The 71,796-nt window shown below is 40.3% G+C and overlaps 4 protein-coding genes across 7 annotated transcripts in view; all 4 read right to left on the bottom strand.

The window, feature by feature from the left end:
* Nucleotides 1-7,623, bottom strand: part of LOC309707325 (uncharacterized protein) — an 8,220-nt gene extending 597 nt beyond the window's left edge. The window contains exons 1-5 of one of the 2 annotated variants that reach the window (XM_082534629.1): nt 5,031-7,623; nt 1,838-4,763; nt 1,516-1,669; nt 1,274-1,434; nt 821-910 (exon numbers count right to left, since the gene is read on the bottom strand). In XM_082534629.1, the coding sequence (XP_082390755.1) occupies nt 821-910; nt 1,274-1,434; nt 1,516-1,669; nt 1,838-1,904 (472 nt within the window). In that variant the 5' untranslated portion in view covers nt 1,905-4,763; nt 5,031-7,623. Of the gene's footprint in view, nt 1-820; nt 911-1,273; nt 1,435-1,515; nt 1,670-1,837 lie in introns of both variants that reach the window. The other variant, XM_082534628.1, reaches the window with a different exon arrangement.
* Nucleotides 7,624-12,894: 5,271 nt separating this feature from the next.
* LOC309706273 (uncharacterized protein) lies at nt 12,895-16,058 on the bottom strand. Of its 2 annotated transcripts, none has more exons than XM_082532641.1 (5): nt 15,931-16,058; nt 15,629-15,851; nt 15,406-15,548; nt 14,976-15,083; nt 12,895-13,745 (listed from the first exon to the last, which is right to left on the bottom strand). In XM_082532641.1, the coding sequence occupies exons 1-5, from the start codon at nt 16,004-16,006 to the stop codon at nt 13,606-13,608; spliced, it is 690 nt and encodes a 229-aa protein (XP_082388767.1). In that variant the 5' UTR covers nt 16,007-16,058; the 3' UTR covers nt 12,895-13,605. The 2 variants fall into 2 exon arrangements, with proteins under 2 accessions (XP_082388767.1, XP_082388768.1); XM_082532642.1 differs by having other exon boundaries at nt 15,629-15,782; nt 15,931-16,055.
* A 2,047-nt stretch (nt 16,059-18,105) lies between these two features.
* LOC309707089 (uncharacterized protein) lies at nt 18,106-28,530 on the bottom strand. Its single transcript, XM_082534200.1, has 5 exons — nt 28,287-28,530; nt 27,468-27,603; nt 26,631-26,797; nt 21,365-21,658; nt 18,106-20,657 (listed from the first exon to the last, which is right to left on the bottom strand). The coding sequence occupies exons 1-5, from the start codon at nt 28,351-28,353 to the stop codon at nt 20,482-20,484; spliced, it is 840 nt and encodes a 279-aa protein (XP_082390326.1). The 5' UTR covers nt 28,354-28,530; the 3' UTR covers nt 18,106-20,481.
* Nucleotides 28,531-36,322: 7,792 nt separating this feature from the next.
* On the bottom strand, nt 36,323-50,824 carry LOC309706980 (protein shisa-4-like). 2 transcript variants are annotated; one of them, XM_082534038.1, is made up of 5 exons: nt 50,523-50,824; nt 49,720-49,846; nt 49,019-49,182; nt 40,629-40,820; nt 36,323-37,911 (listed from the first exon to the last, which is right to left on the bottom strand). In XM_082534038.1, the coding sequence occupies exons 1-5, from the start codon at nt 50,587-50,589 to the stop codon at nt 37,742-37,744; spliced, it is 720 nt and encodes a 239-aa protein (XP_082390164.1). In that variant the 5' UTR covers nt 50,590-50,824; the 3' UTR covers nt 36,323-37,741. The 2 variants fall into 2 exon arrangements, with proteins under 2 accessions (XP_082390164.1, XP_082390165.1); XM_082534039.1 differs by having other exon boundaries at nt 49,019-49,179; nt 50,523-50,823.
* Between the last annotated feature and the right edge of the window lie 20,972 nt (nt 50,825-71,796).

Here is a 71,796-nt window from a genome sequence, read left to right as displayed (position 1 = left end):
GTTTGTATTTACTAAGTATGCCTTTAATAGTAAAGAACAAAGGAAGTAAACAAATTTACTGAATATACTTTTGAAGTCTGAAATATGCTACATAATAAAAAAAAATGGGACTGGTCCTCCAAAAGTCCTCACGCCTTCTGGATTTTGGTGTAGGTCCATGACAAAGACCTTTAGTTTCTTGTTTGAGCTTTCTACCAGTCTTGATCAAATAAAAGTGTATTACCCTCTGACTTGTCTTTTTAAAAGCATCGTTACGTTGACATAATGGTAAGAAAAAACACTCCTGTGTTACAGTTTAGTCTCACTGGAATAAAATTCATTCATTCTCAAACAATCTGATTTGCACTGCCTGCAGTCACTTTAGTGTGAAGCTCTGTGTATACAGAGTTGATTATATCACAGTTAATCACCACATTATCAGATTACATGTTATTGGCAATTTGACCCCCTTTTACCGACAGCTAGCCGACAGACTTCACTTCTTATTGCCCTTTTATTGTTGCCTTCACAAACCAAAGTTGCTTTTAAGACGTGGTCCCCGTCATGGAAGCAATCAGATCAAAGGCAATAAAATCGCCAGTTCTTTACATGATTGTAATAATTTTGGTTTCCCTTGGTGTGACTGCATCAATAATGGAAATCAGATGCCATCAAATATGTGTTAAAATCACAGCAAAAACAGATTATTAGCTTCATTTGATGACTAGCCTCAAAATCTGGGTGACATCAGCCATGCTTGCTAACAATTTCTCTCAATGAGACTCCAAAACGTTTGAGCTGACGTAGTTATTGTGTTTTAAAATGTAATGAAAAAACTTACCACTTTCCTGGTAGGAGGGTGGTGGAGTTGTGAGCATGGGTGTGGCTGCTGGTACAGGCTGATAGACCGTTTTAACTACAGTGGTTAACGCTAGAGAAAGCGAAAGATTTCATGTAGTTTGAAAATGAAAGCAAATTTTGATGTTCCCGTCATTACAACGGAACTTTTAAATCAAAAGTTTAAAGACAATGGGGATAAAAAATGTGTTTGTGTCTTACTATGTACCCTGCACAAACTGTAAAACTGACAGTTTTGCAGTTTCGTGAGCGTTTGTGCATCAGATTATTTCTTGCTTTCAAGAATTCCTGTAAGCCACCATCCCAATTGGAAAGAGCTCTAACACATAAAGCTCATCAAACAGCCATTTTCCATTGTAAGAATTAAACATAATTTCAAACAAGATGCTTCTGGATAATATGCCAGTGTGGCTGCTTGCAGCTGTAGCAAACTTACTGATTATTTCTCGTCTGGGATTTTTCTTTTTGGATGTCCTGCAGCAGCAGCAGCAGCAACGAGTCACACAGCAGATTATGAGACCCGTGCATACGAGAATGGGAACAGGAACCCCTATTCCCACATACGCTACATGATAGCTTCTTTTCACTCGAGCAGACCTGCAAATACAAAAAAAAGCTGTAGTTTGTGCTCATTTCTGGAGCATTGAAGGGGAAAAAAGGCTAAAATGAAGAGCGCACCTTCTGAAACAGAGTTCCTGTTTTTTCTCAGTAAAGTTGTACTTTATGTCACTGCAGCAGTATTTTGTCCTGCAGTCCCCACAGCAGTACTTTTCACATTCCTGAGTATCATGGAAGACACCGTTCGTGTCCCAGTAACTGTGGCAGTGATCAGCTGTAAGACACACATGTTGAAGCAAAGTGAGAATGAGAGCTTAAAGTTGCAGTGCATTACAGATCCTGCAGACAGATATTGTACAAAGACACTAATAGAGAATTAAGATGACTTAGCTTGATATTTTATTTTCACTTTGTTATTTTAAATATTAAAAATAAAACTCACCCCATACAGCCGGGATCACAACCACACACAAAACACACACAAGACTGGACAAGATACTTGAAGGCATAGCTGATGTGATGCAGTGTGTTAAGATTCGTTCGTTTTGGGTAAGAGAAGAAAGCAGGCTGAGTCCAGGGAGGCGTCAAAATAGTGATCCTTAATTACACACTCTGCGCAGAAGTGTGGGAAGAAAACTTGCAACAGATTCTCCAAAGAGTGGACAGCTCCCCATCCTTATATAACCCATGATGACATCACACAGTTAGACCTTACTGGAAATGATAACAGTCTCCCCATAGTCCAAAGTTCTCCTTATACAAACATCAGATGATACTTTAGAGAAAGAGACAAGTGTGTGACATGTGACATGTCATGTTGTGCAGTTCTGTGAGCCTGTGTGTCCAACTAGAGAATGTCCTGACATGACCTCCCTGTGTAAATAAGTGTGTATGCGAACGTGCGTGTTTACATAACTCTGTATGTGCATGTTCTGATGTAGGCCTGCAAATGAATTAGAACAAGGTCCTGCTGGACCCTCCAGTTTGGACGGTGAATACAATGCTGTGGATACCATTTGAGACTTGATTACAATGATGATAATATGCATCCATTAATCTTTACTCAGATTACCATAGATATAAAACAAAGATTATACTGTCATCAGATTCAACAATGATGAATGACTGATCAATGATAGTTAAAATGTCACCATAAGAATACAAAGTAAAATATCTCTTGTCCACACTCCTCCTCTTTGGCCATCGGCCAACCTTTACCCAAATTTGTTTCACTCCTCCGTCCAGGCGGCCTCTCGCAACGGCATCATATACCCCGGACCAGCTGAACCAGCTGGACCAGAGTCTATGGCCCTGCTTACCAGATTTACCAACACCTGCCTTACCAGAGGAATGAGACAACACCCGATCATCAATATTCCTAGAAAAACTATAAAAGAAAACATGGCAGACATAAACACACCCTTCCATTGCCCAAACACAGACGTCATCCAATCCTCCAGCGCCGTGTTCACACCTGGATGTACATACATTGTTAAAGTGTTTTTCACCACGTCCGTCGCAAATTCAAGACATGTGTAAATATTTCGTTTAGGCGTGGATCGACGTGTTTGCGTACGCTTGTCAATTCGCGGATATAACCCTGATAAGGTGGTGCAGTTACCTGTGTCCACAGCCTCTCTAGTCAATTTAAAAGTGCACTGATAACCCCAATCATCCTCTGGATACAGAGGAGCGGGCTCAGTAAACTGTGTCAATCATCTACTTGCTGTTCTTTAGCAATTTGAGCCATCCCATCCGTAGCGACTCAATCAATTTGGACTCTCGAGCGGGTAGACCTCTGCGTCTGGGCAATTCACCCGTCTGTCAAAAAACAAACAAACATGTAGCAACACTCATACATGTCAACACCCCCTTTATTTTCCAATTTCCCCACAACCCAGCTGAGCTTTTAGCTTCAGACTCGAGTCTCAGCCTGTCACGCTTCAGGCCTCTTTGCCACCTCCTCTTGGAGCGAAGAAACGCCCTCGGATTCTTCTTTCTTCAACTCCCCAGGTAGACTACTGAGTCGCGTCTTTGTTACTTCGGAAACATGGCTTGAACAATGTTTCCGAAGTAACAAAGACGCGACGGATGGCCTGGATTGCAGCCATTCAAAGACCAAATATAACGTCCCAGAACACTCCAGCTCACAGGTTAGTCTGCTCCAAGCATTTACACGAAGGTCAGTGTTTTTTAGTAGTTAATACGTCATTTTCATAACATAATTGGTGATATAGGTTACAAGCAAGTCTGGCGCTGAACAGAAATTGTCGCGCTATGCTCCTTTATTTATTGTGCATAAATAGTGAATTGTCCTGACACAATATTGCGTTTCGCTTCTGTTATTATGGTACACTGACAAAAACATATACTTTTATTCACAGGATAAAACAGGTTTTTTGTATCACTAATTGCCCAGTGCGATTACAGCATACAATATTATTGTCACTGCTACATTTCTGTGATGGGTACCAGAAATTATTTCCACTACTGATTAATTACCGTTGAGCTCAAAGGTTATATTAATAAACGGTTAAGGAATGTGTATTTATGATGACGATTTGTGAGACTGGTAAACTTATGATATGTACGATGGTCTTTCGTTCTACACGGTGCATTTCAAGGTCCTGCACCCATCCGTCGGTAAACTGTACCTGGGCTTGTTGCAGTGACCGGAAGTTACTAAACTTCATGAGTGTATGCACTCACTCCAAGAACCGTATGATTATAAATATGCATATAAATATGCTAAGATGAGATAGCTGACTTCATCTAACTAGCAAATGTTGTCCAGGCTACGTTGGTGATACAGTTTTTTTAATGTGTATGATATTTTTGTCATGCGATTTTAAAGCCGGTCCTACAACCGCATCCAAGAATAACATGCAGCTTATCTCAGAACTGTCGGTGAAAATTATTCTTGGAGCTAGGTTTAATTGAGCTGCATTTTAAAGAGGTGCAATTTCACAATTTGTGTATATTTTCTAAGTTAACTATTTTGTCATGTGTTGAGAAAAACACAGATTTAAAAATTACATGGTCTAATATTTACATTTAGCATATAACTGCAACATTATTTTTTCGTTTTGTTTTTTTTAAAGACTCGAAAGGACTTGAAATTCAAAGTTTCAGACTTGTGACTTGACTCGGACTTTTACACCAGTGACTTGAGACTCGACTCTGACTTGCCTGACATTACTTGAGACTTGACTTGAGACTTGAGGATAAAGACTTGAGACTTACTTGAGACTTGCAAAACAATGACTTGGTCCCACCTCTGCCAATTTGACTCTTTTAACCACTAAATTTGTCGTGTCCTCACTGGATGGTCAGACCAGTGACTTTTCTTTTGAAGTTAAGTTGTTGTCCTGCAACCCAGAGAGTTTATTTGTCAGTAGTAGATAAACTATATCATTTAAAAACCGGTGTATGTTAAGTGTCGCTACTTTAACCTTGCTTGTACGTGCACACGTATGTAAGCTGTTTCTTCATTGCATGTGTGGGTGCGTCTGTATGTGGGTTAATTTAACTTTTTCTCAAATGAGGCATTTCTCTAACACGCACATGTGTCTGTTCCTCACACTTCTCATACCTTTCTCTGGTTGTGTGTGGTTTAATTTGTTTCAGTCATTTACCAGGAACATCTTTTCCTTTTTTCCATGTCTTCCGCCAGAGGTTAACACTGGTGAGATTCAGGGACACAGCACCAAGAGCAGTTCAGCGAGAGAAACTTGCCTAAAACGTGCCTTCCCTCTTTTTCCCGGGTGGGGACAACTCTGGTGTCCAGCCGTGAATTTTTGAGCCAAAGCTTGGCCTGTCTTCTTCTGCCGTACTCAGGTTTCCAGGTTAAGAAAAAACCACCTGTATGAATACACTAAACATACACTTAGTATTTGTATAAACATAACTGCCTATATTATTGAACTGAACCAAGCATCAGTTGAAGACCTTATAAATCCTGCTTCATTTCCCGTATTTATCACTCACTCCTAGTCTTGAGGAGGGTAGATTTAACTCTTTACTAACTTTAAACCCCACAAGTAAAAATTTCATATGTTCTTGACTGCAAACCCAAAAACTGCTTGATGTTATTACTAATTATTTTCCTCCACAACACTCCAAATCATGTTCTCTCTTGAGTCCAGCAGGGGAATAAGGTGACCTCTACTCTCACTGCTTCCCCAGTCAGAGACAATATCTCACTCACACTTCCACACTTTATTGTTTTCCCCTTTTTCTTGACTATTGTTATTTAACAGAAAATCAACTGACCTACTTCTCCTTCCTCTTCTGTCATGCAGAAAGTCACACACACACAGCACTCGGCCCCCACCTTGTCTTTCTCTCACAGACACACCTACACACACACACACACTCTAATCCTCCTTTCACAACAAAATTTCGCACTGTAACAGTTTAAACACCTGAAGCCAGCGAAAATTCACTCTCACATTCACATTCACTCCCCTAACAACTACAAAGTTTTCACACATGCAAATAATCCCATCAATCTACTATACACGCCGTTTCCCTCCTTATAGCGAGAGACTCAACCGATCTTTAAAAACTTTATATACACAACTTCAAGAATAAAGCACACACCTCTGCCTTTTTCCAGGCAACTACTTTTCACTTTATTTACACACACACGGGTAGTTTATATCCTATTTACATACACGGGCCCGCATAGACATAAGAAAACACCATATGCCAGAACAGCCTATTTTTTTTTTATTTCACTTCTTATTTCTATACCGGTATTCCTGACTTTTAGACAAATTTAAAAGCATCTATAGCCCAGGCCGCGCCTTGCTGATCAATTACACGCGTCGGGAACGCCCTCGTCTAATTTCTAAATACTAATTAATTTATAACCGTTTCCCGCAGCTGGGAAGGAGCTCCACCTCTGGCGCTAGTATCAAACCCACGCCTTCAGCTTTACTTAAAGCTCACAGGCCAACGACGTTGACTGGTCACGGCCGGGTCCGCGACCCTGTCAATCAATCTAGCGCAGTAAGGAAAGTGGTCTCCGTCGACCACTTTGGTTTGTTTGGGATGCTCGAACTTCCCTGGCAACCAACCGAGCAAATAGCCTAACCACGCGTCCACGATCAGGAGTCGCCGCCACGGCGCTGAGCACCTGCGCTCTTAGGGGACCGCGTCCCCAGTTCTAAAGACCTTTAATTGTTTTAAAAGCCTCACTGTGGGCACTCTGCCCCCCCAGTTTAATTACCTGAGGCCCAAAACCGCGTTTTTGCTACTCAATAAAAACCAAATTCCCTACACTACCGAGCATCTGGCTGGCATCCAGTCAACCCACCTCTTCTTTAAACACTTTAAACCGTATTGTCTTAAACACATATAACCTCTTAGCTCAAAATTCACCCCCAAAATAAACAGCAATAAATTTAGACAGACCAATATTCCCTATTTTTAACACTAATTACCAAAGATCACTATGAACAGACATAAGAAGCCCATACTGAGTGAATATTATTTAATTAAATTTAGTTTTAACTTCCAATTTTAGCGCCTTTGGATAAACATCAACAGGTGGCCCTCACCTTTTATTTCGCCTGGCTTGTCACTCAGATAAGCTGCTGATCTCCGTTCGTTTTGGCACCTTCCACGCAGCAGCCGCAGCTCCTCTCCTCCCCAGCCGGAGTTTCGGCACCAAGAATTGTTAAGATTCGTTCGTTTTGGGTAAGAGAAGAAAGCAGGCTGAGTCCAGGGAGGCGTCAAAATAGTGATCTTTAATTACACACTCTGCGCAGAAGTGTGGGAAGAAAACTTGCAACAGATTCTCCAAAGAGTGGACAGCTCCCCATCCTTATATAACCCATGATGACATCACACAGTTAGACCTTACTGGAAATGATAACAGTCTCCCCATAGTCCAAAGTTCTCCTTATACAAACATCAGATGATACTTTAGAGAAAAACAAGTGTGTGACATGTCATGTTGTGCAGTTCTGTGAGCCTGTGTGTCCAACTAGAGAATGTCCTGACATGACCTCCCTGTGTAAATAAGTGTGTATGCGAACGTGCGTGTTTACATAACTCTGTATGTGCATGTTCTGATGTAGGCCTGCAAATGAATTAGAACAAGGTCCTGCTGGACCCTCCAGTTTGGACGGTGAATACAATGCTGTGGATACCATTTGAGACTTGATTACAATGATGATAATATGCATCCATTAATCTTTACTCAGATTACCATAGATATAAAACAAAGATTATAGTGTCATCAGATTCAACAATGATGAATGACTGATCAATGATAGTTATGATTATAAAATGTCACCATAAGAATACAAAGTAAAATATCTCTTGTCCACAAGTGTAGGGGGGAAATGAACCTGACTGTGGAGTGCTGGCTGGTTATAGGGCTCTGTGTCTGTCCTACCTGTACATGAGTAACCCAACAACATTCCCTCTTTTTTTTTTTTTTTTTTTTTTTTTTTGCCTGTCCCGTTTGGCTCTTTTGCCATCAGAATTGTTGTCTAAAGGCAAAGAAAGATGCCCAACGGATTTACTTTACCAAACTGACCATCCCAGCCTTGCCGTAATGGTCCATTTGATTCACCTTTTATTGTTTTGTTTTTTTTTCACTTACTGAATACGGGACAGACTTGACTGGGGGAAAGAAGGGGAGAAAGAAAGAGGGAAAGAGAAACAGCTGAGAAAAGGGACGGGGGAGAAGGGCAAAAGACAAAAACCAACAGAACGGGCAGAGAAAAAAAAAAAGCATATATCAATCACCTGGATCACCTGCTGAGAAAGAAAAAAGAAAGCAAGCAGAAGAGAACAAGAGTAATAGAATAAACAGCATCACAATGATATATGGGAATATGACAGTAAATATTAAATATTAAACATTATTGTGCAGCACATAAGATCAACAGAACACAGTGTGCTTTGAGGTAGGAGCCAAAAAGGGTGTAGTTTGTGGGTGTGATCACCCGTGTGTACACCTGTGAGCATGGACGCGCTTGTTTTTTGTTTTTTTAAAAGGTTCCTTCATGTAATAATCTGCTAGAGGGTGTGGGGGGGCCACAGCCGTCCTCCAGGGCGTGAAGCAGGTGTGGAGGAGATCAAAACTCCAGACATCCAGAGGCCCCCAGAACACAAGAGACCAAGGAAGACCAACTGTCCCGGAAAGAGCTGAGGAGAGTCCCAGATGAGGGCTCACTCAGCAGCCGCGGAGCAGAAGCCAGGGGGAGTTGCAGTGACGCACTCGTGAGCTCCGCCGGCAGCCAGCCGTGGCTGAGTGACCGAGCCCCAGGCCGAGAGGCCGGGGGCACCCCACCTCCGAAGTGGCCCGAGCGAGCCCCAGGCTCCAGGCCCCGATAAGCGGCCGCCAAGGAGTGAGCCGGTGTGTACCTGGACGCCCATCCCCGGACACAAAGAACCACCAACGCACCGATGTCTGAGGGGGTCTGCCACTGGCAGGGGAAGTGGTGGTAGGGGGAGATAGGCCTCCAAACCTTGGAGGGCCTGAGATGTCCCCAGAGAGGTGGCGCCTGACACCCAACCTGACATATAGACACAGACATACAGGCACACACAGACACAAACATCCATTCCCACCCTCATGCTCTCATATGCACTTACTCCACACTCAACCAACGTGGAGACAGACATAAAGAGACGCTGTACACACGATCACACTCCGCAAGCGTACTCTACAAACCGGGTCTAGGTGCCCCCGCCCCTGGAGGGGGGAACTGCACCCAGACCCAGGTGGTGTTTCCCTTTTCCCTGCGGTGGGGGGAGGCAGACCGCCCCGACTCCGCAGCAGCAGGAAGGCTCCACACTCCAGACCGCAGTCGGACGGCCAACTCCTCCTCCTAGTCCTAGCCCCCCTGCTCCAGCAGGTCGCAGAGAATGGGGGTGAGAGAAGACTCCAAACCTCCCTCCACCCGCTCATTGTAATGTTGATGCATGTGTGTTCTAAGGTGCATTTAAAACCCAGGAGGGCTTGGAGCTACCTGCCAGAGAGCAGCAGGTAAGCGCATGGTCCCTCCTGCTAGCCCTCAATGTCTACGTGTATTTAAAATTGAGAGGTGGGCAACGATGCCAGGGGTGGGGTGTACACCCTGATGGTACTTTGGACTCCGTGTATCGTGCCCACCCCCAAGATCCTATATGTATGTGTAATGATAGTGTGAGTAACCCAACAACATTCCTTACTTCACATTTCACTAGCTTGGCCTACGTCCTCATTTTAGGTTTGACAGCGTTCTAGTAGGTAAAGTTGAATGGCTTGGACATGAATTGAGCTGCGGTTTGGGGAAGGCTTTGAAGGAGACTGGCGAGGACTCCCGGGCCTGGCAGATCCCCATGTACTAAATAGAAGTGAAGAAGTTAAAGAATTGAAAAGGGGAGGGAGGGGTACGTAAACGAGGATGAACAGCTTGCAGAAATATATAGATGAGAACCGGAAGGAGCGTGTTTGGAGGCGTAGTCCCGCTCTTGAAATTCTGATACATAACCTCCAAAAATACCTCGATACTCAATATTTCTTAAAACATTAGGGTGCTGTAATTGTTGCTGGAGCTTTATCCTTCTCAGATTTTAAGACTCCATCTACATTGGAAGTAAGTGAAATTGTACCAGAAACATCTACTCAGGTTAGTCTAGCACCTACATGTTTTCATTACAGTGCCATCCTGCTGCAGTCTGTGCAGAGGTTTGGCGTCATCTTACTGAAATAAGAAAGTCCTTCCCCAAAAGGAAGTAATCTCAGAGTCACCATGTGTAGTTCCAAAACCTCCAAGTGTCATTCACAGTTAATAGTTAATGCTATATGTTCCTGTAGTCCAAGAGACGGTTTGGCCACAATGTGCTGAGGCCACTTCAGTCATTTAAATTGCATTTAAGTCCGTAGAAAGTGAAGGTATTGAATTGTTGAATTTTGACTTGTATGTCAGATCAAACCAAATGTAATCAAATGTGTTTAGTAGCAGCAGTTTGTAGAAGTGTTCCATCGCACATTGGTCTGTCACATATTGAATCTCTCCTCGTCTTTACTCTTGAAAGAGTCAGCCTCTCTGTGATGCTTTTGTAAAGAGAAAAGAGGGAAGAGAGCACAAAACACAAATGCTGGACCTCAACAATTTTAAAGCACTGCCCACATAGCAAAATTGGTATGGCCAGGATCTGGCCCACACGATGTTCTTACACATGGCTCACATACCGCAAAGAATGATGGCCCTTTGGTGGCCCAGATCTGTTTTGCCAGATGTGGCCCACACATGGGCCAGCACAAGGCCAGTTGCAGACACACTGGTAGTCCTGTGCTGGCCCAGAACAGTTTCAGCTCTGGCCCCAGATGTCAGCCTAATGTGTACCTTAATCAAGCCATGTAATAACAACATGTGCCGGAACATAATAGTGCAAAAGTAACATGACAACACTCTGCTCAGACAGTGAATGGACTGATTCTTTTATAGCGCTCCTCTACTCTCTAGGATTACTGAAAGTGCTCTATTACAACATCCCACATTCACTCAACTGAGTGCCTCCTAACTACATTTATACACATTCATACTCTTGAAATGCAGCCAGGGTTCGAACCGCCAACCTTCCGATCAGCAGATGACCTGAGCTACAGCCACCCACTGGCAAAGATGAGTAAACCGTCACTAGGTTTTGGATAAAGTGTACACTCACAAACCTGTCAAACCTGCATTTGAAACGTTGGCTACCATAGCAGTATAGTATTGCAACATGGCATTTGGGTCTTCTAACTAAAATAGGAAAATAGGAACATAAACAGTGCCATCATTGCCAGACTTGGCCCACATCTGGTTGACATACAACCTGCCATGACACCAGTCAGTCAGAAGTGCCAGCTTGATGCCAGATCCGGGCCAGACCTGTTTTCTATTAGCCTGGGCCACATAAACCAAACCACAATCGGACCAGATATGGCATGCCATCACATAGACAGTGCCATCTATGCCAGGCCTGGCCCACATCTGGATGACATACGTCTTCTTGACATACGGCTTGATACCAGATCCGGGCCAGACCTGCTTGCTATGTGGGTGTGGGATCGTCCAGAGAGAAAACAGGATAAAAGCCAGACAATATCGGAGGTCCTTCAGAGTCTGCTGGACTCTGTCAAGGACATTCTATGACACTGTGGTAGCAGCCGCCTTTTTCTATGCAGTGACCTGTTGGGGGAGCAGATGCACGGACAAGGACAGGAGCAGGATTGACAAACTGATGCAGAGGTCTAGTTCCGATGTCTTCTGGAGTCTGTGGAGGTGGTGGGCGAGAGGAGGATGTTAGTATAGCTGAATTCCATCATGCACAACCCACATCACCCTCCATGAGTCTGAGTGTGCTGAGCGGCTCCTTTAGTCAGAGACTGAAACACCCTCGCTGTAGGAAGGAGCACAGTTAGACTCTAAAACTTTATTTCTTGCATATTTGTACAACCATCTATCTATAACACATTCTGGGTATGCATGTACATAGAACCTCAGCTACTGTTGTATATATTGTATTGTATTATATATCTTATTGTCTTCTAGTCGTCTTATCTTATATCCATTGTAGAAACTGTGGAAGAGTGTCTTAAAGAGGTTCTCCCCATCAATATAAAAAAATTAAAAATAAAAAAAACTTATTTCCCATGTTCCTGGCAAAATATAAAAAATTAGGGTTGGCTCTTACGCAGCACTGCACATTTGAAATCAGCTGTGTGTGGCATGCTGTAATACTTTTATTATTTTACATACAAACTATAAATTGGGCAGGGGCGACCTCTGCTGGCAGGTTGCACTTATGACTTGTATAGTATTTTGCTTTGTTTCATTTATTTTATTTTTGTATTAAATTTTATTAAATTTATTTTTGGTTTCTTTCAACAGTACTGTTCACTGCGTTTCAAGACAAGATACAGCCTAATAAAGATATCCAGCTGGCAGGGATGTGGTCATACAAACACCATCTGCAGTGAACACAACACAGGACAACAAAGGCTCCTGTTCAGGCTCCTGAAATAAACAAATAATTTAAACCGTCCAATGCTGTGCTTTCATACACATAAAATATGTTATTAATGATTTACTTAGGCTTGTTTATAAAGGATATATTAAAGTGGAATAATGCTATTTAAATAAAGTGTTAACTAATACACTTTTTAATAGCATGTAGTTATAGTTCTAGGATTTTGTTTTGTTAAGTATGAATCATGTTAATGGTGTTTCATCACAAATACCACAACTTGATCCTCATCAACATTGTTGAATGTGAGATTTGTAATTACTACAGAGGGACAGTTGTCTACATAAACACAGACACTGTGGCCACGACAAGGTAGAAATGGTTTCATTTGATTCCTCTTTTTATTTGAGTCGATATGTGTGTTTTGGTATCTGTTTGATTAAAAAAAAAAGAATAAGAAATTCATCATTGAGTCATGTAAAAAGTTAAAGGAATTAACATTACTGATGCAAAATTTCAAAAAGCAACAACACAAACATGTTCAGAAATTAGGAACACTTATTTAATTGTGTGAATGCTGATTGGGAGCTCTCCTCATGTAAACACAACGTAATCCACAGATTTTACATGTCTTTGAGAGCCGAGGTTCAATTAGGGACCAGATACAAAAACACTGTATTATTCTAAGAAAACTAAATACAAAAGCATACAAAGGTATACACATTCATTTCTAAACATCTTTATATTACATACTTTTGGTTCTTAGTTCAATCTTTGTTTGTGTATTTATTTGGATGAAAGCTAAGGATAGATTTAAACATGGGGTTCCACCCAACTTAGAAGTGATTACCTTAGTGTCAATCCAGCATATTAATCCAGAAAATAACATTATCACACATTTGATGACCTCAGCACTGGAACAACACACACAGACACACACACACACAAAATTTACTGAAGGTCAAAAGTAATGGAAGCTCTGTAAGTTCCGAGCAAAGGACCCAGGCGAAGGCCATACAGGAACAACACAAAGCAGCTGTCAGTACACACAATAGGCATGGCTGCCATTTGTAGCAACTACAAATACCTAAAAAACAAATTCACCTAAAAAATGTATTTTAACCAAGAATCTACCTGATCATACACAATATTGTTTTGGATAGGCATACACAGCATTGTTTATACATTCATCCCTGGGTCTTTAAAAGCTGTAGTGTGGCGTAGCAACAGTCTGGTAAGCTGTATATACATTTAAGGCCTTGGATTATGAGAAGGGTTGTACGGTGCTGGCTGAGCGTCCTCTGAATATGGTGGCGGTGCAGTAGCCTGGCTTGCAGGTTGCAGAGGGTACATCGGCTCCCCGGTGAACAGCACTGGGTGAGTAGGATTGGCTGAAAAGACAAAAGAAACTGATTTTCTATGTTTATATTGTTATTGATCAAATTATTTTTTCTAACTCATTAGGCCATATGAACATTTTAATAGTAAATGGTATGAAGAGTCAACAAATTTAATAATTTCCTTTATAACTGTGTATTGATCCACGTAACAGAACAAAGAAACGTGCTGTCTAATAGATCAAATGGACCATCAGCTCCCTCTTGTTTTTAAATGAAAATTAGTCAGAAATCACTGACCACTTTATTAGGTACACCTGTTCAACTGGTGACTAATGCAAATCTGTAATCAGCCAATCACATGGCAGCAACTCAACGCGTTTAAGCACGCCGTATTTCAGAAACTACTGATCTGCTGGAACCATCTCTAGTGTTTACAGAGAATGGTGGGAAAAGAGAAAATATCCAGTGAGGAACAGTTCTTTAGAATGACCGGAGTGCTTTGAGCTGACAGGAAGGAAACAATAGCTGAAATAACCAGTTGTTACAACCAAGAACGTCTCTGAATGCACAGCATGTTGGAACCTTGAAGCAGATAAGTGACAGCAGCAGAAGACCGCACCACTCGTCTCGGCTAAGGAAAGGAAATGTTGACTACATTTCAAACAGACACTGCAAAACTGAACAACAGAAGCTTGGAAATCATTGTCTGGTCTGATGAGTTTCAATTTCTACTGTGATATTAAGATCAGAATTTCATGTGAACAACATGACAGCTTGGATCCATCCTGCCTTATGTACAGTTCAGACTGCTGATGGTGGTGTAATAGTGTGCAGAATATTTTCCTGGTACACTTTGGGCACCTAAGCATAAATTCATTATCAGTTAAATGTCGGAACCCATGTAACTGCTGACTATGTCAATTCCATCTTCTGATGGCTCCTTCCAGCATGAAAACATCCTCTATCACGTGCTCAAATCATCTCAAACTGGTTCCTTCAACATTATAGTGAGTTCACTGTTCTCAAATTGGGATGGTGTCATGTGAATATGGACCAAAATCTCTGAGGAATGGTTGCAGCACCTTTTTGAAGGCAGCAAAAGGGGTTCAAACTCGTACCAGCAAGGCAACTTGAGTGTATATTAAATCACAGCACAAACACAGATACATAGCTTCATCAACACCTGGGTGTCATCAGCCAAGCTTGCTGCCAACTTTAAAAACGGGAAAAGTTGTCAGTTGACATATTTATTATGTTTTAAAATAGAATGAAACAACTTACTACTTTCTTGGTAGGAGGGTGGTGGAGCTGTGGGCATGGGCGGGCCTGAAGGCACAGCCTGGTAGCCTGGGTGGGGCGGCTGCTGAGGTGTGTTGGAATTTATCACAACTGGAAAAAGTCAAAGATTTACTTCAGCTTGAAAATGAGTTTAAAGACATCTGGGAAAACTCCCATCTTTTCTAATCTTTTCAAAAAATCCAACATTAAAAATGACAGATTGCTGTTTTATTGTTCGTGCATCAGACTGTTTCTTGTTTCCAAAACTTCTCCAAAATCCCACCTTATCAACTGAGAAGGTGTCTGGCACATAAAATCTCACAAAACAGACAGCACATGTCTATAAGAAGTAAAACTCATTTCAAACAAGAAACAACTGGATAATATGCTGACTTAATTACAGTGTCACTGCTTGTAACTGTGACCAACTTACTTATCTGTCTTTGAGTCGGCCTTTTTTGACATTTCATGTAGCAAAGGCAGCAAGGAGCCAAACAGCAGATTATGAGAACCACACACAGCAGAAGAATTAAACTCCCTACGACGATTCCTACAATCAGACCGATTTGGCTTGTACTGCAAATAAAACATGAAAAAAAGCTTTAATTTCTACTCACATTTGCATCACGAAAAAAAGGTTAAATAGAAGACCACACCTTTGAAAACTTCCAGAACAGAATTCCTGATTTAGCTGCTTGGGCTTATCCTTGCAGCAGTATCTTAGATTGCATGTGCCACAGCAGTACTTGCTACATTTTTCAGCATCATGTGAGACACCGAACATGTCCACATAGCTATGGCACAAGTCGTCTGTAAGACATGAACGAGGGTAAAGTGAAGAGAGGGTAAGAGTTGAACCAAAGATCTGGTAGACAGATGCTGTAGTGATGGCGGAGAGAGACAAACACACCGATGAGATCACAGGCCTGATGAAATAAATATCATAATAAAAACTCACCTGATTCCGCTGGGACCAAAAACACACACAAAAGACACACAAGACAAGGTAAGACACTCGAAACTATAAGAGACATGATGTCGTGTAAAAGGAAATGAGCTCGACTTACAGGGACGACTCTTCCTACTTGTGTGTCTGTCACACCCTGTAAAAGGTAACCCAACAACATTCCTTCAATAGCATACATGACTTAGCACTAGATGATCAACAGAGTGCAACTACTTGCAAATAAACCCTTTGAAAACAGTACAAAGTGTATTAATCAAAGGTTAATCCTAACAGTTAGATTTTTTTTTTTTTGTAATCTCTTGCCAGCAGTTTTTAAGCTTTTGGGAACTAAAGCAGTCATATACCGAACTTCTGAAATCAAAACAGCTTCCCATTCTTTCTTAGAATTAGATTAAAGCTCCTCATTATTTTGGGGTCATATTTTTGGTTTCAAATAAGTCAAAAGTTTTCCTCGGGTAGCAGATGTGAACAATCGAGGCCACAAGCTAAAATGCATCAGTCAAGCAGTAAAGTTGCACTTTAGCTTTTATTACATGCGTTTTTAGTACAGAGCCATCGTTTTGCACTATGTGCATGCTTGACACTGACTTTCTGAGATAAGAATCACATTCCCTGATAAGGAAGTAATCTCAGTAGCCATTGATGATGCATTTACAGATGTGCAAGAATTGCTCATTTCATCCCAGATGTTTTCTTTTGATGCATGCTCAATCATCCAGATAGTTAAATCTCCAAAGGTTGATTCTGTTCACCTGGACGTAGCGTTTTCAGTGGGAGAAACGTTTCGTCACTCATCCAGGTGACTTCTTCACTCTCAGCTGACTGCAGGTTTCCCCAGTCTTGTAAACAGTATATTTGCATAATGACAGAAAGCAGCCCACTGAAGGAACAATGGGCTTTTAATTAAAACAGCATCGAATCCTAGATAAGTCGATACATAAATTAACAAATTCAGGATATTTACAGACACCAGTACTGTAGTCACTGGGTTGCTGCTATACCATATAAGACTTTGAAATCAAACCAGATTTACTTCATTAAGCTATCTAAAATCTAGAAAATAAAAAAAAATTCCTGAAGACTCAGAACAAAATGAAGTCTCACATTACCAGTTTAAATGTGAGTTTCTGTTGTTGTGCAACATGTGAATGGAATACTTTTAAGCAGCTCCACCCAAACGTTCTCTGAACCAGTTACTGCTTGTTTTTTTTATCTTGTCTCCACCCAGTCTCCGCTGATTGGGCTGGTTACACTTGTGCTCTTAGATCATATCCTTGTACACTCCCCCCCATCCCCTTACTCCCACCAACCACACACATAAACACCATTATTAAATGTATGCCAAAATGTATTTCTGAATGTTCCACTTTATGAAAACTAGTTTAGCAGGTACAAAAAACAAGGACTGGTGGTGAAGCCTTAAATCCACATCATAACTCTGTTATGTTGCTTGGCCTGTTTTCCATGATAAGCTCAGATGCAGAGCAGAGGACACTCAACTCCTTTCCTCATCTTTTTTTTTTTTTTTTTTTTTTACAAGTAAGTGATCAACAGCCCATCTAATCACCACCACGGTGTACCCATCTTTTTGCTGCTTCCAGCAGGATAACGTGCTCAGCCACAAAGGTCATCTCAGACTGGCTTCTTGAACATGACAGTGAGGTCGTTGTACTCAAACGGCCTTAAAGTCACCAGATCTGTTTCCAATGAGGCAGCAAAGTTGCATCATTGTGGCAACTGTGTGATGATGTCATATCAATATGGACCAAAATCAGTGGGAAACACGTCAGAACTGGAGCCCTGAAACAAGCTGGTTGATGTTGAGCTCTATTTGTAACAAACTACGTGGAAACCTTCCTATTTATGTGTTAAATAACCCCCTGGAAATACTAAAATAGATAAAATAATATAGACTAAACAATAACCCTGTATTAATTAGACTAGATGCCATTATATGAAGTCTTTTGAAGTTATACATTAAACATAAATATTAGTGCAGTCATTATTTTCACTCCCCAAACTAACTTGTATTTTATTTATAATTTTTAAAACGTATTCACCAACATGTCAGTTCATTTTCTTTCGTTTGAGTCTGTCGCCCATTTCATAGCTGTCGATAATATATTAACACAAATTCACCAAACTGAAAATTAAACAACCAGCAACTGAAGAAAAGAAAAAATAAACTTTATTGAACTTTGTAATAAGGTCTTTTTCACAAAATATGACATTAACACACAAAGAAAGTCCAACATATACTCTTAAAGTGGAATTATTAGATTTTAAAGGAAAGGGGGGAACTGGAGCAAGAATAAATCTCTGAAAACAACATAATCTACTGTAATCCACACACACATCAATAAAATAGTCAACACTGGCCAGAGAACAGAAACCACAGGAAGAACACGAATATAAGCAGGAAAAAGGAAAGCCAACAAGTGTTTTTCTATTCGTCAGCTGATGTAACAAACAAAACTAGAAACACGTGACACTGCATCCCTTTCGTTAGCTAACATTCAGGGACTCAAACATGAGTAGATCCCAAAGGCCGCTGCAGAGGTGTGACTGACGCACACTGAAATGTAAAGTTTGCCGCAGAGTTCGACTTAAGCCAAAGTCTAAATAAAGGAGGATGATACATTGTCAGAGAAGGTCAAGGTCTGGACGTCACATGAATTGTAACTGTACTTTTCCAGAATCAGCTGAGTCACGAGAAGAAGAAAAAAAAAAAGTCACTTCAAGTAATTTCAGCCAGCAGAAAGCAGAAGTGGTGGCTCTTTTCCACAATCAACACTTGAACACACACACACACACACACACACACACACACACACAGAACAAGTTAAACAATACCAAAGAAACTTAATGTTGTGAGAACATTAGAGAGAAGGTTTGATGGCACGACTCAGGAAACAGGACACTGCTGAATATTGTGCATCATTCAAGCCTTTATGGTGACATAAAGCAAACAGACTCCATAATAAGTAGAAAAAGATATTTTAAATGATTTGGAATTGCATGTATGTTTCTGCAGGTAATGTGGCTGGAAGGCACAATTGTTTGTGTTTAACATGCGCTCATCATGTTATTGTTTGGTTAACTGAAAAGAAAAGAATCTCCTTTGGTAAAGTAACCAGAAGCTGCCAGCGCATTTCAGCTCAGTTAGATGTGCAACCCCGTTTACAACAAAGTTGGGATGCTACATACAACTTCATAAATAAATTCAACTAACTGGCAATAACAAAGGATTGGATTCAAAAAGAGCATTGGCAAGATTTAGACAACTTAGACTTAGAGCTGGAAATGGAGAGCGGTCCGGCACTCTTTAAAAGACCGTGCAAGCAAACAGTTTAAAATATTTGTCAATGTAATAAGCAACAATTTCTTAAGAGCAACAAATCACGATAGCCATCTGGAGACAGTGTATTTTACCTAATATCACAAAAACACTCTGATAAACTGGGAAACTCTTTACATAAAAGGACAAATTAAATATCAGTTTTATACTGGAAAATGCTGCATGGGCTCAACAACACTGCTGGACTCTATATTAATATAGAGTTCATCTTATTCCAGGATTTTCTGGGCCCGTGTTTAAGATGGGCTGTGGAAAACGCTCCTGCTGTCTGACCAATCACAATTTAAGGGATCGAGCCCATCTGAATGTTTGGTACATTAGCGCACACGTTACAGCTAGCATTCAGCATTTTTCTGCAGCTTACACAGCATCCCAGCCCGGTTGGAAATGTGGTTGTAGGACGGGCAAATAAAACCTGAGTAATGACGGGAAAACAACATCTTAATGCCAATTCTTCTGTGTACGTAAACATCAAAATGTAAAGCAAATCATCCCTGTGTGCGAGGCGTGTTTCGGTGAATTGGAACTGGAGTGTGTGCTGAACACTTGTTAACTACGTGGAATTTGTGTGTTCAGGAAACACTTCTGGTCAACTCACATAACACAAATAATTTTAAGGTATAAACCCTCCAGTGATAAATGCTGCACACTTACAATTTGTTCCCATGTAACATTATTTACAAGGTGATACAAGGAAAATACAGGGAATAAAGGATCAAAGCACTTCATCGACCTGCAAACAGCTGCCAGATGGCAGTGGGAAAATGGCTACAGACACTGAGACACCTTAAGATCAACCACTGAATCTGACTGCAGTCACTGTAGAGGCCAGGTAGTTTGGCTGGTGGATAGTAAAGGCAAGAGGGATACGCTGAGGAATGAGGCTGAAAAAAAGTACTTAAAGCAGTGAGAAACAGTGGTCTCATGTTTCATTTCTCAAAATAACTAAAGATGGACCCCAAAAAAGAAAAAAAAGAATATGCATATTGCATGCCCATGCAATGCAAGTAAAAAACATAATTTTCACTTGGTAACTGTTCAACAGAACTGCTGAATCAGCACCGCCCTAAAATTCCCAAATACAGGCAACAATGAACCAAGTTACTCTGAGGTTTCTCTTCTTGATTCAAAGAACAAACTTCCATTTCAGCAGATTGCTGCAGCACGGACGTCCACTATCCAGGCTAGGGTGGTGGTGCAACAAAAGCTGGGTTGTATGGAGGCTGGACTAGGAAGTCTGCGCCTGCAGGTGGAACGTTGGGCTGCGGCTGGGTCGGAGGCTTCAGCGGGTACGCCGGCTGGCCGGGTGTGAACGCAGCCTGGCTGTAAGGCATCTGTTGTGGAGGATGGGCAGGGCCAGCTGGAAACAAAAAAATGAAGTTGACGTGACAATGAACACAACCTCAACTTCAGCTCTGCAGCTTGAATGTTTCATTTCCCTTTTTAGAAAAACCTCAAAAGACCCACGTCTATGCAACCGCAGTTTCCACCTCTACATTGAATACAGCTGTTTTGCATAATTGCAAAATATTATTGCTAAATCTGAAAACATTTAATGAAACACAATAGTTAATAATGTCGAGCATTTCTTTAAAAAACTCTTTAATTCTATCCGAAAACCTTTGTTTTGCACAGATCAGTTTGAAAAAGCTACACCTTCAGAATATTCTTCTACAATAAAAACTAAACATCTAACCTGCATTTTATAAGTGGCTACAATTAAATTACAGTCATTCAGTCTCAAATCAACAGGGCTTTCTGCTCAAACATCCTTGATTTGCATAAAAAGTTTGAACATTTATGATGATATAATTAAAATTTTAGCATTTTCTGCATTTTTGTGATTAAGAATTCTTTATACTTTTTTTTTTAGAGTGTTGTGAAAATCACAACAAATACTGGCATGCTTGTTTGTTTGAGATATTTTTGGACAGAGCAGCTCCTTTTCCCAGTTAGAAGCTTCAATCAGCATTTCCTCAAACACACTGTTTTGGTGTTCAAAGCCTATTTAAAGCTAGACCAACACAATGTTTGTTAATTACAGGGATGAGGAAAATTCACACTTACTTGCATCCTGATAAGATGGTGGTGGTCCTGGTGTGAATGGTTGTCCATGGTAGGGTGATGTGGGCATGGACTGAGCTGCATAGCCCGGCTGAGCTGGATAACCAGACTGAGCTGGATAACCAGACTGAGCTGGATAACCAGACTGAGCTGGATAGCCGGGCTGCACTGGTACTGGCTGGTAGGGCATTCCCTGGTAGGACTGAGATTGTCCAGGTACTGCAGTTGGTTGCTGCGGGTAACGCTGAGGAGTGGTGGTGGTGACCACTGTGGTGTGGGTAGTGGTCGCTACCACAGCTGCAATTAAACAAACAAATAGATTAGAAATATAGAAAACTTTGGCTGTTTTACATGCAGTGTAGGAGTACAACTACAGGAGGAATTATTCAGGTATGGAGATAAAAGGATTCAAACTAGTTTCACTTAAAAAAAAAAAAAAAAAAAAAAAAAAAAACACATCCTCATAAACCCTTATAAATGTTTATTACACACATAACACACTCCATAGGCATATGTACTAAATCCACATTGGCTTTGTCGTGATTGCCAGTGCAGAAAGATTTAAACACATCAGGAAAAACGATCTCAAAAGAGATTCCAGTAGAGTCAAAGGTATTTGTACTTCCTATTCTGTTTGTATCCAGGAGGATATGAGATAACAGAGGATTACAGACCAACCAACAGCACAAATAAAATGATCCAAATGTCCTGAACTTGTTTGGAACATGCCACCAAGTTAAACACACAAGTAACTTGCCTTGGACAAATATGAGGCAAGAGCTACGCAACTTCTGCAATTAACCAACTGTAAAAACCCAGCTGTCAAGAAAAAAAAAAAAAGAAAACAAAAATAGTTTACAGTTTCGATTCCTGCAAATGGATCTTCTAACACTACAGCTTAAACACAGAAGACAGGATATCCTGGCTGGTAATTAGCCAAATAATTAACAGCCAAGATCCAAAACGTCTTCGATGTGTATCATAATGTATGGATAATATTCTTATAAAGAATGACTGAAAACTGAATATTAATCAGAGAAAGACAAGAAAAGGGTGCAGTCTTAAGTAAACATCCTCGATCATCCTCTCTAGCTTCGCCTAATGAAGAAACAGCCCTGCCATAGTCACACTCAGAGTGTAAACCCATCGCTGTGTAAGCTCAGTAAAAATGAAAGAAAGAGGGGGAAAAAAAACCACCTGGGGGTGTAACGAAGATGTTCTTCAACATCTTCACGACCACTTCCTGTAAATGACGTAGGATGGCTTTCTTTTCTTTTCTTTTTTTTTTCTTTCCAGTCTGTGGTTGTCATAGAAACAATGAGTCACACAGCGTGGAGCTCTGACTTCCTGGATTTGATCCCATCATACCACTGGAACTGAGGCAGCCAAGGAAGCCAGACTGCGTTCCTCACTTGCATTTTAGCCTCTCCGCCAGAAGACTGTCGCCTAACAGCAAAACATTAACCAGCCGACTGACAAAGCTGACAGGAGGTGCAAGAACTGGGAAGAGCGTTCATTATGGTGAATGCACGTCTCTGTAAACATAAATATGGACGTGTGGAGTCAGATGCTTTCCTCTATTGAGCAGAATTTTTTTTAAATTCTTTTTAGGGAAGCCGATCAAGATGTGGCCATGGACATTAGCGGTTTCAAAAACACAGGATAGTAGAAAGAACTGTTTCAGGGAATTGTGGAATTAAGGAGGATAAAGTGGAATACAATGTTTATAATCTACCGCAGATAAAGAGTTGAGCGCTGCATTCTTGGCAAAATAATCTGTCAAAGTTTTCTCTTTCCTATTGAAGGCCGGTGCCCTCTTCACCTATATGGGAGATTCCTCTTTCTCTCCTCGTTTCTCCTTCACTAACTGAGAAATGCAACAACCTCCTCCTCTGTATATTTAAGCCTGTGATTTTGATGTATTTTTGAGGAAAGTAAATAAGGCACATTAAGTAGAGTTACAGGTAGAAAAAAGGCCAGTTCACCAGATATTTAATGGACAAGACTGATGATGTGGGATATTTTCATTACTCTCAAGAAAGCCAATGAAAAGCCCACAATGTTCCATCTTCCCTACACAGTGTGTGACATCACACTTCCCACTCAAATACCAAGGGTTAAAAAAAGAAAAAGGTCCCAAAAGAAACCTGTTTAGTTTAAAAATGTGTCAAATATTCATCTGCATTTTCTGGACTAAACAGTGACGCTTTCAGGAGCTACTTTCAGCGGTCTTTGTCTGTTGTGAGGAAAAAGTGGAACAGGAGGAAAAGGGATAAACTGGAATTTACATTCAATGTGAATGTGTTATCGACAGATAAATAGACGCCTTTGGAAAAACATCCATCCAAAAGGAAAACAAAAAAACAAAAAACGATGCTTTATGAGAGAAATCAAAGAAGGTGAAGAGGAAAGTAGTAGTTAGCCTGGGTCAACTATTTATATGATAGAGAGAGCTTCACGACATCACAAAAATGATTTGTGATCTAAAAATAAAGAAACAGTCAAACAAACTTCTGAGGTGAGAGAAAAGAATAAATGTTACATAAGCTACACTTAACCTATGTGGTTATCACAATAAATCTGCATTGCACTGAATTCCTAAGCAACTTCAAACAGTCTCGCTATGTTAATACGACACTGGGAAATGCTATTTGCTGTCTTTAATAGTATAAGTTTTTCTTGGTTTGCTATGTGAGTATTTCCCCCAAAAACGTGTTGATCATACTGACTAACAATCTGGTGTATCCAGGAGCCTCGTTTAGAGTGGTGCCAACAGCAAAATAAGGCAGTAGGTCACCCCGTGGAGAGGGGTCAAAGTACGATCCATTGAGGGATCGCTAACACAAACAGAGAACACATCCAGATATACCACAGTCCTCTGCAAAGTGTTGTGATGATGCCAAAGTTGGTTTAATAGCATCAGTTAATTTCTGGCTGTAGTTGGGTGAGATTTGAGAGTGGAAAAAATATATAAAGACACTTAGGACTTAGGAATGCTGGAGTTGTGGTTAAACAGACATAAACACCTGTGCAGGTGACTCCAAGTAGGGCTGGGCCATATCATACTGTTCACGGTAATACCGGTAAAATGTTGGGCAATGATAAGAAAATGAAATATCGCAATAGAATATGGATAAAACACGCATGCGCAGAGCCTTTGTTTTCATACGCACATGGCGGAAAAAGCATGGCGGTGACGGAGAATGAGGAGAGCGAAAGCGGATCGTTGAATGAAACTGATGAACCAGAACTGGTTTGTAGAAATGCTGCAACTTCACTGGTGTGGAACTGGTTTAGCCTTTGTCCGTCAGATACACAACAAAGCACTATTTTTGGTAGCGCATGCTAGCGGGCCGTCGTTATTACCGTGTTGTTTGGAAAATACGGCGCACTTAAAATCAATCCTTTGATTTTTCTGAAAGTCGACAGAGCCCCTTATAATCCCGTGTGCCTTATGTATGAACTCTGGTTGTGTTTACTGACCTCGAAACGATTTTATGTGCACGGCGCTCGAAAATCTGTCAAATGTTTCAGTACGACTTTGCTGAGCTACGAAGCCGCACCGCTTGATGGATTGTCTGAGCATTACGGCTATCGTAGGCAGGAGCCTCGCGGAGTGATACGTACTGAGCTTCAACATAATGTTACCGTATTGTGTGTGTATAACCTGTTTTTAAGTTTTGTGGATATTATACATGGTTATGCTGAGGATATGTCGGCCAGTTTCCACTGGAAATGCCTTTTGGTTAAACTGTCAGCGAGAAATTTGCATTTGCACGGTAAAATTTTTTATATCGCTTTAATGCACTTAAAAAACAGCTGCTTGTTCAAGTAAAAATACATTGATGGGTTTTTTGCACTAATAAAGTTGTGGAGTTGTAAAGTATTTTGTCTAGTGTCAGTTATATCGATATACAAATTTTCAAATGTATATCGTGATAAATATTTTTGGTCATATCGCCCTGCTCTAACTCTAAGCAACTTAAAGCTGGTGTTTCCATTTGTGGGAAACTCAAAGTACTCAAAGTAAGCAGATTCAAAAGTCAAGTAAAGACATGACCCCTGAAGAGAAACAAATAAAGCAGCATCGTAGTTTGGCACCAACTCTAAACAGCAATTATCTTTAATGACATGCTGAGTCATCGTTCTGAGGGGTAAACTCTCACCAAGAGAATCACTGAAAAGCCAAAACTTGTACAACAAACCAGAGAAACACAAAGTGAGAATGAGGAACTTCACAGCTCTGAAGGGTTCACAAAGCCTCTGTATACTGTAGTGATTCTGAAACATTAGGTCAGGTGGTGCACTGTGCCTCAGCTGTGATGTTAGTCGTCAGGCTACATTTTGCAATAATGAAAGTCATGTGGTGGGTGGGCCAACAGTCTTCAAATGAGTCCCCTCATGATCTGCTTCAAAAACTACACGGACAAATCCTCCAACTCACTAGAAACCAAGAGTCTGGCTTCTTTAAGACATGGCAAAAAAAGCAGACATTCGTGTCTATGTAGGTGAGAAGCTCAACAGCAGACTGTTTTTTTAAAGCGTGTTGCTTGTTGGCCGAGAGCAGACAACCTGCAAAAGTGCAGCAACATGTTGCAGATGCATCAGCACGGGCCTACACGCTGTCTACATACTAAAAATAGGAAGTGTCACCGCTAAAGGTTGTGGTTACTTTACGTGCAATAATTGCCAATAAGTAACAATTACTTCAATGTGTCAGAAATCCCCTGAACTGTAGAAGATTCTCCCAGTGCCATGAAAAAGCTTCTTGAATCAGAGACCACATGAGGTTTGGGATGTGCTGTAGACGAGCTTAGGTATGTGACTTGTGTAAGCTTGTTCCCCGAGTCTGCAGAGAAAATGTGCATACACGACAGTATGACTCGCGCTAATGGGTCCTCGATATAAAGGTGATAGAAAGATTTAAAAGCACCAGTCGTGCAACGCGACTAATGCCGTTACATTTATTTATCTAAGGCCCTCGTTATACTTTTTGCATCTCCGAGTCTTCCTGGTCTGACTGATGTAATCATCACACAGTGAGCGTCCACGTGTCTGCCAGCTGTTTTCAACTGCACTGACCTTTCTGCAGGGTCTTCACATTACAATGCACCAGCTGAATGAGCTGAACTCAATTCAGCACATTAACTCTTCATAAACTGCTACTGGTAAGAGCAGATGCTACAATTAGACCCTTATTGCGGCCCTTGGGAAAATATATTGTCCATTCTTGGCTTAAACAATCAAAGACAGAATTAGTAAAACTTACGGCGTGGTTTGCGGCACATGTTGTACAGGCAACAGCAGGGGCAGACGCAGCAGCAGATGAAGATGAGTACAAAAATGATGGAGCCCACAATACCAGCCACCATGGGTAACGTATTATCGATATGATACGCATAACTAGCACTGTTGAAGCTATCAACATTATTGGAGCTGAAAAGGAAAAAAAGAAATTAGTATGAAAAATTGTCTTTACATGACATTAACTTACTACAAAACAGAAAAAGGAAACATTTACAAGTCACCAAGTCAAATTTAACCATTTTAGGACCTTTTTAAAACTGGAATTAATCACAAACCCAAAGTATGATGAAATAATTAACAAGGCCATCATGTATTTACTAGTACGCTACAATTTCCAGACCTTCAAAGCACTACACAACAAAAACAACTCCTGATACTATAGTTCAAGTAGAACCACGGTGCTGCCTCCCTTTCCTCAGAGTTTGTGTTTGCAGGTGTGTCACCTTTCATAAACCAGCAGAAAACATACAAAAGGTCCTTTTTCTGGGCTTTGGGAGATATTTTTACGAGAAGCTGAATTCACTGTAGTTCAGTGGTTTCAAAAAGAACAGATAACCTGTCAGTGCTACAGCAGGCATGTGGAGGAGTATGGTCTATTAATCTTAGGGATAATGTGAATGAAGGCCTCGGTGCAAGCTGTAGCTGACTCACACTTCAGCTCTATGCTGGTGGTCGTGCACAGGAAAACCTTACTTCCTGTTTCTTAACGGCCTAAAACACACACTTGGCTGTAATTACACAGAGAAAAGGGGGAAAAACGAAACCAACATCGAAAATAGATTGAAGGAGAAAAACATACCACTTTTTTTGGGCATCTTCTTTAAAACGACTGTAATAACTTGAACAACAATATCTGTAATAGCAGTTCCCACAGCAATATTCTGGATAGCATTTCTGGACACTTTGGCCCGTGTAGGCCAGGCAGTCGTCCCCTGCTGTAACAGAGCAGAAAGAGGGGCAGCAAAAATTAGCTCAATCGTCAATAAATCATTTCAAATAAATCAATTAGTTTAATTATTAGTTATGAAATTTCACTTTTCAGCACTGCAACTTGGTGACTTTTGGGAAACTGTTGATTCACCTTCAGTTTCATTTCAGATGCTGTAGCTCTGGGTGTTGTTGAAGTCTACGACACTGTACAGAGACGTTTTCACACCCTTATTTATCCTCAGTTTAAAACCCCGCTGTTTCCACTTTGTGGGTACTTTGGATGATGTAGTTTCCACTGCTGCCAAATTATCTTTCACATGTTTCTTATACTACAACCGAGCTGTACCCTGCTCTGTACCTAATTAACTGGCAGCTTTTGCGACCAGATTATGCTTGATGGTAACTATGAGCTGAAACGTTAGAAAACAGCCGTACGTAAACCCCCATTACCGTGCACATGGCTTTCAACAAATAAAATGAGGCTGTAACAAACTAATCTTTCGGTCTTTTTAAAAGGTTTAAAACACGAGCTGTAACTTTAACGACGACCGTCTGTGACATCGCCCAAACAGCGGTCTAATATCGATGTGACGATAACATCACAGACTGCGTGGCGGCCTGAGACAACACGCAGTTCGATAGCTAATGCGAACAGCGACCGTTTACAGATTAAAACAGTCAAACTTACCGGAAACACAAGGGAACAGGACCACATACAAAGCCAACGCAACAATAGTGGACAGGCCTGGCGCCATGTCTACTCCAACACTCTCGGATTCAGTCAAGGAACTGAGAGTCTTCGACAGCTCCGGAGGAGGAGGGGGTGTGATGGACTCTTCGACTGCGGCAAAGCTCGTCTATTCCCGGAGCTGCCTCGCTCGGTTCATGTTCCAGCCCACTGCCAAACTGTTTCTATTCATGGACTGTTTATAGGGCTTTGGAGTTGACGTCACGCCGCAATGCATTGTGGGAGCGCGGCACCATATTCGGGGTCTACGAATCAAATCAAACACACTGTGTTGGAACGACGATTACAAGATGCTTAAAAGTAGCTCGTGAGCATATTAATACGTCTTTATACGCAGTTTTTGGCTACGACCGTAGATGTTCTGTATAAAAACGTTTTACGAAGCGTGAAAACTACAATAAACACGGAAAAGAACTTAACGATAACGGATGTTTTTAAAGCGGCTGCAGACAATGTGGCAGACCTCCACAGGAAGTACTTCCGCGGCGGAAGTTGATCATTATTTTTTTTGTTTTATTTTTTGCTTTGTTTTTCTTTCGTGCTCATTTAGTGACATTTTACAATATTTAAATTAATTTGGGGCTGATTACCCAGAGCCCCAGTGACAGAAGGGGCTCCAACAAGCCTGCAAACAAGAGTTTTTTGTGTAATTTATCTCTAAGTAATAACTGTCACAAATTGACTCGATTTCAACGGAAATGGTTGATCGTCGCAAATTGTGCATTTATTTCTTTGTTTAATCATAACTTTAAAAATAAATACAGTGAAAACACGGTATTGAGAGCGTGAGAAGTTTCTCAAAGTTTGTATTGTTGCTCATATTGTCTTTGCTGTACACACATGCAGAGCTTGATCATTTATTTTCAGAAAAGTAGTCGATTGACTCAAAGACCACGTGGAAGCCACTGCTGTGTATGTGAGTGAAGTTGCCCCCACCTTCTTCAAATCCAACAGAAGTGGTATCAAACGTTTGTGCTGCAAAAATTTTCGTTTGTGCTGCTATCATTTTAAAGATATTAATAAAAATTTCTAATAATAATAATGGATTGCATTTATATAGCGCTTTTCTGGGTCCTCAAAGCGCTGTACAATTCCACTATTCATTCACTCTCACATACTGGTGGAGGCTACAGTTGTAGCCACAGCTGCCCTGGGGCAGACAGACAGAAGCGAGGCTGCCATATCGCGCCATCGGCCCCTCTGGCCATCACCAGTAGGCGGTAGGTGAAGTGTCTTGCCCAAGAACACAACAACCGAGACTGTCTGAGCCGGGGCTCGAACCGGCAACCTTCTAGAGGTCATCAGAGGTCAACCAGCCCCCCCACATTAATTAATCCATCCATCCATTCGCTTCCGCTTATCCTTTTCAGGGTCGCGGGGGGCGCTGGAGCCTATCCCAGTTGTCATAGGGCGAGAGGCAGGGTACACCCTGGACAGGTCGCCAGTCTGTCGCGGGGCTAACACATAGGGACAGACAACCATTCACACTCACATTCACTCGCACATTCACACCTAGTGGCAATGTGGATTATCCAATTAACCTATCCCCACAAACTGCATGTCTTTGGACAGTGGGAGGAAGCCGGAGTACCCGGAGAGAACCCACGCAAACACGGGGAGAACATGCAAACTCCACACAGAAAGACCCCGGCCTGATGGTGGAATTGAACTCAGGACCTTCTTGCTGTGCGGCAACAGTGCTAACCACTGTGCTTCCAGTTTGCTGCCATCAGGAAGGATACTGAAGAGCCTCCGGGCCAGAACACGCAGACTGAGAGACAGCTTCATCCATCGGGCTGTCAGGATGCTGGCCATCTCTGAATCGAGAAGGGGGGCCCAAGGGTACATCTTTCGCCATCATACAATGCTGTGTAGCCATTCCCCACTTTCTGTGAATGGTACTCAGGGCCATTGATCAATAGGCTTTGATTAGTTGTCATTGATCAATGGTCATAAGAATTTGCATACTAATAATCATGGAAGTAACCCCCCAGCACATTGTTCATTCAGTGGTGCTAGTTTCCTTCACTATGCAAATGTACTGTTTATAAGGTTGGAGAAACCTACAGTCAGCTGAGACTGAAGAAGTCACTTGGATGAGTGACGAAATGTTTCTCCAACTGAAAATGTCCAGATGAACAGAATCAACCTTTTGGGATTTACTTACCTGGATGATTAAGCACGCATCAGGATGTTATTTTATTAATATTTTTAAAATGATAGCGGCACACACAAAAATTTTTGCAGCACAAACCAGCACAAGCGTTTGACATCAATTTTGTTGGATTTGAAGGTTGGGGGGGGGGGGGGGGGGGGGGGGCAACTTCACTCACATCTGCTGTATTTTGTTATGTCAGTGATCTTTGCCACATTTTCTTCTGCATGGATGTCTACGTCGTTTGAGTTAAGAGCAGGGTTTATCGAGGAAAATGTTTCATAATATTTTAAAGACTTGAAGATGTAATGAAGTCATCCTAGAGAATGTAGAGCAACACTTAACACCGGTAGGTTGTATTAGAGGGAGAATCCCAACAGCACATTTATCTGGCATCTATGTAACTAACACACACAAAAAGATTCTAAGTCTGACCAACCGTCTCAGCCGCGGGCAAAAAGATGATGGTCAGTACAATTCTGAAAGGTAATTTATTGACACAATAATAAAAGATAAAACAGTCCAGTGTCCCATTTGCGGATCAAGTAAAAAAAACACAGTCCCAAGGCCAGAGCCAGCTATGCCAGTTTCACAGAGAGACAAAATAACACCTTCACTATATAATTCATAGCACAAAACCCATCCATCCCAAACATATCAGCTTTCATCCCATTACATACCTGCACAGAGAGATAAAATAACACAGCAGTATTTGTACTGTGGGCTACAAGTAGGCTAGTGTATCAGAGCAATCAATTACACCTGCCTCTAATTAGTCCAACCCTATTACAGCCATTGGCTTACCAGAAATGTGACACACACACTCACACTCCCAACCCAGTGCAACTTCACACAATAATATGGAGATGAATTAATACAGGCCCATTAGTCTACCATATTACATCTACTCATGGCTGGGTGGCTGAATCACTGTATCAGCTCTCTGTTGTTAGGTCTGAGGTAACAAAGGGGAAAATCCTAATAACATAAAAATATTTTTGACCCTGCTGAACCTCTACTGGCTTTTTCTGCTTTGTTTTGTTTTCAAAATCACTTATTAAATGTAATTTCTTTTATTTATATGCATTTACATTGATTTTATATAATGGAGAGGTTTTTTCTTTTTGTTTTCTTTTAAGGTTGTGTTATACCACCTCCCTTCTCATCGATTTTGTTGGGTTGTTACAGGATTGACTAGTTCTTATGACTACCAGTCCTTTTTGTTGTTTAAAAAACTAACATACTCTTTCAAACCTGAAATAAAAACCTTTTTTCATGTATTGCTTACTTTGTTATGCAGTGATATTATATTTACTGTTAGTGTGATTCAGATAGGATTTTTTAGGGGGGGGGTTGTCTTGTCTTTCTTACAGCGACGTAGTAGCTGAAATGTACTGAAATGCAACCACCACAATCATCACATCCTCTTATACCACTCACCGCTGTGGTTACACTGACCTGATGTCATGGTCCAGGTGACCCACAGGACCGGCGTTTCCACCCCCGGATGGAGCCGCCACATTCCTTGATTATTATTATTCCTTGATAACTTTGAGCTATTCTAGGTTATGGTATGCACTTTAAGCACCTCTTACCTTTGTTCGCTGTTTCCATCTATTGCACCCACTCTAAATAAAGCTTTGTCACTTTTGGTTCCTGCGTCTCCGATGTGCTGCCTGCCTTAGAGTCCGTTTCCCACACTGGCCTCTGGCCGTGACATCTGATTAATCTGGATGGTGTTTTTTTTCCTCTTCTCAGTCTATATTGTTTCTCATACACACAGGTATTCCTGTACATAACCCTACGATCTTCAGTCTAAGTTAATCTGCTCTACTTGCCGTGTTGTTTTGCTGTGTCAGTGCCCTTTGAACCATTTTCTCTGTATGGATGTCTGTTAACTTTTTTGTAACAGTAAAGGTAAAAAAAAGGCACAAAAAGAGGAAAAGCATCAATCGTGTGATAGAATATGAAAAATACTTTGTGTGGGATATTTTAATATGGTTTAAAGAAATGTAACTTTATTTTCTGGCATTGCAGATTTCCTTCAGGTCAGATCTGAGGTTAAAGGTCAAATAGAGATTGTTATGGTTTCTAAATTTATGGTTTAAAGACATCCAACACACAAGATGGCACAACGCTGCTGCCCTTAACAAGCGAAAAAGAGATGAGAGCCCAGCTAAAAGAAACAGAGGAGGAAGAAGAGCATGAACCAAACACATGATAGGCTGTCTGATTCAGGGTTGTCCCTGAAACTAGTTCTGGTAAACTACACTGAGGAAGTGTACGTTAAAACCAAAACAGAAGTGCCGCTGAATCCCAACTCAACCTAAATGAAGCTTTAAATGCAACAGAAATATAAAATAGGTATGCAGGTGCAGATCGGGAGAAATAGACCCTGACACCAGCTGTTAAACACCAAGCTCCGCCTTCTCTGATTTGTTCAGCAGTGAGAACAAATCAGAGAAGTGAGAAAGCAGGTTAAAGATGCTAACATAAAAACACACATAACATAACATAAATGATGACTGGACCCACACACTGAGGTCACGTATAACAGAGATAATATAACATTTGAACTCTGACAATTACATTTGATAGTTGATGCAGTTTCAGTTCATAGCAGCTCAGTTTCATCAAAATTAGAATAGTTCATGAAGACTGGTCAGCTGAAATCATCACTTGCCTCATGTTCGCCAGAATTCAGGGATCAGAATGGGTTTTATTCATAACTGCTTTCAATTAAAAGCTTTTTGTCTTAGAACTGACCAAGTATCATATAATGAAAACCAGAGCAAACAAACCATTTTAACCTTCAACGACTCGCCTCCTTTTTGTTTTTTGCTGTAAACCACTAGATCGCACCATCCACCAGCACTTACCCTACTTAGTAACTGACCCCAGCACCTGATCCAGCACAAAACACAGTTTTTAGTAAAGAGAAAATAAGTCATCCTAATCTTAAAAGCTGAGAAGATTTATATCTAAAACTATTGAATTGTTTCAGTTGTAATCCGGGATAATATTAGTCAATTATTTTATTTAGTCTATATTGATTCTGAGCTAAATCTGTGACTGCCCAGACCATCATTACAAATTAAGTTTTTTTTTTTTAACAGTTTAAAAGGCCTGGTGTAATTATGAGAGAATTGGGGTCGAAACATCTACTATAGAGCAGCAAAATTGAAAGGAATGTGTGCGGGGGCACCTGTGCACCATTGCATCACGCCTCGCCAGCTTAAAATCTGTGTAGAGTCCTGTGTTTGGAGTTGTTTGTTGATGTGTATGGCTGGCAGAGGCAGAGCTGCAGCAGAGTGTGTATAGCAACCATGACCGAGATAATAAAGGATGCTAAAAAGCATGAAGGTACACCCGGGTCTGCCGTGGATTTCTTCCAGCATGTTTACATCTAAATGTTTCCTCTGATTTTTGTATACAAAATCTGTTCTGTGTAGATAGTTAGTACAAATAAAAGCTTTCAGTTTTAATGTTTGACTCCTCGTTCAGTTGATAAAATATTTTCTGACTTTCAGTAACTATTTTTGTAGATTTAAATGAAAGAGTTTGACAGAACTGCATGTGGGTAAAATTTCAACAAACACTCCTAAAGACAAAACAGATCAGCAGAGGGCAGCAAAACACCACAACCACTGGTGTTGGCCCTCTTCCTTGGCCTGGTTGAGAGGAACAAAAGGACTTCCGAACAGAAAATCTATTTTTATTCAAGATTGGTTATCAAAAGGTGTTTGGGCAATTGCCCATTTTGTAGATGAGGAAGGACATGTTTTAGGACATCAAGATTTTTGCCAAAAATTTAATGTCCAATGTTCTAAAAGTAAATTTAATTGGGTTATAAAATCCATTCCATTGTCACTTAAAAACATAGTTGTAAATGATATAATATATTCTCCCCCAAGTTAAGGCAATTATATATAGATGGTATTCGGTTTTGTGATGTTAAATGCAATAATAAGTTTCTAAGATCTTCATTAAGGAGTCTTTATTCCCCAAATTTACTTAGACGTAATTACATATTAAAAGATTTCCAAAGGGAAGAAATTGAAAGAATAAGAACTGATTATATCACCTTCCCTATCCCTCCTAAAGGGAAAGAAGTCCAATTTAAAATCTTGAATAAAATTTACCCGACAAATAGACTCCTTGGTGATAGATTCAAAATAGAAACTGGTAATTGTGTATTTTGTGAAACAGAAGAGGAGGATTTGGACCATCTATTATTTTTGTGCAATTTTAAACAAATTTTTTGGTTGGATTTTCATACCTGGCTTTATTCCAGTGGGATTCAAATTACCCCCATTTACCTTAAATATGGTAATGTTTGGAGTGTTTTTGAAAGAAAAGAAAGCTAATTATGGTGTCAATGTGTTATTAATCTTGTGCAAGCAATTTATACATAAATGTTGTTTTTTTTTTAAGACCAAACCAACACTAGCTTACTGGAAAAAACGACTTAAACCTGTTGGTTAAATCTTTGACTTTAATTAAAAAGAAAAAGGCTGCTCTTTTTGTTTCCTTTGTGGAAGATTTTGATTTAGTGAGTTAATAATCTGTTAAATTATGTGACCCCATCTTTATATTTTGTTTTTCCTATATATGAAAGTTGCTAATATGTAAGGAATGTCTATTCTCTGAATGTGTAATATATGGTGCATTTTGTTTGTATGTTAATTTTACTAATAAAAAAAAAAAAAAAAAAAAAGGACTTCCTGTTTCCTGTCCAGGTATTTGTCCTTTTTGTCCCCCTTCAGCTACTAACCACAGAAGATGCTCAAAGCATGCTATCGCCCACTAGTGGACAGGAGAATCATCTACCCATCATTTCTCCACCTAGCTACACAAGCAAATGTTGACTTACTGATATGCTTATGTTGAAACATGCACTTACATCACGCACCAGTAGATCCACAAGAGGAAGGCTACAAACTACAAAAATGTAATTTCTTATACAAATAAAGCTTGTTTAAGCCTTAAAACCTTTGAGATAATTCTTTCTCTGGATAAATTTAGCAGTGGGAGTTTTTACAATAAGTACGTAGAATGAATGGATTAAATATGTACACTAAAACATTTTAAAATGTTTTTAAAAATGCATCGTCTCTGGAAATCACTCTGTCCAAAACGCCACTGTACAAAGAAAAAAACAAACATGTATTAAATGCAATTAAAAGTACAGTGGAACCACGACTTACGAATACCCCGTTTCACGAAAAATTCAAGTTACGAAGGCTCTGAACGGCAATATTTCTGCCCGTGTTACGGCAAAATGCCCGCGTAACGAAATCCACTGGATCTGATTGGCTGAGCCTACAATGCCCACAATGCCTTCCGAATCATGTGACAACCCCTTGGCTTCCGTACTTGCACTTCGCTGTTCCACTTGAACGACATATTGTTGTACTAGTTAGCAATTAGCCTATAGCCTATCGTTCAGCATCGCCTCACTCAAAACGCGCGATGGGTGCTTCGACTTACGAAAATGTTCGACTCACGAAAGACCCTCGGGAACGAATTAATTTCGTAAGTCGGGGTTCCACTGTATATTCAAGCATCAGCAATAGAAAAGAAAAATCCTCAAAACCAGAAAAATACACAGGAAATATCGACAAGAAAAAGGGAGACAGCGAGAGAGCGAGAGAGAAACACTTTCCATTACCGTTTTTTTCTCTTAGAGATGCAGTGGGAGAAATGTGTGTAGTTCATGCACACATTAACATCCTAATTCATCTGCTATCATTCATGTATTGCATTATGAATAAACACACTGCAGTATGACCATCATTAATAATATTCAAGAACCAAAAACTGAGGAAAAAAGAAAACATACACTTTAATGAACATCACAATAAAGTATTTTTTCTCCACAAAATTGAAATATGACTAACCAAAAATATATAAAAAAACAAATAAACAGTATTCCTACATACACAGTTTAGACAAAAGGAAAGCATACTACAAAGTGTTTTTGGATTAAAATACTTCTTACATCAATGGTCTAAACTACAAACATGTGACCTTGCATCCCTTTCATTAACTGGCAGATGGTGTCTACAGAGAAGCGACACTGAAATGTAAGAGTCTAAACAAAGAAAGATGATGAGATTTTCACAGAACATCAAAATGTAAACTGGCACACGAGTTTGTGACTGTACTGCTGGGTCAGCAGATGCACAAGAAAAAGGTCACATCTGTAAATGATGTTCAAGTAACTTCAGTCAACAGAAAGCGGAAGTGATGGCTCTTTTTCCATAACAACAGTGAAACAACACACGAACAAACCCTCACTCGTACGGGGCACTTTAAACAATAACAACAAAAAAAAGAAATATTCGTGTTCTAATAACATTTAACAGGTTCGATGGCAGCATTTTAAAAAAACTGCACGCTGCAAAACATCAAGGCTCATTTGAGTGAAGCTGTTATTAAGATAGCCGAGTAAATGTGACAACATTTTGTGACTCAAATGGATCAATAAATAGAATAAAATGCTTTAAAATATTTTTCTTTTAAGTTCCATGCATGCTTTTTGTAGGCACAAGTCTTTCTCATATTTAACACGCGTCAATCAAGTTGATGTTTAGTTCACTGAACATAAAAGACTCCTTTGGTAAACCTCGCAGTGCATTTTGGCTCAGTCCTGTTTTTAACAAAGCTGGGACTTTATGTAAAACTGAATCATTACTGGAACATCGCTAAAAGATTTAGAGAGTGTTTTAGAACAGGAAACGGAACACTCGGGAAAAGACAGAGTCAGCAAATTAACAATTCAAACTTCTCAATGTAAAACTAGTCAATTAAATCATCAAAGAAAGTCATATTTGCAGGAAATCACAATAGTTGTCTAAAGGCACTGCATTTTCCATAATAGAATTTAAATAGTGAGATAAGCCGGAAAAATTGCTTTACACAAAAGCACAAAGGAAAAAAAAAAATCAATATCTGTTATCACTTAGCACAGTTCTGTAGAGGAAATCATAACATGGACTCAGTAACACTATCCAAGTTTAAAAGAGGGGAGACCACCAAGCTTGATATGAGCATGAAGTTACATGACACAGGTCACTGCCATATATCAGTGAAAGCAACATTAAGGCTAAACTAATATATATGTATTCCTGAAATGATAAATATTGCACTTTGTTCCCATGTAACGTGACTTACATGCGAGTACAGGGAAAAAGGCTCAAAGCACTTCCTGGGGCTGTACTGATGTCCACGATCCAGCCTAGTGTGGTGATGAAGCAAAACCTGGATTATATGCAGGCTGAGCAAGAAAGTCTGGAGTTGCAGGTGGAGCACTGGGCTTCGGCTGGGGGCACGGTGGCTGGGGGTATGCTGGCTGCCGGGGCATGAACGCAGCCTGGCCATAAGGCATCGGAGGATAGGCAGGACTGACTGGAAAGTGAAAAAAGAGCTTACATGAGACTGAACATGCAGACAGCACTAAAAAAGTAACCACAGCTGAAGTTCTGTAGCATAAGAAGAAATATTATATTAAAAAAAGTCTCTGGCAGTAATGGATGTGTTTATTTGTGTTTATTTACTGTGTATATTTTTTTCTGTATATATATTGTATATTTTGATGACGCAGATTCATCACCTTTACTTTAGCCAGTCGCAGTATTTTACACAACATGACTCACAGAAACAAGCTTCTGCCTCAGAGGCTAAATGAACTTCTGTAGAAATATTTTGTACATTGAAGCTCCTTCCCCCCCCCCCCCCCCCCGAGTCAGGAGCTTCAAATTAATTAGGGCTACCACGATTACGTTGACTATCAAAATCGTCAACGACTGATTTAATAGTCGACGCGTCGTTTGAAGCTCTGTAAGATCCCAAAAGACGCAGGAATAAGTAGTAGGGTTTAAGAGTGTAATAACGGACTGAAACAGAAGATGGCAGCACTGCATCTACAAGGATGCCAGCTGCCGTTAAACCCCGAAGAAGAAGAAGAAGAAGAAGCTGTGTCCCAGAATTCATAGCGCAGCCCAGCTCAGTTTCCAACAATGGCGGCAGCTAGTTAGTTTTAATATTACTCTTATTATTATTTCTGGGTCACAAAATAAACGTTTAGCATATTTTCAGGCGAGAATGTAGCTGTGTAAACCTCAAATATCTGCTCAGTTTATCAAGACACCACATATTTTCAAAAGCGCTCCGACGTTTTCGGAGACGTCTGTTACCCACTAGCTCGATAGCTAGCCGGGGTTACAGGCTCACTAGAGCCGTGAGAACACCGGACTCCCGGCAGATCGTTTTCAAACCCACTGCCATCTTTCGCTACTCAGGTTAAACATATACAAGTCACTTAGATAACTTCAAAATGTTATTGTTTGGCTTTTTTTTTTAGTATTTTATTTGTTCCTGAGTAAATCGGTTTGGCTGAGCTTAAAGTTTCTCAGCCAAAAAGTTTTTACACAGCTGAATAAACATTAAGAAGACAACTGATTATCAGAAGTGTGAGATGCTCGAGAATATACTCCGGTGTCCCGTTATATTTTAGATAGCAAGGAGTTTATTAAACTTCACCGAAACAATCTGCAAATTTCATTAAAATTTAATAAACTATCATCTTGTCTTTATTTTTAGTTAGCACAGACCTTAAACACTTAAAGCTGTAAGCTAATGATAGTTATATAAGAGCAGATCAGATGCTGCTGGTGCAATAAGCTGTGCGTCCAATGGATGATGATCTGATTAGTCGACTAATCGCAAAAATAATCTGTGACTAGTCGACTATCAAAATAATCGTTTGTGGCAGCCCTACTATTAATATTTCCACAGATGCGCAGTTTTGGGTTTCAAAGCCTACCTTTCACCTGGTTCTGCAAACAAATATATTCTCTTTAGTTAAATACGGGCCTCTTTTCCAGGAAGCATTTACAAAAAACTAAGTTTAAAAATAAACTGAGTTGATTCACTTTGAGATAACTCTGAGTTTCCTGTTTCAGAACAGCTGATCAGATTTAGTTCAATCAACCTTGAGTATATTCACCCAGAGTTAAGCATCTGCATTAGTAAAGAAAGAAAGCCATGATCAATGGAGTTGTGGCATCACGATTCACCATGGCAACAGGTAAATAAAGAGCATGAGAAATATGAAGACCACTCAGTGCTGAGCAGGATATTGATCGTCCCTCTTTCATCATCACTTTTAATGTCTGCTGGAAAGCTGGAATCCAAATGTTGCATTTGATTTTTAAATCAATCTTTTCTAATTATTCAGCTGTAACCTGACAGGGACAAAATGTAGGAACCAGGAACTGATGATAAAAATCTACAGAAACTCATTAGACACAGTTTACTGATGGATCTGTGATATTAGTTACCCAGACAGCAACAGACTCCACCTTCAGGTCAGTTTATTAAATGAAAACCTGCCTTCACAGCAGGTTATGACCATTTTGTTGTTTGAATAATTATTCTCTAAACATTTCTTTCTTTTTTCTTTTCCTTTTTTGTGTTTCTGCCATTACTGGATAGAAATGCATAATGAGATTCTCAGAAAAAATGTTCCCCAGTTTAATCTGTTATAATCTGATTTCAGTCTTCACTGATAGATAATGGCTCTTACAGCCATAGCACTATCACATTGAACTGAAAAAAGCAAGGCAGCTTTCTGAGTCTTTAATGAATGTAAAATCACATCAGTAGAGACAAACATGTTATAAGAAAAGTCTTAGCTTTTGCAAGGAAACTGGCTGACAGTCTGAAAACATTACTGGCCAAGTTATAGACTATATAGATTTTATTCTGAGCTGATCATAAAACAGTGATGTAATTGCTGTCATCACTTATTCATGGCTGTCAAAGCTCTCACGTTAATTACACAAAATACCAAAACATCCCATAGCGTTTTAGTTTCTGTAAAAATGTACACTTCCACGCTGTGAACGCTGACAGCGACTTTATGAATAAGAAAATGACTCAGTGTGTCACACAAGTGGTTCAGGTCCAGCAGGACGGGAGGAGTCAGAGAGAAGCTCAGGGTCTGTTCCCAGTAACTAACAGAAAACAGGAGTTTCTCTCAGCTCGCAGTTAACAAACTCAGACTTCTTAGCTAAACCTGCTTCCTGGAATAGAGCTCAAGGCAAATCATAAACCACACTCACTGGCTTCCTGATAAGATGGCGGTGGTCCAACTGTGAATGACTGTCCATGGTAGGGCGGTGTGAGGATGGGCTGAGCTGGGTAGCCAGGCTGGGGTAGATGGTGGGGCATTTCCTGGTAGGATTCAGGGGGCCCAGGTGCTGCCGTTGGATGCTGAGGAGTGTTGCTGACCATTGTGACCTGGGTAGTGGCCTCTATCACAGGTGTAAGCAAATAAGTAACAAAAAGTTAGAAATGGAGAAACATGCTACATATTATCCAAAACACCTTTAATGTGTATTGTCATTTATAGGTAATATTCTAATAAAGATTCAAAAATAAATTTTTAAGGAAGGAGAAGAGCAAATGGTGCACTTTGAGTTAAGATACATAATTTATCATCCTCTCCTTAAGGTCTGCATCAAAGAAACTAAACATGATGTCGTTTGCTTATTGAATATACACAGATTTACACTTTTGAAGTTTACAGAGACTCAAAGAAACTCTTTGAGAGATTTTTATCATCGTCAGAGTGTAAACTGATCTCTGCGTAAGTACAGTGAAAATGAAAAGGCACTGCTTAGAACAGGAAAAAAGAAAACTTGTGGAAAACAAGGTGTCTTTAAACAGTGGGTGTCATCACAACCACTTCCTGTAAATGACGTGGGGTTGTCATGGAAACAATGAGTCACACAGGGTGGAGCTCTGACATTCCTGGATTTGATCCCATCATGCAGCGGCTTAAGCCAAAGATGCCACATTGTGTTCCTCACTTTATTGTAGCCTCTCTGCCAGAAGGACTTCCCCTAACGGCAAAACATTTACGAGCTGACCAAACTGACAGGAAGTCGGAAATGTAAAAATGGTTGACTGTAAATACTGACAACAGTCAGCTAAAGTACCAGTTTGCAAAATAGAAATGTGTTTATTTGACACGACAAACTGTTGGTTGAACATAATTTAATCATGTCACGCATTTCCATGTAATTACATTACGTTATGTACAGTAACCCATTCTTTATCATGTCACATGAACACATTTACACAAAACTAACAAGTAGTAATGATTTAAAAACATAAACACTATATGTACATGTTAAATGAACACATGGGATCTAACCAGCACTAAGGGGGTTAAATTAAGATTAAGACATTGTCTATTTATAAAAGTCTAGAGACTCAGAGTTAAACATTCATGTGTGAGGACAATTATGCATTTATGAGTCAAACATTAGCGATGAATAAACTTTGGAGGCCACCGAACATGCTGATACGCTCTGAACCTGAGAAGTAGATGGACCTGTGATTGTAGGTTGCACATACATCTGAGCTGTTTTTCAGCTGTTTTTGACTAACATGTTTAAAACAACAGCCTATTAATAGGGCTGGTCACAACCAAGCAACAAGAAATCCTCACAGCAACCTAAGTGTTTACTGCTCAGAGGTAGATCTGCAGATTCTTTGCACCGATCACATTTCATGTACATCGTAAAAACAACACTAGAAACTACAGGCAAGCACAGGAAAGGCACAGCCTGCTTATTTAAATAAAAAAGAAATTTTGTCCCAAGTAGAAGGGACCAAAAAAAGCAAATTCAGCAATCATTTGATGGGCAGGGGTGGAGATTAGGAATGTAGAATTATTTGAATGACATTGAAAATGCATGCTTCTCCAACAGATCGCAAAGCAAATTGAGCACTCCAAAATCCCAGCGCTACACCTTACGCCTGTGCGCCAATCACAGCTGTTCACTGCATCGTAGCCCGGAGGAGTAACACTACATCAAAGACAGGCAACAGACGGTCAAAACAAAAATCAAATGTCTGGAGCAGCAGAAAGCGAGCTTGCTTCCAAAAGCAGGTCTGCTGTTTTGGATTTAGAACAATCATGTTAACCAAGAAGAAATCATCTGCGAAGAGTGCTGTAGATTTGTGTCAGGACCACAAAGCAGCACAGCGAACTTATTCAACCACCTGAAAACACACCTGCAAGGTGAAGTAAAAAAAATGCAATTGTTGCTAAGGTTAATCACCCAACATCAACTCAGATGTACATAAAAGCGAACCTGTACAGCTCTTCGTGGTATCGCTAGAGCTCACAAAGAAGCACAATCTCATTTGGCCAAGGTAAGTAATTAAGGCTTTAGGTAATATAGCACATTTAAAAACAGAAAGTTTGCCCATAATAGCCTATAATGAAAAAAGAAGAGGGCCAAGGATTAAGCCCTGGGGCACCTCACAAGAAAATGGGGCTGAGGTGGACTTTTTCAACATTAACACTGAAAGTTCTGCGACTCTAATATGAATGAAGCCAATTCAGTGCAGCACCTTTGATGCCAACCAGGTGTTCCACATGGGAGATAAGAATATTGTGGTCAACAGTATCAAACGCTGCAGTAAGATCTAAAAGCACGAGGATGACCGAAATTCCACAATCAGTAGCTAAAAAGAAAAACACGTAAAAGTGCTGTTTCAGTGGAGTGTAGCTGTTTAAAACCAGACTGAAAAACTTCCATCATACCGTTAGTATCTATATTCAGATGGATAAAAACTATTTTTTCCAATAACTTTGAGAAGAATGGAACTTTTGAAATGAGGGGTCAGCGCCAGGTTTTTGTTAATAAAGGGTTTACAATTGCATGTTTAAAACCATCAGGAACCACACTGGAAGTAATACTGCTATTTATAATAGCAAGGACTGAGTTCCAATAGAAGGGAAAACGTCTTTAAAGAGCCATGCAGGAATAAAACATCCATGGGAATAGGGCTGCTCAATTAATCGAATTTTAATCACGATTACGATCTGGGCTTTCAACGATCATTAAGAATGACTGAGCCGATTATTAGCCCCTCCCTCATTTATCCGCGACACCTTAAAGGCCGGTCCGTGAAAATATTGTCGGGCATAAACCGGTCCGTGGCGCAAAAAAGGTTGGAGACCGCTGATTAAGAGGACCCGAGGGAAGCTCGGAAAGCTAAGCAGAAATTCTTTTCTTTGGATACTTTATTGATCCCCATGGGGAAATTACTTGTTTTTCTCTGCATTTGACCCATTCACTCAGTGAAGCAGTGGGCAGCCCACTAAGCAGGCGCCCGGGGAGCAGTGTGTAGGGACGGTACCTTGCTCAGGGGTACCTCAGGGTAGCCGTTAAGTGGATTCGAACCGCCGACCTTCCGATCATGGGGCGACCACTTTACCTACTGAGCTATCCCTGAGTTATTGGAGAGGAGAGAGTGACTGCTGTTGGTTGAAAAGAGAGGTAAAAAAACTTCAGTGGTGTTGCACACTATTTTATATTATTTTTTAAAGTCATTGTTAACCCTTTAAAGCCGGTCAGAGCAGCACGCTTCGTGTTGTGTAACTATTTTTAAATCCCTGTAGAACCTGAACCGTGTAAGCTAGCGCAATAATTTGTTTTGCATATGAAACCGGAGGAGTTGTACTTACATCTGATGCCATCAGCTTGTCCTCGGTCACGGTTTCGTTCCACATAAAGCTTTGCAAAAATTGCATAAAAAGCGCTTGCAGGAACAAAAACATAATATTCCAGAAACAGGCTTTGCCGATCCATCAGCTGTTCGTAACACTTCCCACAGTGAAATGATGCACTTGCTGTTTTCTTTGCAAATTTGCATCACAGGATTGTTTTTTGTTTTTCCTGCAGTATATAAAAACTGTATCTCCAAAATAAAACTATGAAGACACTCAAAATAAATTTCCTGTTGTTGTAAACTATTTTTTGCAACTTTATTGTATTTAAAGTTTTGAGGGATAAACCTCTTAAATTTCTCCAAGTAGAAATATATGTAAACAAAACAAAAGCGATTTTCAATTTTTTTTGTAGTTTATTGCACTTTTTTGCAATTTATGTAATTACTATGGACTTAATGCATACATATTATTAAAATATGGGCTATAACAGTTGTATTGATGTATAGCAACTTGAAATGCTCCCACAAATGGCACTACAGCATGTAAAAAAAATAATATAAGCTCTGGTGGACTTGGTTCTATAGTACCCGTTGCCTACTGGTGGTGGTCAGAGGGCCCGGTGGCGCCAGTGTCAGGCAGCCTCGCCTCTGTCAGTGCGCCCCAGGGTGGCTGTGGCTACAATGTAGCTTGCCATCACCAGTGTGTGAATGTGTGTGTGAATGGGTGGATGACTGGATATGTAAAGCGCTTTGGGGTCCTTAGGGACTAGTAAAGCGCTATATAAATACAGGCCATTTACCATTTAGGTCTTAAAGGGTTAAATAAATATCGTCAAATAATCGTGATCTCAATTTCAGTGAAAATAATCGTGATTATCATTTTTGCCATAATCGAGCAGCCCTACATGGGAATAACCTTTCCAAAGTGCCAATGCGGGCACTATATGCAAAGCATCCAAGGGGAAAGAGATTAAGCTCTAAGATCGGTTGAGTACTTTGCTATGAGTTTCCATCACGCAGATGCCAAGAATGGAGTGAAAGAATTTATATTTTACTTTTAGGAAATGAATAAATATCTTATTTGTCTGCAATTAAGTTTTATTTAAGAAGAATATAGCACAATGGGGAAAGCAGGGCTGTGTTGATGTAATTTTGCATTAAGTTTTTGTACAATTTTCTTTAAACTGACGTAATTTTTTTGCTCAAAGAGAGGCACTGAATTTAAATGAATGATGAGTAACAGCTTTATTACGGCACACATATTTGCAAAGTAGCAGGATCACAGCATGACATGCACATGAAATCTGTGTTATGTGATGTCTCTAAATTTATTATGAATATTTTAAGGCCTAATTTAGTTTATATTGACTAATCGTGATAATAGTAATCCTAAGATTGGGCAAAATGATAAGGATTAGCATTTTGGCTATAATTGTGCAGCCTTAGGGGTTTTGCAATTTCATTACTGTCAAGAATTGACAAAGTGATGAAAACACAAGGCTTCCTTGCACAGTACATGGTATTCAAATTCCTACTGAAAATAACAACTGTAAAAAAACAAACAAAATTCCCGTTCATTATTAAAATCTATAAAATCTTAGTCTGCATTTTATCCAGCATTACATAATCCTTATTGCTATTAGCATTATTGCTACTATTATTGCTCCTCGTAAATATCGGCTGACTGGGGATAATAGAATCATTACAGCTAGAGCTGGGCGATATGAGATTTTTTCATATCACGATATGTTTTTTTCATTTCAGGCGATAACGATATCTATCACGATATAAGCCAAATAACTATATTTGTAAGATTTAAATGTGCCGTTGCTCACAAGTAAAATGTGAAATAATCAGCAGCTTGTTTTTATTTAAATATTTATTTCCCATAATAAGTTCAACAGGGTAGATGTACTTAAGGAACATGAGACTTTTTCAGATAAATAAAGGCAAATATTGCAAACTACACAAAAAGCAGCCGCTAAAGCGTTTAAGTTTCAAAATAGAACAAATGAAACAGACTAAATTGTCAATTCCACTTAGAAACAAAATATTAATTCTAAATATAAATCTTAGTTTGTGTTACAGAAGAACAGACAAAACTGACTAACTTTTGTCAATATCAAATAAACTGAGAACTAAAAGGAAATTCTCAATCTCTCCTTGTTGTATAGCTTAGCTTTTCAAACAGTTTTAACAGTTACTTTAGTCTGACAAAAGCCGAATGATGAATTAGCGCTTCCAGTCAGAGACTGAGGCTACGTCCACACGTACACGGGTATTTTTGAAAACGGAGATTTTCCGTTTTCGTTTTAAAAAATAATCCCGTCCACACATAAAGGCAGAAATGAAGGAAAACGCTGCTATGAACATGCCAAAGCAGCAGGTGGCGCTAGATTCCTAACCGTGCAGAAATGTTGGCCAATCAGAAGTCTAGAAGCCTCGGTGGGAAAAAGTAAACAAAGCTGGGGCATAGAAGCAGAACAGAGTCGTATGTTTGGAGGGACAGTAACTGTGTGTATATGTAAGCATTTAAACACTGCAGAGAGAAGAATTAACAGTAACAGTATTGTAGAAATTCATTTCACCGAAACAATAACGTGGCGCACAGTGTGACGCATGCACCAGTTTATTGTATTTCCAGACTTGCTTTCGGCACAATTTACAGTGCACGCTACTGTTTTTTGTCAGACTTGAAATAGCCGAAATACCTTCACACTACGGAACTTCTTTGGCTCTTCCGTTCGACAATCTCTCCGGCATTGGAACCATCATCCGTTTTCTCTTCGGTCACGCTCGGTTGATTTTTCCAGTCGGCACACTCATTTCCTCCATTAGCGCTGGCTCCATTACCCGCTGGCTGCTTCCCAAACAAACACATGTGCGGCTTGGCACTTGTGCTGTACGTAACAAGTCACGCGACGTGACGCTGCGGCTGTGATTGGTTCGGCTCTGCGCTACTTAATTTGGATCGGCTGACCTTTTTTTTTTTTTTTTTTTTTTTTTTTAAGAGGACAAGAGCGGCGAGGTCTATCGCGATAGCTTAATTTCTCTATCGAGTAAAAGTTATATCGCGATACATATCGTTATCGTTCTATCGCCCAGCTCTAATTACAGCTATGCTGTGTCTAACAGGTTTGAAATATTGACAATGATTCTCTGGCTACAGAGACAATACTCAGTAGGATCAGTTAACTGCTGGCTCTGATCTTTTCATGTCATTTGAGAAAAAAACAAAAAACAAAATAAAGATGCTAGAGTTCAAAGCCCCACACAGCTGTTTCTGAGCGCCTTAAAGTTGGTATTTGAAAAATTGATACGGCTGAGCTCAAGGAATTTAAAGCACTCAGAGTAAGCAGAAGCAAAAATCAAGTAAAGACATGACCCCAAAAATCACACCAGCATCAAACTTAGGCACAAACTCTAAACACCAATTATCGCTGATGACGTGTTGACTCATTGCCCTGTGGCATATACGCTCACCAAGAACACCAATGGAAGGCAAAAGAATAGAATAGAATAGAATTCAACTTTATTGTCATTGCACATGCACAGGTACAGGGCAACGAAATGCAGTTGCATCCATCCAGAAGTGCTTTAGTGATATAGATATATTACAATATATATTAGCAATAATATAGATATGTGAGTATATTACAGAAATGGGTCTATTATGGTATGTTATAATGTACACGGTATGAAGTATGTTGTGAATATTCTATAACTATAAGTATGTACAGGCTGTAGTGAGTAACCTAATCCTAATCAAACACCAATGAGGAGCTGAAAAGTTTACAAAGCCTCCAATACTGCAGTGATTCTGAAACATTAGGTCAGGGGAGGCTCTGTATCTCAGTTGTTTTGTTTCTTGTCAGACCAAACTGCTGAGGTAATAAAAGTCATGTGGTAGGTGAGCCAACAGTCTACAAACGAGGCCCTCATGGTCTCAGACAAATGCTCCAACTCACCAGTCAATCACTGCAATGTATGAGAAATCACCCAAATGTCAGACTCACACTAATACTGTAGGTCCTTGTTCACATGAAGTGTTCCAAGTACTTCATTCATTTGACTGAGCCGGGCACTTTAGGTTTTTGCATATTGCATCACACAGGCAGGAGGTGAAATCCAGCATCACTAATCTTTTTCAGTGTTTGACATGTTTTGTCCTGCAAGGCTCCGACTTACTGTGAATATGGCTCTATTCAGAGGAACTCAGCCGTCTTTTCTAGTTGACTAACAGGTTTGTTCTAGAAGACGGATACGTTTCACAGGTTTCAGCAGCTGAGTTACTGAAGACTAGAATGAGAAGTTTTGCCGACAGGAAGCAGAGATTTGTTTAAATAATCATTGACTCGTCAACTAATCGAAGGAATTAAGATTAGTCGAGTATGAAAATAATCGTTAGTTGCAGCCCTACCAGTGAGTAAAGATAATCACATTATTGTCTTTGTGGACTTTTTCATCTCTGATAAAAGACATCGAGAAGAAAAAAAAAAAGAAAGTCAACAGCTACTGATGAACGTTTAATTCGCATTTTCATAGGGTTTTATCTTTTAGCCACTATAGAAACAAATGAGGTGCCTTAAACTCCGTCATGCCACAGTGCCTACTCTTAAGTTTAAGGCATCAATGCATGAAAATTGTGTTTTGAGAGCTTGAAATATTCTGTAAATGCCAAAAGGCACAAAACAACAGCCTTCAGATCTATATCTAAAGCCTTGACTATACTTTGTGTCCGCTGAGGTTTGAGTAAAGTAAAATCCGTCATCAGAGAAAGCGTGTGAGAATCTGTTCATGTATCTGTAACTGCCAATATTTTTTGACTGCAATAACTTTACATTACAATGCACCAACTGTAGTAAATGTAAAGGTGCCTTCCAGAAGTTTCACACGAATGACGAAAGTTGTCTTTGCTCACAACAGAGTACAGTCAAAAAAGCATCACCCAAATTAAAGTACTAGTTCTAGTAATACTTACCACGTTTGTTGCACAGCTTGTACAGGCAGCAGCTGGGGCAGACGCAGCAGCAGAAGATGAGGAATACAAAGGGGATGATGCTCATGCCAACAATGAGAATGAGTAATGTTTTGTTGTTGAAAGCAGTTAACTGATCCTGAAAATTTTTTTCAGGATCTTTGCTGCTGAAAAAGAAGCAAAGTAGGGATTATGCCCAAAACAAAATAGGAAAAAAACAAAAATAAAACAAAGTATTACAGCTAGGCTACGGTCTGTTTACTGTCGATTTTCAAAACTTCCAACTATGCAACAACTCCTCATGCTATAGTTGTGTCTGCTACGTTTTTTGCAACACTGACTGAAAAACAGGTGTAGGTGTGTTATCTTCCAACAACCAGCACACACCATGCAAAAGCCCTTTTTCTACCCAGATACCCTGTCAGTCCTCCAGCGAGTAAGCAAAGCAGCACACTGATGAATGTTATGTGAATGAAGGCCTTCGTTTCAGTCTAGTGCACTTTGGCTTTATGCTGATGGCCGTGCGCAGGAAGACATTGTGTCCTGTTTTTTAACAGCTTAAATGTGGCCTTAAACACATTTATACTGGGAGAAAAGAGAGACTTAAAAAGAAATCACTTTCTAAAATAGGAAATTGTTCATTTTACACAAACTAGCTAAATGCAGGTTTTTTTGTGGATTGCAGATTGAAAATGAAAACATACCACTCTTCTTCATCAAAGCGTTTTGACGGATCTAAACAACAATATCTGCTGTTGCAGTCCCCACAGCAAAAGCCTCTATGGCATTCCTGGGCTTCCTTACCACTGTAGGCCAGGCAGTCGTCCCCTGCTGTAACAGAGCAGACCGAGAAAATCAGAGAGGGGCAGCAAAAGTTAGCTCATTTCAGGTCAATCAATTAGTTATTAAAATTAACTTTTCAGCACTGCAACATTTTGACTTTTAGGGAATTGGTGATTCACTGTCACTGTAGCTCTTGAAAGTGTACTACGCTGTACAGAGGTGATGTTTTCACACACTTATCTATGCTCAGCCCTGAGTTTGAAACCCTGCTGCTTCCACTTGGTGGTCACTCTGAAGGATGTAGTTTGTACTGCTGCTAAATGATCGTTCACGCGTTTCTTGTTAATTAGCGGGCAGCTCGAGTGACCAGAATATAGTGGATAAAAACTATAACCTAAAACATGTGAAAATAGCCACTGACACTGACTGATTGTATATTATTTTTAAATGACTTTCATTTCTTTTTTTATGGGTCTGTAACAAACTAATCCTACAGTGTTATTAAAAGGTTTAAAACACAAGCTGTAACTTAAAAAAAACAAAAGAAAACATGTCTTGATGAGTTTTATGGCCTGTCATAAAAATGAAAAGTTTTCGGATAATTAGACGCTACGTCACTGACTTCGCCCTAAACGTGGTCTGAAGTAACATCACAGACTGCTTGATGGTCAGCGGCTACAAGAAAACACAGCGGCCGTTTAAGGATGAACATAATTAAACTTACCGGATACACAAGGGGACAGGATCACAAACAGAGCCAACACGGCAGCAGAACACAGGCCTGACGCCATGTCCGTGTGTAAAACTTTCCCGGATTCACTCACGGACCCGGGAATCTTCCCCGACAGTTACTCTGCTCCGCACGGACTGCTGCACAGATCGTCTATACACGAAGCCGCCTCACTCAGGTCGTGTTCCAGCCCACTGACACACTTATTCCACGGACTGTGCAGAATCACGGGTCTGTAAACACATCATTACACACGGTTACGAGCTGCGAACAAAAAGTCTTTTAAGAAATTGTTAACAGAAATGTTTAAAGAGACGAGGCTGCAGACACGAGCGGAAGTTATTCTTCCCTCTTGTCGTCTTTTTCCGGTGAGTTATTGAGCAGATGAAAAAAATACTTTTTCCCTCTTTTTTTACAATTTATACTAATGTAAAAATTATTGCGTATTTTATTTATTCGGGTATCCGAATAGTAATATTACCCAGTGCTAACTAGCTTGAATACCAGTGAATTATTTTACACTATCTTATTACTATGCATTTTAAAAAGTAGTTTACAGACTTGTAATTCGCAATATTTCAGAAATATTGTACATTTAACTCTTTGCTGTTTCTGACAAACCACCACAGTGAAATGCATTTTTACCTAACAGTTAAATCATAAGACATTACATTTTGGACAAGCTGTTTTTAAAATTTAATATTTTGCCTGTAGTCGTATTTTTATAGTACAGTGTAAATGTTTTGAGCCACTTGTCATTTCATTATGTTGGGGAAATGGGTGTAGTGATGTTTTTGGAAAAAGTGCTTACACATGTGCAAGTATACAGTATATAAGGCAAAAATAATGTCTGTATAATTCTAACTATTCTTCAGTACAGCCTAAAATAAGGCAGCTTTCATGTAAAGCTCTGCAGGCTTTTTGAAGGACATTCAAAGCTTTTATTTGCATGTTGGTGCTTTTTGTTCTGTTCTCAGTCAAGATGGTCCCATACTGCTCCCACACTGCTAACCAGGAATGCTTTTACTGCCTTGACAGTGTACCTGCCATCATTGTCATACTACATAATGAAAATACTGCCAATGAGACACCTGAATATTGTGTTTTGTCTCAAAATGTGTTTTTTCTGCACTTGTTATTCCGTCAGTTTGACACGATCCCCTGCACCACCTGCTGAAATGCAGCCCAAAGCATGAAAGAGCCTCCACCATGTTTTACAGATGTGTTTTACATTCACTGTTGTACCTCTCTCCTGACATCCTGCATACATACTGACAATTTTAAATTTGGATTCAGCACTCCACAAAACCTGTTGCCACTGACTTTCTGTCCGGTTTTATGTGTGATGAACATAACTCGGACTCTTTGCCCACATTTCCCTTCCTTAAAAATGGCTTCTTGACAGCCACCTTTCCACTGAGACCATATTTAATGAGGCAATAGCTTAGTCTCTAATGGTGTTGTGCTTTCATTGAGACAGAATATTAACCAAACAAATCCAGAAAAAAGTATGCATCACATAAAACTTAAAAATGAATCTGCAAGTCACTGAGTGAAACAAATAAGATCCCCAAGCAAAACATGACTTAGTGCTTTGTGGAGAAACGCCTGTGTGCAGTACAGGGGTTGGACATTTCTTACAGTTGGCAGGCTAAGTGCAGATGGAACAGAGGAACACTTTAAACGGCTCAAATAACTCAGTATGAGTCACAATGTCTCAAATGTAGCCATGGCTACATCCATTTGCAGTGAATAATGTATAGATCAACGGTTTCACATGGCTGTTTACAAGTCATGTTTAGACAACGATGTTTGTTATATTCGATGGCTGGTATTCAAGGCCATGGCGACGAGCAATGGCTTCCTTTCTCCAACTGTTGCACATGGTCACATGTAGAATGAGAAGCAGCAGCTATTGCCACCATTCTTAGCCAGTAGGTGGATGAGTGACTGTTTTGTCTTTTGTGTTTTTGTTTAAATGGTTTACTAGGCTTTTATTATGCAGTAGCTGTTACTGCATAACTGCATGTCATGTCAACAACATAAACTACTTGTAGATGTTACTGATTATTGCTTTTGTAGCCAACTGTAGAGTCCACCTATCATTTATCAATCTTCCTTAACTATCTTGGTTGTCTTTAATAGCTTGTCGTTTAACTTCTATGTAACAGACTCTTGTTGACTCTACGACGGGACTATTCTAACTACTTTGAGGCTCAAGACCTCTCTCTTGCTCCTATTGAAAAAGGTGGGTCACTTTGGCCAATGTTACCTTAGCAATGGAGTCCAACGTCACCAAATGCCTGCCTCCCGGCACAACACAGACTCCAAGACAAACTCCATATAAAGACAAGAAAACAAACACCGATGTGGCTTCGGACAGAGACAATACTGTGACGCAAGCAAGCCTCGAGGCGTGGCACACGTTTTACATAGAGAGGCTTTCTTTGTGTTAGCTGCTTCAAGAAAACATAAAACCCTGAGTAGAAATAACAGGTGCTGGATGAAAAGGAGGTGTTTGACACCTTTCACTCTTTACAAAATGGAATAACTGAATGTGTTCTACTTCAGTCATATCAAATGAACATGTAGTTAGAAATTTGTAAAGAACATAAAAAACTAGATAAACAAATGAATGAAAACACTGGTGGCTCCAAACAAAACAAGAGAGAAATCCTGTAGACTCTTAATTTTCTGAATGTATATATAAATAAATGTTTTGGGTTTTTTTTATTTCAGCCGCTCGTTTAACTCTCTGAACATTTCAACTTTAACATTACTCGCTGTATTCAGGCCACTGATTGGTGCTTTACAATAGTTTCATGAAGGAAATCTCTTTAGTTTGTTGCCAGATCAAAGTGAAATTATTTGACTGAATATTTGTGTTGATAAAAAGACACAGTACTGATAAATCGTTCTGTTTACTGTAATTCCAGTTATGTAAATCAGTCCTGGCAGTATGCAAATTCCTGTAACTATGCAACGCATTTTGTACTGATGTAACTTAACCACATGAGTTAGTTTTATGGTTTCAGTCAGGTGTGACTCAAAAGTATAAGCATTAACCGTTTTTTCATTTAGTATCATGCTTAGAGCTGCTGTGAAAATGTGATTTCAACCTAAACTCTGAGCAAAACTTGCTCTGGATCAGGTTATGTGTTCAGTGCAGACTGAACAGCACTTTAAGTTCACAAAGCCCCTCAACGTTTAAAAGAAAAATATTTATTTGTATTAGAGTTATGTTGGATGATAAAATAAATCAATGTAACAACAAAAAATAAACTGAAAGTTTAATTTCCACGAGATAACCTAAATGCATTGTGTCATGTGTAGCTTTAGCTTTGAGCAGCAAAATAGTTAATAGTGAAGATTTTAAAGTTCCAGTGCAGTGAGACTTAATTGTTGTGTAACTTAATTGTTACACCTTGTAAAGCAGCAACGCTGATCATTTCGGGGGCGATTCTAGGATCAGAGCTTTAGGGGTGCTGAGCACCCAGAGAGCTGCCCAGCCAGCTAAGATACACTTTACTCATCCGGCATCCTCCCTGTCCTCATCGTCTGTTGTCTTCGTCTCCGTTATCAGTCATCATAATTTTACCATCTCTGTGCAAGTCTGCAAATTTCTTTATTAAATCATAAGATTCTTAAATTCATCAATCTCTATGTGCCTGGGTCCTCATCACAAAACATGACATCACTGTTTTGTACATTTTAACAATTTAATCCCCACATTTGTGAAAGAAAAGCAAAACACTTTTTTGAAAAGTCTGTAACAAAACCATCAAATCTGATAAAGGTTATTTAAATGCTGCTAAAGAAGAATGGATTCTGAATGGAATGGAAAAACATTTCCTAACCTTAATTACTGGGGAAGAATAATGAACGATGCTCATAGTAAGTAAAAAGTAAACTGAGTTCATTTTTTGGACAGAGATTCACTTTTAATGTGTTTGTATAATATAATGCAGACACATAAAAAACACTCCCAAAAAAGAATAAATAATTACAAATAAATTATTACAACATATTAATAAAAACTATAAAAATGGAGGCACCTTTGCCTGTGGTAGCATGTATACAATGTATGAAAAAATCTTTACTGCAGATACTAATTTTGTGTTGTAAGATTTATGAGTTTCATGCTTTCATAGTGGTACTTAGGAGAGCTTAACATTTTTATCAGGTGGTCCACACTGTAAAAGGTTTGAGAAACACTGATAAGTGTATGTGTGCTTTTGGAAAACATTTAAAGCTGCAGTGCAGAATCTTTGAAACAAGCTTAAAACATTTTTAGAATATAAACAGAGCATCTGCTTCTCTTTACAGCTCCTCACTCCACCAGGGCTGTTTGGCTCTTTCTGTGTGCAAATGTGATGCACGTACTGCAGCAGTCATACAGACAACTGGATGGTCCAAAAGTTGGCCTACCTATTACTGGCTGAGGTTTTAGAAGAGTTGTGGCTGAACCACATAAAAATATAACATTAATTTTAATCTCCCCAATCAATGATAATGTTATGTTGGAATGTTGTTAAAGAGGATAAAAATGTTTCAACCCAGTTTGTTTTGCAGATTCTGTACAGCAGCTTTAATATAGGGAGAACACAACTTCCAGATTGTGTGAGTAAAATCAGGTTTTTTCTCTTTGTCAGTTTAACAGTTTCTGTTGTGCCTGTCACTGTTCCCTGTCTGTTTTCTTACCTGGTTCTTCCTGACCTTGTACTTTCTCCTCACGTTCCCTCTTTCCTCTCTCCCTCTTTGGACTGACAATCATACACAAATAGATTGTATTCAATTAGATGACAAATTAAATTAATATAAAAAAAAATACTATTAAGATCACTAACAAAAAGTCCTCTCTCAGTGTACTTTCAACCAAAAGGCAAATAACCAAACCACACGAACATCTAATGAAAGATAAATATTGAAACACTGATCCAACATTATTCTTGATTGACGGATCATTTGATTTTACACTTTTACCTGAATGTGGCTCCTTTTTTCTGAAAAAACTTCCTCATATCCATTATGAACCTGGCTGTCTCTGTACACACACACACAACAGGAGTTATAAGGTTAATGGGCATTCAGTCAGTCAGCTAGTTAGTATCCATTTCAAACAGGGTGGTAACAACAGTAGGCTACGGACAATTTTATGTTTTAGATTTTAAATAAGCTATATAAATTTCAATAGGAGCAACAGAAAGGTCAAATGTTGCTGATTTTACTACAGAGCAGGACAGATTGTAGGGTAGCAACATCGTTGGAAAACACGTTTTCAACACTGCAGGTTACCTGGTGTAATGTTTTTCAGCTAAAAAGAAACATGGTCTGACTCCTACCAACTATATAAAGAGTAACTGAAGGTTAAATGCAGCTAACATGTCCTGTTTTAAGCCAGGCACTAACACCTCCGCTGCGTCTCAGCCACCATCGCTCTGGCAGCAAGAGCGCTAGAGCCAGAGCAGGGGAGAGACGAGCTGGAACAAACCACTTTGGGAGGGGGGAGGGGGGGTTATCTATACTTTTGTTGTTAAAGTGTTACGTCTCAACCAAGTACTGTGTGCTTTTATATTTTTAGTAGTGTGTCACACGAACAGCAAATATTGTCAACAAAGTAAGAAATCTTTGGGGGTGCTGAAGCACCCCCAAAAATGGGCTGAAATCGCCCCTGGATCATTTTATTAAATATGAAAGAATTTCGACCGTTTTTACCTCTCAGTGATGCCGCAGTGTTCCTTTGACTTCGGGACCTGAAGCAGACGAAGGTTTGAACCCAGATTACTCCACGAGGCTCCTGACTACGGTAGCCATAATGTTATGTGCACCGTGTAGCACATAAAATCGGTTCGAGGTCAATAAGCACAACCAGAATTCATACATAAGGCGCACCGGATTATAAGGCGAAAATAAAAGGATTTTGAGTGCGCCTTATGGTCTGAAAATGACAGTACAAATATCCTGTCACATTTGATCTCTGTGAGGTCAGAGGTCAAATTTACAAATGAATACCTCTTATCTGTGACCTACTCCTACATAAGGTTTGTGTAATCAGAGTAAAACGTCTGTGCAATGTTTTAATACAATAGTTGCTACTAAAATCTTTGATTTGAAAGGAATGACAAACAAACACGTTCAGTCTAAGCTGAAAATGTATACATTTGTGTGACAATGAAAACACGCAGAATTCACAATATAATCTTTTTTGGATCTTTTTATTGATGAAAAATACATTTAGAGTGCCCAATACGATAAGTTGTGTATTAGATGGCACAAAACAAAACCCCAATAATTTGACAATTCCCTCTGAGCAAGCACTAGGCGACGGTGGGGAGTAAAAACTTCCTTTTAACAGGGAGAAAACTCCGGCAGAACCAGGCTCAGTGAGGAACGGCCATCTGCCTCGACCGGTCAAGGGTTTTTAAAATGACTCGATTAGATGTTAAATAAATTGAAACTGAAAATGCTACGTCCAGATGAACAGAATCTACTTTTAGGGTCTTACATAACAGTAACCAAGTATTTTCTGCCTGCGATCCATACAGCATGACCCGCACAGAGAAAGAAGCTTGTCATGAAATGTTCACTTTCCAATACAGTGATGGCATGCTCCTTGAAAACCTTTACAATTATATCATCTGCATATTCATGGTCTAATTCCATGAATGTCAGTATGACATCTGGCTCTTTCCATTTCTGTATTAAAGAGCTGTAAACCATATCACTGATGAACATCACATTATCAACTTTGATCTTTTTAAGTCTAGGCCAGAGTTTTATGAACAGCCGTTGGGTGATGGCATCAACTTTTTCAGTAGAGGAAGGTGAACTGGCATTGTTATTGACACGTGTCACCACCTTCTTGATACAGGCTTCTACAGATAACCTGTAATTTTCAGCCTCTTCAGCATCACACAGGGCTGGATTCTGCATAGTGTCGATCAGGTGATTTTTAATGATATCGACCGTCAGTTTTCTCAACACTGGGTCCTCGTCGTTCAGTAACATCAGTAAATGTTTTTCTTTACAGAATGTTTTCTGACGTAGCTCTTGGTAAATGGCCCTGTCGAGATCTTTCAGTTTTTTTTCATGTATATGCAGATCTTTGGTCCTGTTGTCAGACAACACGTGTTTTAACAGGTAGCTGTGGAGTTTTTTAGAAGGTTTGTAGTGCGAATTCTTCGCAGCCCGTGTGAGCACAGCATCAATGAGTGCGCTCACACATTCTTCTTCATCATCATCATAATCGCTGACAGTAATGCCAGATGATGATTTTTTCTCCACTATTGGAAATATATTACTTTTAAATTCTTCTAAAAGTGTTTGAGAAATGGCTTTAGTTTGTTCGTCCTCGTCATCCTCGGCTCTAACGCACCACGAGAAGAACCTTGCCAGTAGGTTTTTACGGAAGAGGTGATCTTCAAATATGGAGATGATCACCTCTAGGTACGGCTGACCTACGGCTAGCGCAATGATCACGAGATCAGGGCTAATGTCCAGCCGCTTGGTGATGTCTTTAAAAATCCCCTTTTCAAGTTTTTTAATCCCCCTGTGTGTGATTTTGAGAGGCTTTTGCTCAACTTGTGCCCACAGAGCTGTGAAGAGGCGCTGCTGAATCATTTCCGATGGCGACACCTTTGCCTCTTTGGAGGCACGTGTAATAACAGCATTTATTAGCTCTTTAACGAGCAGCTGTTCTTCTGACACCGGAGGTTCCTGGAGATCAACTGACTCTGGATCCCCCGGATTCTGTTGCTGGTTGCATGACTGAGGGCAGCACACACAGTGCTTCGATTTCCCCTCGTCGCTCCGTAAAATGTTTACGCCAGGGACGACACTACATTCAGAGTCGTCTTCAGTGGCGCAGCTTTGAATCGCATCGGTTGTTTCAATGGCAGAATTCATATTTTCAAATGATACAACTTTTTTACAATCTGGACTTGATTCTGAATTTTGTGTAAGTTGCTGAGTTTGTGTCTCAGACATTAATGCCTCTTACTCCCTCTTACTAAACTTACCTTGTGACTAACCCTGTGCAAATGGTTCTATTTATAGACTTTTACCAAGGTGATGTCACACAAGACATGAAAGGATCAAAGGGATTCTAGCGCTAAGCCCCGCCCACATCCGATATGACGGCGACGTGACGTTACCCTAGCGACCGCTATACAATGGCGATCCTCAGTTGTTGGGATTGAGTGAAACTTGTTTGGATTCAAACATGTAGCCTGCTGGTCCACTGCTGTAACCCACAGCAAATACTGTTAAAATCCTTCCTTTAAAGTTAGAATGCCAAGCGACCCCCCCTCCGACCCTCACCCACTGTGTTGTTGTCGGGTTTACGGCTGGTAAGCTATGCTAATTTAACTGTTTATGTAGCTTCACTCATTCACCTGCAGACACAGACGGCTATCAGAATGGTCACACGTCTTCTTAGAGGACGTTCCAGGTGAACACGCGCGGTGAGTTACAGCCAGCGAGGAGTCACGCAGTTTTTGCGTGCATGTCTGTGCTCGTGGACATTTGTGAGCAGAAACACTTATTATTAAATTATGCACTTACACTCAGAGTTAGAAATGAAATATTTGTATTAGAGGGAAGGAGTATAACAAACTATAAATGAAGCTAATTTGCACGTTTTTATTCTGCTTTTCTAATCAAAAAAATTGTTAATGCAAGAAAAATATCCAAATATTAACAGGAAAATCTCAAACCAAACTCTTACCACCCCTCTGTAAAGTCAATATTTAATATCAATGACTTACATGAAATACAGTTAATAAAATGAAAGAAAACAAGTGAGCACTACTGCATAGAAACCCGACTAGATACATACACATATACACTTGTGCTAACAATTCAAGAAACATTTGGTATATTTTATATCCCCCCTCTGTCCTTTTCTCCAGATCCTTGTAGTACTTTGGTAGTAGTATTGTGGTCTTAGGAGCTGATGTGTCAGTGGAAATGAAAACAGCTAAACTGTGACAGCAAAATGTTAAGAATACATATTCTTACCCAAGGTGGCATGCTGTGGCTTTTACAGAAATGCAAGCGGAGATGACCACCTCAATTTTTAGAAGCACTCCTTTAATAAAAGTAGCAATGAAACCACCTTACTACACATGAATCTGTATTATTGGCAAATTGCTCTTAAAGTATCAAGAGTATTCTGCAGAACACATTGTTCCCCATCGGTGTTATACGGTTAAGGTTGGTCTGAATTTAAATGCTTCATATGCTGTTTGAGCTACAGCAGGGGTCCCCAATCCCAGTCCGCGAGGGCTGGTTTCCTGCAGGTTTTAGATGTGTCCTTGATCCACCACAGCTGATTTAAATGGATAAATTACCTTCTCAACACGTCTTGAAGTTCTCCAGAGGCCTGGTAACAAACTAATCATGTGATTCAGGTGTGTTGACCCAGGGTGAGATCTGAAACCTGCAGGGACACCGGCCCTCGCGGACTGGGATTGGGGACCCCTGATCTACAGTAATGTATTATATTCTAAAATGATGCTAAATGATAAAAATGAAGGTGTTGGCAAAACAGCTGGTTAAACTATCTTCAGCTAAAAACCTTCTGCTAAAGTAGACAGTGAATAATTTCTGTTCCATTTCTGTATTAAAGAGCTGTAAACCATATCACTGTCACGGTTTGGCATGGCAAACCGTGGGGGGTGTGGGGAAGGAGGACCCAGGCGCGGTGCTCTATGTACAAGCAGTACGTTTATTTACAGTGTGTGGAAATAACAACAATAAATCCCCGTGGTTTCCCCTGACTCCCGTGTCGTGTCTCTCCGTGACCAGTCCGTGTCTCAGCACTCCTCGTGCTGGCTGCTGTCTGGCGCTCCACACTTCTCCTGGGGACACAATAGACGCAGCCGTCAGGACACATAACCGCGGGCATACATACACTAACTCAGTTCAAATGGATGACTAACGTGGAGACTCACGCAATGATCCCGCGTCGGTGGGAGCTCCAAGACTCTCCTAAGTAGCACCCCCGACGAGGCCTGACCAGCAGCAGGTGTGTGGCTTCGGGTGTGGCCAGACCATCAGCAGGGCCACACCCACCAGGCCTGAAGGCGCCCACTGAAACACATATACACACACGCAAACAGGGAGAAGGACAGCAACACCAAATATACATACTACAATAATAATAATAATAAAATTCATAACTGCTCAGGGACCCTGACAATCACTGATGAATATCACATTATCAACTTTGATCTTTTTAAGTCTAGGCCAGAGTTTTATGAACAGCCGTTGGGTGATGGCATCAACTTTTTCAAAACAGGAAAGTGAACTGGCATTTTCGGTCACCACCTTCTTGATACAGGCTTCCACAGATAACCTGTAATTTTCAGCCTCTTCAGCATCACACAGGGCTGGATTCTGCATAGTGTCGATCAGGTGATTTTTAATGATATCGACCGTCAGTTTTCTCAACACTGGGTCCTCGTCGTTCAGTAACATCAGTAAATGTTTTTTCTTAACAGAATGTTTTCTGACGTAGCTCTTGGTAAATGGCCCGGTCGAGATCTTTCAGTTTATATACATGTATATGCAGATCTTTGATACTGTTGTCAGACAACATGTGTTTTTTTGTGTGTCCCGTTTGGATCTTTAGCCATAAGAATTGTTGTCTTAAGGCCAAGAAAGATGCCAAGCGGATTTATTTTACCAAGTGGATCATCATGGCCTTGCCATATTGGTCCATTTGATTGACCTTTATTATAATTACAACACGTGTTTTAACAGGTACCTGTGGAGTTTTTTAGAAGGTCTGTAGTGCGAATTATTTTCAACACGTGTGAGCACAGCATCAATGAGTGCGCTCACATGTTCCTCTTCATCATCATCATAATCGCTGACACTAATGCCAGATGATGATTTTTTCCTCCACTATTGGAAATATATTACTTTTAAATTCTTCTAAACGTGTTTCAGACATGGCTTTAGTTTCTTTGTCCTCGTCATCCTCGGCTCTAACGCACCACGAGAAGAACCTTGCCAGCAGGTTTTTACCGAAGTGGTGATCTTCAAATATGGAAATGATCACCTCTAGGTACGGCTGACCTACGGCTAGCGCAATGATCACGAGATCAGGGCTAATGTCCAGCCGCTTTGATGTCTTTAAAAATCACCTTTTCAAGTTTTTTAATCCCCCTGTGTGTGATTTTGAGAGGCTTTTGCTCAACTTGTGACCACAGAGCTGTGAAGAGGCGCTGCTGAATCATGTCAGACGGCGACACCTTTGCGTCTTTGGAGGCACGTGAAAAATCTTAATTGCCCATTGTTTTTGGAAAAATCTAAATTGCCCATAGGTATGAGTGAATGTGAGTACGAATGTTTAGCCCTGTGACAGACTAGCGACCTGTCCAGGGCGTACCCTGCCTCTCGCCCTGAGATAGCTGCCATAGGCTCCAGCACCCCCTGCGACCCTGAAAAGGAAAAGCGGAAGTTAGGGGTGGGCAACTCCAGGCCTCGAGGGCCGGTGTCCCTGCAGGTTTTAGATGTGTCCTTGAACCAACACAGCTGATATAAATGGCTAAATTAGCTCCTGAAAATGTCCTGAAGTTCTCCAGAGGCCTGGTAACGAACTAATCATGCAATTCAGGTGTGTTGACCCAAGGCGAGATCTAAAACCTGCAGGACACCGGCCCTCGGGGCCTGGATTTGCCCACCCCTGGCGTAAGTGAATCGATGGATAGATACATACACATATACACTGTGCTAACAATTCAAGAAACATTTGGAATATTTTATATCCCTCCCCTCTTTGTCCCTTTTCCCTATGTCCTTGTAGTACTTCTATTTTGTGCCCACAGAGCTGTGAAGAGGCGCTGTTTAATCTGCAACAGCATCCTGCCATGCGATTGAATTCGTCCCTAACCTTTGGGAACCCTCACATAAATTTTATCGAATGGAAAAAGGTTAGCTTTCATCCTCCAGCTTCACTGTGTTTATGTTATGCTAACATAGCTGTATCGCTAGTGATCTCGTAGTACATCATTATGTACCAGCTAGTCCAACCTCAGTAACCCTAAAAATAAAAAAATAAAAAAAAAAGGAAAAAAAAGTTTGTGTTCAGTATAAGACAGAAGAGAACAGCACAGGCCTAAACCCTGCAAGTCTGACAACAGGAGGTGTATCAGTCCTGTTTTCCCTGTGGGAACAGCATTTACACTAGAATCTGCTTTTGATGGCTTTTTTGGAGCAAATGTGACATTCAGCAGTATAACTGACACAATACAAAACAATAACTACACTACACACCAACTCTAGCCTCCAAAAACGCTAAACATCACTAATGTCTCACATATGAAAACTTGCGCTCTTTCTTTTGCTCGCCGCTTTCCGTCGCGGGTGTCACTCCTAAAACTGCACCTTCTCCCTAAACAACCAAGTGCCGCATGTTGCCATATCATTTTTTTGATTGGCTGACATGGTAAATTCTAACACCAATCCGGTTGTTCAGTCTGACGTCACTAGCCGTGTCTGGACCTAAACTCCGCTGCAGGTTCACATATCAAACGATCACTATGGCATTATTGAGAGTTGAAAAACTGTCTAAAGTCTTTCATCTTTAATAAAATGATCAGCGTTCTGTTCTACCAGGTGTAACAATTGAGTTTAACATCCAGGCACCCATGAAAACGGAATTTATGACATTTAACGGGGTTAGAAGCTAGCAAGCTAACTCCCTGCTAACTTCTATCTAAATACAATATAGCATGTCCTGACTGCGGGGTTTTGGAAACAAATTAAACCCTACAGCTGTTATCACTTCCAGCATAAATGAAGACAGGAAACTAAACAGCAGTGACGTTTGTAGGGTTACTGAAGTTGGGCTAGCTGGTATATAATGATGTGCTACGTGACCGCTAGCGACACAGCTATGTTAGCATAATATAAACAAGCTAACTTTTTTTTCCCCACTCGATAAAGTTAACGTGAGTGTTCTCGGTGGAGGACTCCACCACCCCGTTCACACAGAAACTAAACCACATTTTTTTGGCTAAATATGATTTGAACAAATTAAACAACATGGCAGCGGGGGCCCCCGAAATTATTTATTTATTTAAGAATAAAAAATAAAAGGGGGGGGGGGGGGGGGGGTTGCCGCTGTTGGTCGTCAGCCATGAGCGAGCTAGCTTATTTTGTCGGGTTTCTTTCGTTCGGTGGTATGGCGAACACCCCCTACATGAAATACACGTAGGGGGTGTCGCGGAGGCTTGTCAGACATGAGCGCGCCTGTTTGGAAGGGATGCTTGTCGGATTTACATTATTTTGTGACATGGCGATTTTTATACGAAAACTTTAAAGCACTATTTCATGATGGAAAACATTAAAGTTGCTCACGAGGGCATTCAAGCAGCACGATTGAGTAAAACAGTCTAGGGGGGATCTTAAATGAGGTAGTAAACACATATAAATACACATTAAAAGAAACAGTACTTGCCTTCAGAAAGTTGAGATGAACACCTTAGCTGGATCCAGCTCCTGGCGTAAAAAGCCTCGTGTTCGCATTAAGGCAGACGGCCAGGTGGCTTTCAGTCCTTGCAAAAGTGCATTGTAGACCCCGTAGTATCCAAAAATATGACATGCGCATGCGTGCTCAGGCACAGAAAGGCGCCAACAGCTTCAACTCATGTAAAACTTGAATTCATTCATTTTGCCAGCAATAAAGTTAATCTGAGACCAACCTTTGCTCCAAAACGTTAAAGGATTAGTTGAAACCCTTAATGTATTTGAGTTTATGGGGCAACTCAGCTTTTATTGTTGAATTGTGAAAGAAATGACTGTAAGCAAGTTTGATTTTTCACACTGAATGAGTGTGCTGACACTAATGCCAGATGATGATTTTTTCTCCAGTATTGGAAATATATTACTTTTAAATTCTTCTAAACGTGTTTCAGAAATTGCTTTAGCTTCTGCGTCTTCATCATCCTCGGCTCTAACGCACCATGAAAAGAACCTTGCCAGTAGGCTTTTTTTACGGAAGAGGTGATCTTCAAATATGGAAATGATCACCTCTAGGTACGGCTGACCTACGGCTAGCGCAATGATCACGAGATCAGGGCTAATGTCCAGCCGCTTTGTGATGTCTTTAAAAATCACCTTTTCAAGTTTTATTAACCCTGTTTGTGTAACTTTTAGAATTTTCTGTTCAACCTGTGCCCACAGAGCTGTGAAGAGGCGCTGCTGAATCATGTCAGATGGCAACACCTTTGCCTCTTTTGAGGCACGTGCAATAACAGCATTTATTAGCTCTTTAAACAAGCAGAAATTATATGTGTGTGTATATATATATATATATATACATATATATATATATATATATATATATATACTCTTGGCATTCTTAAAGTTTGGTTGAAGAAAGTAACGTATATAGTATTGTTAGCAAAATGCATTGTACTCCTAGAGTAATGTGATGACTGGTTATTTTGAAAGCAGGATTTTTAAAATGAAGTTGTTAATCCAGCTGCTAATCCAAATGGCAATCCTTGAGCTAATAATTTTTAAAAAGCATTTTGAAAATCAGTTTAATAATCCTCTACGAAATAGCATGTCCCTGAGGCAACAAACCACATTTTCATGCCTCACACTGACCCTTCAAAAAAAAAAAAACAACTGTTTTTCAAATAATGAAGTTTTTTAAAAGACATTTTGAAAATCTATAAAAATCATGGCATCAACTTTTTCAAAACAGGAAAGTGAACTGGCATTTTCGGTCACCACCTTCTTGATACAGGCTTCCACAGATAACCTGTAATTTTCAGCCTCTTCAGCATCACACAGGGCTGGATTCTGCATAGTGTCGATCAGGTGATTTTTAATGATATCGACCGTCAGTTTTCTCAACACTGGGTCCTCGTCGTTCAGTAACATCAGTAAATGTTTTTTCTTAACAGAATGTTTTCTGACGTAGCTCTTGGTAAATGGCCCTGTCGAGATCTTTCAGTTTTTTTCATGTATATGCAGATCTTTGATCCTGTTGTCAGACAACACGTGTTTTAACAGGTACCTGTGGAGTTTTTTTAGGTGGTTTGTAGTGCGAATTCTTCGCAGCCGTGTGAGCACAGCATCAATGAGTGCGCTCACACATTCTTCTTCATCATCATCATAATCGCTGACAGTAATACCAGATGATGATTTTTTCTCCACTATTGGAAATATATTACTTTTAAATTCTTCTAAACGTGTTTGAGAAATGGCTTTAGTTTGTTCGTCCTCGTCATCCTCGGCTCTAACGCACCACGAGAAGAACCTTGCCAGTAGGTTTTTACGGAAGAGGTGATCTTCAAATATGGAAATGATCACTTCTAGGTATGGCTGACCTACGGCTAGCGCAATGATCACGAGATCAGAGTTAATGTCCAGCCGCTTTGTGATGTCTTTAAAAATCATCTTTTCAAGTTTTACTAACCCTGTTTGTGTAACTTTTGGAATTTTCTGTTCAACCTGTGCCCACAGAGCTGTGAAGAGGCGCTGCTGAATCATGTCAGATGGCGACACCTTTGCCTCTTTTGAGGCACGTGCAATAACAGCATTTATTAGCTCTTTAAACAAGCAGAAATTATATGTGTGTGTGTATATATATGTGTGTATATATATATATATATACACACATACATACACGTACACGTACACGTGTGTGTATTTAAACTCTTGGCATTAAAGTTTGGTTGAAGAAAGTAACGTATATAGTATTGTTAGCAAAATGAATTGTACTGCTAGAGTAATGTGATGACTGGTTATTTTGAAAACAGGATTTTTAAAATGAAGTTGTTAATCCAGCTGCTAATCCAAATGTTAATCCTTGAACTAATAATTTTTAAAAAGCATTTTGAAAATTAGTTTAATAATCCTCTACGGAATAGCGTGTCCCTGAGGCAACAAACCACATTTTCATGCCTCACACTGACCCTTCAAAAAAAACAAACAACTGTTTTTCAAATAATGAAGTTTTTTAAAAAACATTTTGAAAATCTATAAAAATCATGGCATCAACTTTTTCAAAACAGGAAAGTGAACTGGCATTTTCGGTCACCACCTTCTTGATACAGGCTTCCACAGATAACCTGTAATTTTCAGCCTCTTCAGCATCACACAGGGCTGGATTCTGCATAGTGTCGATCAGGTGATTTTTAATGATATCGACCGTCAGTTTTCTCAACACTGGGTCCTCGTCGTTCAGTAACATCAGTAAATGTTTTTCTTTACAGAATGTTTTCTGACGTAGCTCTTGGTAAATGGCCCTTTCGAGATCTTTCAGGGTTTTTTTCATGGATGTACAGATCTTTGATTGTGTCGTCAGACAACACGTGTTTTAAAAGATACCTGTGGAGTTTTTTTAGAAGGTTTGTAGTGCGATTTCTTTGCAGCCCGTGTGAGCACAGCATCAATGAGTGTGCTGACACTAATGCCAGATGATGATTTTTTTCTCCAGTATTGGAAATATATTACTTTTAAATTCGTCTAAACGTGTTTCAGAAACCGCTTTAGCCTCTGCGTCTTCATCATCCTCGGCTCTAACGCACCACGAGAAGAACCTTGGCAGTAGATTTCTTTTTTTTAGGGAAGAGGTGATCTTCAAATATGGAAATGATCATCTCTAGGTACGGCTGACCTACGGCTAGCGCAATGATCACGAGATCCAAAGTCGTATTAAAACAATTTTTGACAGATTTTTGAGCACCGTGTAGCACATAAAATCGGTTCCAGGTCAATAAGCACAACCAGAATTCATACATAAGGCGCACCGGATTATAAGGCGCACTGTCAGTTTTTGAGAAAATTAAAGGATTTTGAGTGCGCCTTATGGTCTGAAAATTAGAGTACAAATAGAGGTCAGAGGTCAAATTTACAAATTAATACCTCTTATCTGTGACCTACTCCTACATAAGGTTTGTGTAATCAGAGTAAAACGCCTGTGCAATGTTTTAATACAATAGTTGCTACTAAAATCTTTGATTTGAAAGGAATGACAAACAAACACGTTCAGTCTAAGCTGAAAATGTATACATTTGTGTGACAATGAAAACACGCAGAATTCACAATATAATCTTTTTTGGATCTTTTTATTGATGAAAAATACATTTAGAGTGCCCAATACGATAAGTTGTGTATTAGATGGCACAAAACAAAACCCCAATAATTTGACAATTGCCTCTGAGCAAGCACTAGGCGACGGTGGGGAGTAAAAACTTCCTTTTAACAGGGAGAAAACTCCGGCAGAACCAGGCTCAGTGAGGAACGGCCATCTGCCTCGACCGGTCAAGGGTTTTTAAAATGACTCGATTAGATGTTAAATAAATTGAAACTGAAAATGCTACGTCCAGATGAACAGAATCTACTTTTAGGGTCTTACATAACAGTAACCAAGTATTTTCTGCCTGCGATCCATACAGCATGACCCGCACAGAGAAAGAAGCTTGTGATGAAATGTTCACTTTCCAATACAGTGATGGCATGCTCCTTGAAAACCTTTACAATTACATCATCTGTATGTTTGTGGCCTAATTCCATGAATGTCAGTATGACATCTGGCTCTTTCCATTTCTTTATTAAAGAGCTGTAAACCATATCACTGATGAACATCACATTATCAACTTTGATCTTTTTAAGTCTAGGCCAGAGTTTTATGAACAGCCGTTGGGTGATGGCATCAACTTTTTCAGTAGAGGAAGGTGAACTGGCATTTTTATTGACACGTGTCACCACCTTCTTGATAGAGGTTTCCACAGATAACCTGTAATTTTCAGCCTCTTCAGCATCACACAGGGCTGGATTCTGCATAGTGTCGATCAGGTGATTTTTAATGATATCGACCGTCAGTTTTCTCAACACTGGGTCCTCGTCGTTCAGTAACATCAGTAAATGTTTTTCTTTACAGAATGTTTTCTGACGTAGCTCTTGGTAAATGGCCCTGTCGAGATCTTTCAGTTTTTTTTTCATGTATATGCAGATCTTTGATCCTGTTGTCAGACAACACGTGTTTTAACAGGTACCTGTGGAGTTTTTTAGAAGGTTTGTAGTGCGAATTCTTCGCAGCCCGTGTGAGCACAGCATCAATGAGTGCGCTCACACATTCTTCTTCATCATCATCATAATCGCTGACAGTAATGCCAGATGATGATTTTTTCTCCACTATTGGAAATATATTACTTTTAAATTCTTCTAAAAGTGTTTGAGAAATGGCTTTAGTTTGTTCGTCCTCGTCATCCTCGGCTCTAACGCACCACGAGAAGAACCTTGCCAGTAGGTTTTTACGGAAGAGGTGATCTTCAAATATGGAAATGATCACCTCTAGGTACGGCTGACCTACGGCTAGCGCAATGATCACGAGATCAGGGCTAATGTCCAGCCGCTTGGTGATGTCTTTAAAAATCCCCTTTTCAAGTTTTTTAATCCCCCTTTGTGTGATTTTGAGAGGCTTTTGCTCAACTTGTGCCCACAGAGCTGTGAAGAGGCGCTGCTGAATCATGTCAGACGGCGACACCTTTGCCTCTTTGGAGGCACGTGTAATAACAGCATTTATTAGCTCTTTAAAATCCTTCCTTTAAAGTTAGAATGCCAAGCGACCCCCCCCTCCGACCCTCACCCACTGTGTTGTTGTCGGGTTTACGGCTGGTAAGCTATGCTAATTTAACTGTTTATGTAGCTTCACTCATTCACCTGCAGACACAGACGGCTATCAGAATGGTCACACGTCTTCTTAGAGGACGTTCCAGGTGAACACGCGCGGTGAGTTACAGCCAGCGAGGAGTCACGCAGTTTTTGCGTGCATGTCTGTGCTCGTGGACATTTGTGAGCAGAAACACTTATTATTAAATTATGCACTTACACTCAGAGTTAGAAATGAAATATTTGTATTAGAGGGAAGGAGTATAACAAACTATAAATGAAGCTAATTTGCACGTTTTTATTCTGCTTTTCTAATCAAAAAATTGTTAATGCAAGAAAAATATCCAAATATTAACAGGAAAATCTCAAACCAAACTCTTACCACCCCTCTGTAAAGTCAATATTTAATATCAATGACTTACATGAAATACAGTTAAGTAATAAAATGAAAGAAAACAAGTGAGCACTACTGCATAGAAACCCGACTAGATACATACACATATACACTTGTGCTAACAATTCAAGAAACATTTGGTATATTTTATATCCCCCCTCTGTCCTTTTCTCCGGATCCTTGTAGTACTTTGGTAGTAGTATTGTGGTCTTAGGAGCTGATGTGTCAGTGGAAATGAAAACAGCTAAACTGTGACAGCAAAATGTTAAGAATACATATTCTTACCCAAGGTGGCATGCTGTGGCTTTTACAGAAATGCAAGCGGAGATGACCACCTCAATTTTTAGAAGCACTCCTTTAATAAAAGTAGCAATGAAACCACCTTACTACACATGAATCTGTATTATTGGCAAATTGCTCTTAAAGTATCAAGAGTATTCTGCAGAACACATTGTTCCCCATCGGTGTTATACGGTTATAAGGTTGGTCTGAATTTAAATGCTTCATATGCTGTTTGAGCTACAGCAGGGGTCCCCAATCCCAGTCCAAGAGGGCTGGTTTCCTGCAGGTTTTAGATGTGTCCTTGATGCACCACAGCTGATTTAAATGGATAAATTACCTTCTCAACACGTCTTGAAGTTCTCCAGAGGCCTGGTAACGAACTAATCATGTGATTCAGGTGTGTTGACCCAGGGTGAGATCTAGAGCGATACGCGTTTTCACGTCAAAAAGTCGTCATAAACAAGTCTCCAATAATACCAGAAAAAGTCGCCAGATTTGTCGCTAGGGAGTCTGAAAACTCGCTAAATATAGCGACAAAGTCGCTACGTTGGCAACACTGCTACCGAGGAGCCTCGCGGAGTGATACGTACTGTGCTTCAACGTAATATTACCGTATTGTGTGTGTATAAGGACCATAAATGGCACCTGTTAAGAGACACGGTTATGAAGCGGATTTCAAACTCCAGGCTGTCAGTCACGAACTTGGAAAGAGAGCAGCTGTGAAATCTGTCTTTGTTATTATGCTCAGCGTCTTTTAGTTTACATTTTGACTGCACAATTGTGAGCTCTTTGTTATGCACAAAAACAACATCGTTTTCTTTTATTTATGGAGCATTATTATTTAATGAATGCTCATATCTGGTCTGGAGTGTGGGGCCTTCCTGCTGCTGCGGAGTCGGGGCGGTCTGCCTCCTCCCACCGCAGGGAAAAGGGTAACACCACCTGGGTCTGGGTGCAGTTCCCCCCTCCAGGGGCAAGGGTACCTAGACCCGGTTTGTAGAGTACGATTGGGGAGTGTGATCGTGTGTACAGCGTCTCTTTATGTCTGTCTCCACGTTGGTTGAGTGTGGAGTAAGTGCATATGAGAGCATGAGGGTGGGAATGGATGTTTGTAACTGTGTGTGCCTGTATGTCTGTGTCTATATGTCAGGTTGGGTGTCAGGCGCCACCTCTCTGGGGACATCTCAGGCCCTCCAAGGTTTGGAGGCCTATCTCCCCCTACCACCACTTCCCCTGCCAGTGGTGGACTCCCTCAGACATCGGTGCGTTGGTGGTTCTTTGTGTCCGGGGATGGGCGTCCAGGTACACACCGGCTCACTCCTTGGCGGCCGCTTATCGGGGCCTGGAGCCTGGGGCTCGCTCGGGCCACTTCGGAGGTGGGGTGCCCCCGGCCTCTCGGCCTGGGGCTCGGTCACTCAGCCACGGCTGGCTGCCGGCGGAGCTCACGAGTGCGTCACTGCAACTCCCCCTGGCTTCTGCTCCGCGGCTGCTGAGTGAGCCCTCATCTGGGACTCTCCTCAGCTCTTTCTGGGACAGTGGCGCGGCTGCCCCTCTGTTGGTCTTCCTTGGTCTCTTGTGTTCTGGGGGCCTCTGGATGTCTGGAGTTTTGATCTCCTCCATACCTGCTTCATGCCCTGGAGGACGGGGCTGTGGCCCCCCCACACCCTCTAGCAGATTATTACATGAAGGAACCTTTTAAAAAACAAAAAACAAGCATGTCCATGCTCACAGGTGTACACACGGGTGATCACACCCACAAACTACACCCTTTTTGGCTCCTACCTCAAAGCATACTGTGTTCTGTTGATCTTATGTGCTGCACAATAATGTTTAACATTTAGTATTTACTGTCATATTCCCATATATCATTGTGATGCTGTTTATTCTATTACTCTTGTTCTCTTCTGCTTGTTTTCTTTTTTCTTTCTCAGCAGGTGATCCAGGTGATTGATA

Source organism: Aulonocara stuartgranti, assembly GCF_965226115.1.
Source record: "Aulonocara stuartgranti genome assembly, chromosome: 5".
In the NCBI taxonomy this organism is placed as follows: Eukaryota; Metazoa; Chordata; class Actinopteri; order Cichliformes; family Cichlidae; genus Aulonocara; species Aulonocara stuartgranti.
This window is presented reverse-complemented; position numbering and strand designations above follow the sequence as displayed.

What these genes read in the sequence shown, in the direction of transcription:
- LOC309706273 (XM_082532641.1), bottom strand. Translation starts at nt 16,006, where the DNA reads ATGTCTCTTATAGTTTCGAGTGTCTTACCTTGTCTTGTGTGTCTTTTG. An exon ending in TTTGGTCCCAGCGGAATCAG is followed by an intron (nt 15,852 to 15,930) that starts GTGAGTTTTTAT and finishes CCATCACTACAG; the next exon opens with CATCTGTCTACCAGATCTTT. An exon ending in GCCGACTCAAAGACAGATAA is followed by an intron (nt 15,084 to 15,405) that starts GTAAGTTGGTCA and finishes GACTTTTTCCAG; the next exon opens with TTGTGATAAATTCCAACACA.
- LOC309706980 (XM_082534038.1), bottom strand. Translation starts at nt 50,589, where the DNA reads ATGGCGTCAGGCCTGTGTTCTGCTGCCGTGTTGGCTCTGTTTGTGATC. An exon ending in CGCTTTGATGAAGAAGAGTG is followed by an intron (nt 49,183 to 49,719) that starts GTATGTTTTCAT and finishes CTTCTTTTTCAG; the next exon opens with CAGCAAAGATCCTGAAAAAA. An exon ending in CAAGCTGTGCAACAAACGTG is followed by an intron (nt 40,821 to 49,018) that starts GTAAGTATTACT and finishes CACCTGTGATAG; the next exon opens with AGGCCACTACCCAGGTCACA.
- LOC309707089 (XM_082534200.1), bottom strand. Translation starts at nt 28,353, where the DNA reads ATGGCGCCAGGCCTGTCCACTATTGTTGCGTTGGCTTTGTATGTGGTC. An exon ending in GAAGATGCCCAAAAAAAGTG is followed by an intron (nt 26,798 to 27,467) that starts GTATGTTTTTCT and finishes TTTCCTTTTCAG; the next exon opens with CTCCAATAATGTTGATAGCT. An exon ending in ACCATCTTATCAGGATGCAA is followed by an intron (nt 20,658 to 21,364) that starts GTAAGTGTGAAT and finishes TTTTGTTTCCAG; the next exon opens with CTGGCCCTGCCCATCCTCCA.